Genomic DNA, 72,089 nt, shown 5'->3' with positions numbered 1-72,089 from the left:
GCAAAAACACACATAGTCAGACAGCATAGACATAATTCATCGTTCAGCTTTGTCTCCTTCCCCAAACCCCAGAACCATAAACCAAATCCTCCATATCAACAGGCATATATCAAATTGTCATTTATATACAACCCACTCTAAATACAAACTCCTGGACAAACTCACGGATAGGAGGTGAGGCTATAGGTTAAGATAGAAACAACAGAGGGAGCATAGAATGATTCCAGACACTGCAACCCCTCCTTTCCCCACTGGGAAAGGTAGGGAGTAAAATATATGTTTACACATGATGACACTTTGACCTCTCCCCTCTCATGTGGCCCATGCAACTTAGTCCTGACATAGAACAGATAACTGCCAATGGCCACCACTATAGTACAACAAAATACATTCTTATGAGAAGTAACTTACACACATTAGATGAATATTAAACATCTTACAAATGTTACCAACAAATTCTGATAAATCCACGACTGGCTATCATGTGCCTTTTACTGTGGAGTGGATTCCATCTGCCCACTCTTCCAAAAAGACCTGATTGGCAGAGTGCTGCAGAGATGGTTGTCCTTCCGGAAGGTTCTCCCATCTCCACAGAGGAAATCTGTAGTTCTGTCAGAGTGACCATCGGGTTCTTGTTCCCTTCCCCGATGAAGGCCCTTCTCCACCGATTGCTCAGTTCTGCTGGACGGCCAGCTCTTGGAAGAGTTTTGGTGGCTCCAAACATCTTCCATTTAAGAATGATGGAGGCCACTGTGTTCTTAGGGACCTTCAATGCTGCAGATTTGTTTTTGTTTTTTCGTAACTCTTCCCCAGATCTGTGCCTCGACACAATCTTGTCTCAGAGCTCTAAGGACAATTCCTTCAACCTCATTGCTTGGTTTTTGCTCTGACACCTGTGGGACCTTATATAGACACGTGTGTGCCTTTCCTAATCATGTCCAATCAATTGAATTTACCACAGGTGGACTCCAAACAAGTTGTAGATACATCAAGGATGATTAATGAAAACAAGATGCACCTGAAAGCAATTTTGAGTCTCATAGCAAAGGGTCTGAATACTTATGTAAATAAGGTATCTGTTTTTTTACCTGTTTTCACTTTGTCATTATGGTCTATTGATGACACCCCTCTGAAACAAGATAGCCATCAGAAAAAAAACATCTTCCTTAGCCTACTCCTCCCACTGCTGCTGGCCTTTGTAAATTCTGATGTTATGCTCCTATAGTTTCTGGTAATAAACTACACCAGCAGTCGTTATGCTCCTATAGTTTCTGGTAATAGGCTACACTAGCAGTCGTTATGCTCCTATAGTTTCTGGTAATAGACTACACCAGCAGTCAGCAACCTGACAGCTGACACCTACAGCTGTAGGCTATTTGTGAAAAGGATAAGAAGTAAGTCAGGTATTTTGACATTTCCACTCGATCCGCGTATTACGTTTTCCCCTTTTGTGCCGAGTCGTTATCGAAAGTGCGAGAGCTGGAAATATTTTTCAAATACTTTCAGGAACTATTCTCATTTGCAATTGATTTGGATTAGACTTTTTTTATTTGCTGTTTGAGGTGAATAAAGCATTACTTTGAGAAGCTCCAAAAACGTATTAGTAGTGGTGCGTTAAGACAATCAGAAATACTATCAGACATCCCCAAATGGGCACATTTATAGGCCTACATTTGCGCTCAGGCCAGGTAGACTAGTCCTACTTCTATATGCGTAATTAGGTGTGCGTCCTTACTCAACATTGACAAGAGTGTTTCAAACAAAACACAATCAATAAATTGACAAAACAGACGCATCTTGCGGGGTCAGGTCTGGGTGGTCTGCCAGGGGCCGTTTCATTTAGTATCCTTTTGGGTCGGCATGGGGAATGATTGTATGTTTTACGGAAGTTGACTGACTGAAAGGGAGTGTAACTTTATGACTTGTTGGATTCTCAACTTTGAACATTGAGATATTAAAGACATGATAGGTCAGACGCAGAGTAAATAAATGAGTGAGATCTGTAGAAAGACAGAGTGTCTGTGGAATGTGCTGGGTGGACGGGAGGAGATCATAGGATTGGTTTAGGGGAAGAGGATGGACATCTGTGGATTAGGCGAACGAGGGTTTGAGATCAGGTCAGATCCCCTGAAGGGAGTAATAAGGGTTTAGTATCATGGTACCCTTTTTCTGTCGACCCAGAAGATGTAAGGATTGGAGAGAAGGAGGAGTGTCCAAAGTGGGGTATATATAGTTGTGATGGTGAGAACATGTTTTTTTGTCTGAATTACAGCTGTCACGGCCCTTTGGGAAGAATTACATTTGGTTCATCTTCTCTAGTGTCCATGAGTTATTTACTCTGAAAGATTAGAACCCAACACTATAATTACTGTTCCCTGAAGGAGGGAAACGAGGTGCAACACCTGTTTGGCCCCGCCCCTTCCTGGGTAGGTGAAGAGCCGTATTACATTTAAGGAATAAACCCGAGCGAGGCGTGAATTTAATAGTATGTTGTACCTAGTTTCCCTTCTTCAGTGAACAGTAGTTATAGTCATAACGTTACGCTTGTCATATGATGAACTTCAATTTAAATACGGATCTTGCTGTTGGACAGTTTTTTTTGTATTCTGAAATGCACTTAAACTATGTATCATTTAGTGGCTCCTTATGTTACGCTGGGAAAACAGTTTGTGGGCACATAAATACTAAATCATTTCAGTGTTTGCTAAATCCAATGTTTTTTAACAGAGTCAATCCAAGATGGCGTAGCAGTAAGACGTGTTTGTTGTTGTAAATTTTGTTTTGTCATTTTTTGTATATATTGCAAAATATTTAAAGCGCTTTTTCGATGTTTAAATTAATTATACCTTCCGGCAACCCGCCTCACCCAATGTGATACGGATCTGCAATTTTCCGACCTCATAGCTAGAACCTAACAGAAGCTAGCCATCAGAAGCTAACCAGCTAATTAGCTACTAGCTATTTAGTCATTGTTAGCCACTGCTAGCGGCCTTTCCATTTTTAGCTCAGACACCAGCCTCTTTTAGCCTGGATAATACCTGCCAGTCTGCACAGCGCGATATGACCCTATGATCACTTGGCTACATAGCTGATGCCTGCTGGACTGTTCATTATTCAAGGTACTCCATTTAGTTTATTTTGCTTATCTGTCGGCCCCAGCCTCAAACTCAGGCCCCGTGTGTAGTTAACTGACCCTCTCTGCCCATTCATTGCCATTTTACCTGTTGTTGTCTTAGCTGATTAACTGTTGTCTTACCCAGCTCTCCCAATCAACACCTGTGATTGCTTTATATCTCGCTTTATGCTGAGGGCGACAGGGTAGCCTAGTGGTTAGAGCGTTGGACTAGTAACCGGAAGGTTGCAAGTTCAAATCCCCGAGCTGACATGTTACAAATCTGTAGTTCTGCCCCTGAACAGGCAGTTAACCCACTGTTCCTAGGCCGTCATTGAAAATAAGAATTTGTTCTTAACTGACTTCCCTAGTTAAATAAAGGTAAAATTAAAAATGCCTCTCTAATGTCAATATGCCTTGTATACTGTTTAGGGTAGTTATCATTCTTTTATTTTACTGCGGAGCCCCTAGTTCCACTCATCATGCCTCAGAACTATTTTGTCCCGCTTCCCACACATGCGGTGACCTCACCTAGCATAACTAGTGTCTCCAGAGATGCAACCTCTCTTATCGTCACTCAATGCCTAGGTTTACCTCCAATGTACCCGCACCCTACCATACCCCTGTCTGTACATTATGCCTTGAATCTATCCCACCACGCCCAGAAATCTGCTCCTTTTATTCTCTGTTCCCAACGCACTAGACGACCAGTTCTGATAGCCTTTAGCCGTACCCTCATCCTACTCCTCTGTTCCTCTGGTGATGTAGAGGTTAACCCAGGCCCTGCGTGTCCCCAGGCTCTCTCCTTTGTTGACTTCTGTAACCGTAAAAGCCTTGGTTTCATGCATGTGAACATCAGAAGCCTCCTCCCTAAGTTTATTTTACTCACTGCTTTAGCACACTCCACGAACCTTGATGTCCTTGACGTGTCTGAATCCTGGCTTTGGAAGGTCACCAAAAATTCTGAAATTTCCATCCCCAACTACAACATTTTCCGTCAAGGTAGAACTGCCAAAGGGGGAGGAGTTGCTATCTACTGCAGAGATGGCCTGCAAAGTTCTATAATAGTTCCCAGGTCTAAGCCCAAACAGTTCGAGCTTCTAATTAAAAAAATTAATCTCTCCAGAAATAAGTCTTGCACTGTTGCCGCCTGTTACGGAACCCCCTCAGCTCCCAGCTGTGCCCTGGACACCATATGTGAATTGATCCCCCCCATCTATCTTCAGAGTTAGTTCTGTTAGGTGACCTAAACTGGGATGCCTGGTTGTTCTTTAAAAGCAATTTCCTCACCACCTTAAATAAGCATGTCCCTTTCAAAAAATGTAGGACTAAGAACAGATATAGCCGTTGGTTCACTCCAGACCTGACTGCCCTCGACCAGCACAAAAACATCCTGTGGCGTACTGCACTAGCATCGAATAGTCCCTGCGATATGCAACTTTTCAGAGAAGTCAGGAACCAATATACACAGTCAGTTAGGAAAGCAAAAGCTAGCTTTTTCAAACTGAAATTTAGCTCTAACTCCAAAACATTTTGGGACACTAAAGTCCATGGAGAATAAGAGCACCTCATCCCAGCTGCCCACTGCACTGAGGCTAGGAAACACTGTCACCACCGATAACTCCATGATAATTGAGAATTTCAATAAGCATTTCTATACGGCTGGCCATGCTTTCCTCCTGGCTACCCCAACCCTGGCCACAGCTCCCCACCCCCGGCAGCTACTTGCACAAGCCCCCCCAGCTTCTCCTTCACCCAAATCCAGATAGCTGATGTTCTGAAAGAGTTGCAAAACCTGGACCCATACAAATCAGCTGGGCTAGACAATCTGGACCCTCTCTTTCTAAAATTATCCGCCGCCATTGTGGCAACCCCTATTACTAGGCTGTTCAACCTCTTTCTTATCGTCCGAGATTCCTAAAGATTGGAACACTTCCGCAGTCATCCCCCTCTTCATAGGGGGTGACACTCTAGACCCAAACTGTTACAGACCTATATCCATCCTGCCCTGCTGTTCTAAAGTCTTCGAAAGCCAAGTCAACAAACAGATCACTGACCATTTTACATCCCACCGTAACTTCTCCGCTGTGCAATCCTGTTTCCGAGCTGGTCACGGGTGCACCTCAGCCACGCTCAAGGTCCTAAACGATATCATAACCGCCATCGATAAGATACAATACTGTGTCGCTGTCTTCATCGACCTGACCAAGGCCTTCGACTCTGTCAATCACCGTATTCTTATCGGCAGACTCAACAGCCTTGGTCTCTCAAATGACTGACTCGTCTGGTTCACCAACTACTTCTCAGACAGAGTTCAGTGTATCAAATCGGATGGCTTGTTGTACGGACCTCTGGTAGTCTTCTCTGTATATACCAACAATGTTGCTCTTGCTGCGGGTGATTCCTTGATCCACCTTTACGCAGACGACACCATTCTGTATACATCTGGCCCTTCTTTGGACACTGTTAACTTCTTGGTGACAGGGGGGCAGTATTGAGTAGCTTGGATGAATAAGGTGCCCAAAGTAAACTGCCTGCTACTCTGTCCCAGATGCTAATATATGGATATTATTATTAGTATTGGATAGATATAAACTTCTGAGTTAAAACTGTTTGAATGATGTCTGTGAGTATAACAGAACTCATATGGCAGGCAAAAACCTGAGACAAATCCAACCAGGAAGTGGGAAATCTGAGGTTTGTAGTTTCATTTAAGTGATTGCCTATTTATTATAAAAAAAGACCCTAAGGATTGATTGTAAACATCATTTGACATGTTTCTACAAACTGTAATGGAACTCTTTTGACATTTCGTCTGGATTTTGCACTCGCGCATTGTGCCTTTGGAATGGTGAACTAAACACGCGAACAAAGCGGAGGTATTTTGGACATAAATATGGACGTAATCGAACAAAACTAATTTCTAGTGGGAGTCCTGGGAGTGCATTCCGACGAAGATAGGCAAAGGTAAGTGAAGATTTATAATGCTATTTATGACTTTTGTTGACTCCATCATTTGGTGGGTAACTGTATGGCTTGCTTTTGTGGCTGAACGCTGTTCTCAGATGATTTAATATTGTGCTTTTGCTGTAAAGCTTTTTTGAAATCTGACACAGCGGTTGCATTAAGAAAACATGTATCTTTCATCAACGTTTGATGAGTATTTCTGTTATTTGAAGTGGCTCTCTGAAATTTCTCCGGATGTTTTGGAGGGATTTCTGAAGATGGCGTCAATGTAAACTGAGGTTTTTGGATATAAATATGAACTTGATCGAACAAAACATACATGTTTTGTGTAACATTGAGTCCTGGGAGTGTCATCTGATCTCTGAGCGAGCGTCATGAGACCAAGGCACTCTGCCAGACCACTGACTCAAAGAGGTCTCATGAGCCCCTCCTTTATAGTAGAAGCCTCATTCAAATTTCTAAAGACGGTTGACATCTAGTGGAAGCCGTAGGAAGTGCTACTTTATCCATATCTCAATGTGTATTCGGTAAGCCAAGCTTTAAAAAAAAACTACAAACCTCAGATGTCCCACTTCCTGGTTGGATTTTTCTCAGTTTTTTTCCATACTCAGACATCATTCAAACAGTTTTAGAAACTTCAGAGTGTTTTCTATCCAATACGAATAAAAATATGCATATTAGCATCTGGGACAGAGTAGGAGGCAGTTCACTCTGAGCACGCTATTCATCCAAAAGTGAAAATGCTGCCCCCTATCCCAAAAAGGTTTACAAACCTCCAAACGAGCTTCAATGCCATACAACACTCCTTCCGTGGCCTCCAACTTCTCTTAAACGCTAGTGAAACTAAATGTATCCTTTTCAACCTATCTTTGCCCGTACCCGCTCGTCCAGCATCACTACTCTGAACGGTTCTGACTTGGAATATGTGGACAACTATACATACCTAGGTGTCTTGCTAGACTGTAAACTCTCCTTCCAGACTAATATTAAGCATTTCCAATCCAAAATTAAATCTAGAATTGGCTTCCTATTTTGCAACAAAGCCTCCTTCACTCACGCTGCCGAACATACCCTCGCAAAACTGACTATCCTACCGATCCTTGACTTCAGTGATGTCATTTTCAAAATAGCCTCCAACACTATACACAGCAAACTAGATGCAGTCTATAACAGTGCCATCCATTTTGTCACCAAAGCTTCATGTACCACTGCTCTCGTCGGCTGGCCCTCGCTACATATTCGTCTCCAAACCCACTGGCTCCAGGTCATCTATAAGTCTTTTAAGTCTCACATTCAGAATGCATTGTGAAAAACAAAAATCTTTGCTCACCATTTTTGCTCCTGGCAGATATACTACATCCATAACTATCGGTTTCCTCATTAGCAGGGAGGTGTTTCTGCAATCAACTTGTGTGCTCATCGCCCTCGTCTTGCAATTTTATTAACCACAGAAAGGTGCCTATATTGAAGACCAAAAGTCATCTGGCACACTGCTTAGGATTTCAACAACATGAATAACTTATTTCTAGTCTACAATCATCAATGTTACTACTAATGGGAAAACAAGACAAAATGTGACTATTCTTGCTCATTTTAAGACAATTGTCAAATAATTTTAACATTCATTACAGACGTCAATTGTTGTACAACATCATGGCTACTCTGTTGGTATCACCTTTTACCGTGGATTACCGCTGTTGTGGGCCTTTAACCATCTGTCTGACTTTGTTGTTCACACAGGAGAGAGACGGGACTATCGTGGAGCCTCAACAACCTCATGATGCTGACAAGGTAGAGAAGAGTCTCTCCAGATCAGAACACCTCAAGAAACACCAGCAGAGACCCACAGGGAGGATAATTCACTGCTGCTCTGACTGTGGGAAGAGATTCACCTCCTCATCAGGCATTAAAATTCATCAGAGAACACACACAGGAGAGACATTTTATAGCTGTGATCAATGTGGGAAGAGTTTTACTACATCTAGCTTTCTGACATTACACAAGAGAACACACACAGTAGAGAAACCTCTTAGCTGTGACCAGAGATAATCTGATAAAAAAAGCTCTGATCAAATATCAGAAAATACACACATGGAGTTTTTCATGATATCAATGAATTGTCACAATGTAGAATGTTTTAACATTGCAGTAGGAGTATTTTAATGTCACATTGTAGAACCCAAAACGCCATTTCACCAGGAGAGTGAAATCCTGCTGACCTTTGATGGGGAGAACATTCACGTCCTCGAGGACGTCCCCATGGGACTTGGGGCTCTGCTAGGGCTGTATTTTTATTTTTTTTCCCCTTAAATTTCTCAAAAATGTCAGAAAAACTCTTAAGTTACTGTATTTTGGGGTGAAGTTACCAGGGCCGGTCATAAAGATGGCAAACTTCCTAACATAACTAAGTGAATATGATATACACACAAGCTGAAAAAACTGCATTTAGCATCAAGTCTACAATATTGTTAGTTTACCTATGATTATTTTTTCATTTGTTTTTATTGTACATCATTATTTCAAAAATGTTTAAATGTCATGAAGAGCACTATACAAAGTAAATGCCACATTCACATACCTCTCATATCACAGTCACACAATGCTATTTCCAAACATTCCTAGTCAATTAGTTGTTTTTCAACAATATTTTAACCTGCAGGATTATTTTCACATTTCTATGTCATGGTTAGTTCCTAGGATAATGTAACTCATACATCTTTCAATACTTCTAAAATGGGGTGCAGGTTTAAAACAATTACAGGTGCACCTTACTATCTTCTACTATATCATAAATGGTCTTAACTAGTAAACACAGATTCTAGTTTTCATCCAGTTCACATAGATAGCTGACTGGGTCCTGTTTACACCTCCACACAGCAATACACACTCAGAGCCTACAAGGTTTTTCTAAAAACTCCACTTTACGTGCTTCGCTCACCTTTTTCTTTTTTTAAACTACGTTTGAGATGTGGTATCCACTCGGCTCGCTGCCTCTCAGATCAAAGGTGGGACCATCTGCTCTGTTCCCAAAGTGTGGTCTCCCTGAGATACCATGTTTGAGGGATCCCTCGTGCACGATTTACCCAGGTCGTCAGGAGCGGTCACCAAGTGAGGAATAACATCCCCATCGCCAAATGTGGTTCATTTCTTTAATATCAAATGAGGACACAAACTTATCACACAAGTCAGATTTATTCTTAAACTAAATATTTATTCACTTATAAGGGAGCAGGTCAATAGAACACACACATATAAAGTGAATCAATTGAGTCTATGATAATGATGGCTGGTCGACGAATCACCCCCAGATGATTAGTTGAGAGCCCCGAGACAAAAGTACAAAGGTCTTTTACAGCCAAGATTACACCCCTTTCTACCTACATGACCAACAATAGACGTATAGAATGGGTCACAAGGTTCAGATTTGTATGAAAGATACTTATAATTCTCAGCAGACAGTATCTGCTTTAAAAACAGTACTCTTTGTGTAGAGACCAGGGTCTAGACCTGAGGTAATCTCTCCCTGGTAACATACAGAACAGAAACATCAACTCATGCTCTGGAATGTGGTCTCCTTAGGTTTTATCACCCAAAAGACATTGTAAATCTCCTGTCAGTGTTTTCTCCCAGAAGCCCATCCTCAGTAGAACACACAGACACAATAGTTCTAAGAACCCTCTATTCTGTTGCATAAAACAACCATTTGATACAATAAAAGTATAATAACATAATCTTGCAATTTTGCTCACAGTGTCCACTGAAAGTTGACTAGTAACAACAACTGGGACCTAAAAGACACCCACCATGAGACTCACTAAATCTTCCCAGGAAGCGGCAAACAAAAGAAAAACCCACAACAAACTTAAAGACAGGAAGTAAAACAAAAAGGTGGCGCAACTAAAGGTGTTGATTTGTCACATCTATCAAGACAACTGGAGCACTGTGCCAGACACTCTTAAATAGAACCTGGACCAGCTCAGGTGAAACACCTTCCCACTAACGAGATGGACAAGCCAGCACAGGTGAAGAGCAGCTTACCAGCGTCGAAGATAAGCCCTTCGAAGACACATTTCAGTTGAATGCATTCAGTTGTACAACTGACTAGGTATCCCCCATTCCTACGCGCTAAAGTCCAACCTCACAACATAAATGGAAAAACCAAAGCATGTAACACCTTAAGACAACAAATATATCCTATATTTTTGATGGACAAGTTTGCTCACCACCAACAGAAAACAATTTCCATTATTCAACTACAATGCTTCACCTTCACCAATATAAACATGGTGTCTACTGGCTGTCAACAATTAAAAAACACCTATTCCTAAATAATAATATACAATAGTATTTATTTTAATTTTAAATGTTTCTTTCTCTAGAATCCCAAAACTCACTAGCTTCAAGAACTCTCATCCCATTGGAACGAGCCCAAATGGAACTCAAATCAAATTGTATTAGTCATGTCTGATTTCAAGAGCAAACTCCTGCAATATCTCAATAGGCATGTTGTTGGATCGGGGCCCAGTCCCCAATGTCATGCTCTAGTACATTTGGGTTGGCACATCTGAGAATGATCCCTGATATTCTAAAAGCAGGATAACAATTTCAACATAATTGTACCCAAAAATTGTCAGCTGGTTGCATGAAGAATTATCATTACTAAATGTAACATGAATTGTAAATATGACATATCAAAAGCAAATGTACACCCCTTTGATAATATGTATTGACAATAATTAACATAATGGTGAGGCATGGAATAATAAAACATGTATATTTTGTCAGGCTGAATGTTTGAAATATGAGGTGATGTGAGTCATGCTTCTTCAGTAGTGGAATAAAGACAATTAGCACTTGAATGTAGTAAAGAAATACAATGTCTAAATACTGGAGTGATGTAGGATCCTCTTAAAGAGCATGTGAATTTTTTCAGCTTTTTGTTAAAAATAGCGCACCATTTCAACATCCTGCTACTCATGCCAGGAATATAGTATATGCATATGATTAGTATGTGTGGATAGAAAACACTCTGATGTTTCTAAAACTGGTTAACTCATGTCTGTGGCTATAACAGAACGTGTGTAGCAGGCAAAACCCCAAGGAAAACTGTTCACAAAAAACAAAAACAAATATCCCTCTGCCAGTACTCTGTATTGTCTATGGCAAGGGAAAATAGATAGTGCCCAGTTTACAATGCCTACAGCTTCCACACGATGTCGCCAGTCTTGGCAATTGGGTTGAAGTTAATCCTTGGTGAAATGAAGAATAGGCATTTCCTGTCATCGGGTACACCGGAGGAAGTTTTGAAAGAGAGAATATCGACCAAGATTTCAAGACTTGCTGCTATTGAATACAGATCGCCCCGTGATCAATTTGATCGATTATTAACGTTTACTAATACCTAAAGTTGGATTACAAAAGTAGTTTGAAGTGTTTTGTCAAAGTTTATAGGCAACTTTTTTAATTAAAAAAAAATGACGTTGCGCTTTGGAAAGCTGTTTTTTCCTGGATCAGACGGGTTTCATAAATGGACATTTTGGGTATACATGGACGGATTTAATCGACAAAAAAAGACCCAATTGTTATGTTTATGGGACATATAGGAGTGCCAACAAAGAAGCTCGTCAAAGGTAATGAATGTTTTGTATTTTATTTCTGCGTTTTGTGTAGCGCCGGCTACGCTAATTCTTTTGTTTACGTCCCCTTCAGGTATTTCGGGGGGTTGCATGCTATCAGATAATAGCTTCTCATGCTTTCGCCGAAAAGCATTTTAAAACTCTGACAAGTTGGCTAGATTCACAACGAGTGTAGCCTTAATTGAGTACCCTGCATGTGTGTTTTAATGAAAGTTTGAGTTTTATCGAGTACTATTAGTTGTCACTCTGAAATTTCCCCTGATGTTGATCCCTGTACAGGGACAGCAGCCATAAAAGGAAATTGATTATAGACCAATTCATTATACTGCGTCCACGTGTGTAGGCTGCAAGTACGTTGAAATTAAGTTGTTTTCAAATCACTGAAAAAATTATCCAAAAAGACATATTTTCATCTTTCACTTTCAACTACAACGAAACATATATTGGACGTCGGGCAGAGTCTTCTTTTGAATTACATTTTGCTAAATGGGAATAGCGCAATGTCAAAACACAGTTTCAATGTGTCCAAATCAATAATCAATATGATAGTATTTCTGATTGTCTTAACCCACCTCCACTAATGAGCTGAGGAGATGAGGAGCTTCTCAAAGCACATTTTATTTCCACCTCAAACAACAAGTAAACAAAGTTAACTGATTGCCCCCCATCTATCTTCAGAGATTGTGCTGCTAGGTGACCTAAACTGGGATATGCTTAACACCACGGCCATCCTACAATCTAAGCTTGTTGTCCTCAATCTCACACAAATTATCAATGAACCTACCAGGTACAACCCCAAAGCCATAAACGCAGGCACCCTCATAGATACCATTCTAATCAACTTGCCGTCTAAATACCTCTGCTGTTTAAAACCAAGATCTCAGCGACTGCCTAATTGACTGTATCTGTAATGGGTCAGCGGTCAAACGACCTCCACTGATCACTGCCAAACGCACCCTGAAACACATTCTAATCGACATGGCCCGCGTATCCTAGAAGGATATTGACCTCATCCTGTCAGTAGAGGATGCCTGGTTATTCTTATAAAATGCCTTCCTCACCATCTTAAATAAGCATGCCCCATTCAAGAAATTTAGAACCAGGAACAGATATAGCCCTTGGTTCTCCCCAGACTGACTGCCCTTAACCAACACAAAAACATCCTGTGGCGTTCTGCATTAGGATCAAACAGCCCCTGTGATATGCAACTTTTCAGGGAAGTTAGAAACCAATATACACAGGCAGTTAGAAAAGCCAAGGCTAGCTTTTTCAAGCAGAAATTTGCTTCCTGAAACACAAACTCAAAAATGTTCTGGGACACTGTAAAGTCCATGGAGAATAAGAGCACCTCCTCCCAGCTGCCCACTGCACTGAGGATAGGAAACTCACCACCGATAAATCCACTATAATTGAGAATTTCAATAAGCACTTTTCTACGGCTGGCCATGCTTTCCACCTGGCTACCCCTACCCCGGTCAACAGCACTGCACACCCCACAACAACTCGCCCAAGCCTTCCCCATTTCTCCTTCTCCCAAATTCAGTCAGCTGATGTTCTGAAAGAGCTGCAAAATCTGGACCCCTACAAATCAGCCGGGCTAGACAATCTGGATCCTTTCTTTCTAAAACTATCTGCCCGAAATTGTTGCAACCCCTATTACTAGTCTGTTCAACCTCTCTTTCATGTTGTCTGAGATTCCCAAAGATTGGAAAGCAGCTGCGGTCATCACCCTCTTCAAAGAGGGGGACACTCTTGACCCAAACTGCTACAGACATATATCTATCCTACCCTGCCTTTCTAAGATCTTCGAAAGACAAGTTAACTTCTTGGTGCACCCATCCCGTTAGCAGGATCATTTTCGTCAGCAACCGCTGAATAGCATAGCGCCACAGTCAAATAATATTACTAAAAAATATTCATATTCATGAAATCACAAGTGAAATATTGCAAAACACAGTTTAGCCTTTTGTTAATCCACCGGTCGTCTCAGATTTTGAAATTATGCTTTACAGCGAACGCAATCCAAGCGTTTGTGTAAGTTTATCGATAGCATAACAAAACATTATGTACACTAAGCATTAAGTAGCTAGGTCACGGAAATTCAGAAAAGCAATCCAATTAATCGTTTACCTTTGATGATCTTCGGATGTTTTCAATCACGAGACTCCAAGTTACACAACAAATGTTCCTTTTGTTCCATAAAGATTATTTTTATACCCAAAATACCTCAATTTGTTTGTCGCGTTATGTTCAGAAATCCACAGGAAAGAGCGGTCACGATAACGCAGGTGAAAATTCCAAATAATATCCATAATGTCCACAGAAACATGTCAAACGTTTTTTATAATCAATCCTCAGGTTGTTTTTAAAATATATATTCGATAATATATCAACCGGGTGTGTAGGTTTTTCAATAACACCGGGAGAAACAATGGCCACTTTACTCTGTAGCGCAAAACTCACTCTGAGAGCCCCCCACCTATCCACTTACGCAATGTGATCTTTCACGCTAATTTTTCAAAATAAAAGCCTGAAACTATGTCTAAAGACTGTTGACACCTTAGGGAAGCCATAGAAAAATGAATCTGGTTGATATCCCTTTAACTTCTTGCGACTCTCAAACCCAGATCCGGGAGCGTAATCATTGCCTCAAACTAATTAACATAATGCAGCAGACATAAATCTTCCTAGAAAATCTTCCTATTCATGAAAATCACAAATGAAATATATTGAGACACAGCTTAGCCTTTTAATCACACTGTCATCTCAGATTTTCAAAATATGTTTTACAGCCAACGCTAGACAAGCATTCAAATCAAATCAAATGTGTAAGTTTATCATGAAATAATGCTATGCTAGGCTCTGCTAGCAGCAGGCAACATTTTCACGAAAATAAGAAAAGCAATCAAATTAAATAATTTACCTGTTGTCACTCAGGAGACTCCCAGTTAGATAGCAAATGTTCCTTTTTTCCAAAAATATTATTTATGTAGGCGAAATAGCTCCCGTTTGTTCTTCACATTTGGCTGCGAAATCGACCGGAAAATGCGGTCACTACAACACCAAACTTTTTTCCAAATTAGCTCCATAATATCGACAGAAACATGGCAAACGTTGTTTAGAATCAATCCTCAAGGTGTTTTTCACATATCTATTCGATAATATATCCGTCGGGACAATTGGGTTTCTCATTAGAAGTGATTGGAATAATGGCTACCTCAGTACTTTACGCAAGATTTTCTGTGGGAGCCATCATGTGGGATAAACTTATTTTTTTAACTTTTTGTTTTCGAAATTATAGTTTCCGGATTCGACCATATTACTGACCAAAGGCTCGTATTTCTGTGTGTTATTATGTTATAATTAAGACTATGATTTGATATCTGAAAGAGAAGTCTGACTGAGCGATGGTAGGCAGCAGCAGGCTCGTAATCATTCATTCAAACAGCAAGTTTGTGCATTTTGCCAGCAGCTCTTTGCTGTGCTTCAAGCATTGAGCTGTTTATGACTTCAAGCCTATCAACTCCCGAGATTAGGCTGGTGTAACTGATGTGAAATGGCTAGCTAGTTAGCGGGGTGCACAATAATAGCATTTTAAACGTCACTCGCTCTGAGACTGGGAGTAGTTGTTCCCCTTGCTCTGCAAGGGCCGCGGCTTTTGTGGAGCGATGGGTAAGGATGCTTCGAGGGTGGGTGTTGTTGATGTGTTCCTAGTTTGAGCCCAGGTAGGGGCGAGTAGAGGGACGGAAGCTAAACTGTTACACTGGCAATACTAAAGTTCCTATAAGAACATCCAATATTCAAACGTTTTTTTGAAATACAAATGGTATAGAGAGAAATAGTCTTATAAATACTATATTAAAACCTGTTAGGGCTAGGCAGAATACTGCCCCCTTTGGAGGAATTGCGTGCCCATAGTAAACAGAAAACAAATCTGTCCAAAATTGCTAATATATGCATATAATAATTATTATTGAATAGAAAACACTCTAAAGCTTCTAAAACCGTTCAAATTATGTCTGTATGTAAAGCAGAACTCTCAGGGCAGCAATTCTCCCAGGATCTGCCAGTCGTCCAGGATCTGCCAGTCAGCCAGGATCCGCCAGTCTGCCAGGATCAGTTAGATCTGCCATTCAGCCAGGATCCGCCAGTGTGCCAGGATCCGCCAGTGTGCCAGGATCCGCCAGTGTGCCAGGATCCGCCAGTCAGCCAGAATCCGCCAGTCTGCCAGGATCCACCAGTCAGCCAGGATCTGCCAGAACTACCAGTCAGCCAGGATCTGCCAGTCGGCCAGGATCTGCCAGTCGGCCAGGATCTGCCAGGATCCGCCAGTCGGCCAGGATCCGCCGGAACTGCCAGTCGGCCAGGATCTGCCAGTCAGCCAGGATCAGTTAGATCCGCCATTCAGCCAGGATCCGCCAGTCTGCCAGGATCCACCAGTCAGCCAGGATCCGCCAGAAGTGCCAATCAGCCAGGATCTGCCGGAACCACCAGCCAGCCAGGATCTGGTAGATCCATCAACCTGCCTGAGCTTCCTCTCACTCCTGAGCTTCCTCTCACTCCTGAGTTTCCTCTCACTCCCGAGCTTCCCCTCGGTCCCGAGCTTCGCCTCGGTCCTGAGCTACCTCAGTCCAGTGGGGCCCGTTGTTAGGTTTCCTAGGCCAAGGTTAGCGGCGAGGGTCGCCACTTAAGGGACACTAAGGAGGTGGACTAAGACAATTATGGAGTGGGGTCCACGTCCAGCGCCAGAGCCGCCACCGAGGACAGATGCCCACCCAGACCCTCCCCTATAGGATTAGGTTGTGCGTTCGGAGTCCGCACCTTGGGGGGGGGGGTTCTGTCACGTTCTGTCCATCGTTCGTATGTGTTTTCCTTGTTTTAGTGTTGGTCAGGACGTGAGCTGGGTGGGCATTCTATGTTGTGTGTCTGGTTTGTCTATTTCTATGTTTGGCCTGATATGGTTCTCAATCAGAGGCAGGTGTTAGTCATTGTCTCTGATTGGGAACCATATTTAGGTAGCCTGTTTTGTGTTGGGTTTTGTGGGTGATTGTTCCTGTCTCTGTGTTTGCACCAGATAGGACTGTTTAGGTTTTCACTTTTCTTGTTTTGTATAGTCTGTTCATGTATAGTCGTCTTTATTAAAAACATGAATAACCACCCGGCTGCATTTTGGTCCACCTCTCTTTCACCAGAAGAAAACCCTTACAACCGTCACATAATATGACGTAAAATCGAGCGCGCTCAAACTTCCCATCATTCTGATTACGGTAGTAATTTTGTCACCCTCATCATGGCAAAGACACGGAGAAATGCATATGATGCAGCTTTCAAGTTGAAGGTGATCGATCTGGCTGTTGGAAAAGGAAAGAGAGCTGCTGCACGGGAGCTTGGCCTTAATGAGTCGATGATAAGACGTTGGAAACAGCAGCGTGAGGAACTGACTCAGTGCAAAAAGACAACAAAGGCTTTCAGAGGGAAGAAAAGCAGATGGCCCAAAGTATTTGCAGCCACTCGACATCAGTGTAAATCGTGCATTGAAGGTGGCGCTCCTTGTTCAGTGGGAGTCTTGGATGACAAGTGGGGAGAAATCCTTCACTAAAACGGGCTGCATGCGAAGAGCAACTTATGGTCAAGTCTGCCAGTGGGTCCTGACAGCGTGGAGCATTGTCAGAAATTCCACTATCATCAACGGGTTTCGAAAGGCTGGACTGCTGCGTGTTGAAGGGGCAGCATGAGCTCAGCGGGGTATTTGCCTCCGGATTAAAGTGACGAGAGCGACAATGAAAACGATCCAACATCGGATGAAGCAATTCTGAGGCTATTCATCTCCGACACCGAAGGAGATGACTTCAGTGGTTTCAGTGCACAGGAGGAGGGAGACAGTGACCAGGTTCATTTGTTTCAATGTACCGGTAGGCACCTGCGGCTTATAGACACGTGCGGCGTATTTATGTACAAAATACATATTGTTTAATAATTCAGTGGGTGCGGTTTATATTCAGGTGCGCTTAATAGTCCAGCAATTACGGTAGTTGGCAAAGGCAATAAAAGTTACTTTTAGATTTGTATAATTTTCATTTAGATTTAGATAGAATGTAGATTAATCAAAGACAATGATTTTAAGATACTATTATATATTAAATGAAACTGTTCCTGTAAAATGAACATATGAAAATCATAACTGTCACACAGATTGGTAGAAATGGTCAGATAAATTTGCACTCCAAATGTAGGTTGCTGACTGCTTGTGTAGCAGATTACCAGCAACTTCAGAATTTATGAAGGCCACAAGGAGGAGGTGGTTCGGGAAGAGTTCTCTCTCTTCTGGTTGAGCAAAATGTATGTAATGGCATGAAAATAAATTGGCTGAATATTATACAATGACTTATCAACAGCTCTTCCAATTTGACCCCCACAGGAAATCTACACTGGTCATTCTAGAATATACTATATAGCCAAGAAACATGGTTAAACTATCATTATGACATCATGGATGAATTCTAGAGTATACTATATATCCTAGAAACCTGGTTAAACTATCATTATGACATCATGGAGGAATTATGACATCACAGGAAATATACACTGGCATTTATAGAATATACTATACAGCCTCAATCTGTTTAAAACAATACATTTACATTTACATTTAAGTCATTTAGCAGACGCTCTTATCCAGAGCGACTTACAAATTGGTGCGTTCACCTTAAGACATCCAGTGGAACAGCCACTTTACAATAGTGCATCTAAATCTTTTAAGGGGGGGGTGAGAAGGATTACTTTATCCTATCCTAGGTATTCCTGAAAGAGGTGGGGTTTCAGGTGTCTCCGGAAGGTGGTGATTGACTCCGCTGTCCTGGCGTCGTGAGGGAGTTTGTTCCACCATTGGGGGGCCAGAGCAACGAACAGTTTTGACTGGGCTGCGCGGGAACTGTACTTCCTCAGTGGTAGGGAGGCGAGCAGGCCAGAGGTGGATGAACGCAGTGCCCTTGTTTGGGTGTAGGGCCTGATCAGAGCCTGGAAGTACTGAGGTGCCGTTCCCCTCACAGCTCCGTAGGCAAGCACCATGGTCTTGTAGCGGATGCGAGCTTCAACTGGAAGCCAGTGGAGAGAGCGGAGGAGCGGGGTGACGTGAGATAGTACTTACTAGTGTTCATCAGGGAACGGTTTCTCAAAACCATCTTATGGCTAAGTTCAGCATTAGAACCATTGGATGCCTTAAGATGCGTTTGGGAAACCGGGCCCAGATATCCAGTTTCCTCCTCCCCCTTTTTGGATGTGACAGTCATCTCCTCCTCCTCCTCTTTCACTCCAAAAACTGCATCCTCCTCTTCTTTTACTGTAACATCCTCCTCCTCTTTCACTCTGAACGCGTCTTCCTCTTCTTTCACTGAAACGTCTTTCTCTCCTTCTTTCATGGTAACAACATCAACATCAACTTGTTTTTGTATTGAAACAGCCTCCTCTTCCTCCTGTTTGACGAGAGCTTCTTTCTGTCCAGCAGACCTCATCTTCTTTGGCAGGCGGAGAGTAGCTTAGTGAACTCATGGGCATAGGTGTTAGCTAGCTAGACTAATGCTAACTTAACCAGCCCGCTAGCTGACTAATAACAACACAGTAAATGTGAAATTAAATCGGATAACTAACTAGACGACAGAAGTGGGTTTAAAACACAGTGGCTAATATACACTAAAGCGTTTAAAGAGCTATATTGGTTCAGCTATTTTGTCTAGGTGTTGCAAGCTACCGAAGCAAGCTACCGAAGTGGCTGACAAACTGTTGCTGCTGATGAAAGAAGCGTTCCGTCCACTAGATTATACGTGACACTAAGAGCATAACCTTAAATTCCCAGACCGCCATCTGCTGACTGGAGTGGGTAACGCAGTTGAGTAAAATGTATATTTTATCTTCAGACAACAAGTTCAACTGTAGGAAGCATGAGTTTTTACTCATCAGTGTAACAATACAATGTGGTTAAAGACTTAGTAAGCTAGTTGTAAACACAATATTGTTACCTATAAGTACAAACAGTTGTGTTTTTGCGTTATTACATATTTATTAACTTATTTTGTGAACTCTTCCAAACTAACCACAATGCAGTATTTCTTCACGTCAAATGGATGTTCAACTCTGTGCTACTGAGTTTGTATGCCAGTGTAACAGTGTAATGAAGTTACATTTTAAAAATATATTTAACCTTTATTTAACTAGGGAAGTCAGTTAATTAAGAACTAATTATTATTTACATTGACGGCCTGCCCCGGCCAAACCCTAACCCAGGCGATGCAGTGCCAATTCTGCGCTGCCCTATGGTTCTGAACAAGGGTCTGTAGTGACGCCCTTAGCACTGAGATGCAGTGCCTTAGACCGCTGCGCCGCTCGTGTGTTTACATTACACTCAGTGATAAAGGTATGGGATTCTGGGTAATCCGTAGCAGATTTTTGGAGAACTTGAAAATTTACTGGTGCTGTGATAGAAATGTATAAAGTTGACATTACATCATAAAATCCAAATTTCAAATCATAGATTAGCAATTTATGTTTTAGTAATTACTGTTGTTGGTTTGGCGTCAAATAAGCCTCTCTTTTTATGTTATTTGCTGGATCTCAGATTTCCATGTGGGTTTTATGCCAACATTCCCTCTTTCAAGTTCGTAGCAAACTGGAAAATGCATCTACTTTAGGAGTGCTATTTTTACCCTGTCGACTACTGATCATTCATCCACACTGTGTGTCTCATCAATGCAGGTCATTTATGACAAATGTATAAAGTATATGTTTTATAAACTCATGAACACCAGCCAGTTTATCAGCCCGATTTTGTTAGTTTAGGTGTATTATACTTTTCCCCCACCTGATGGGGGATATTAGCACGCGCTCCAGCAGGTGTATCTCACTGATCATCCCTAAAGCCAACACCTCATTTGGCCGCCTTTCGTTCCAGTTCTCTGCTGCCTGTGACTGGAACGAATTGCAAAAATCGCTGAAGTTGGAGACTTTTATCTCCCTCACCAACTTCAAACATCTGCTATCTGAGCAGCTAACCGATCGCTGCAGCTGTACATAGTCTATCGGTAAATAGCCCACCCATTTTTACCTACCTCATCCCCATACTGTTTTTATTTATTTACTTTTCTGCTCTTTTGCACACCAATATCTCTACCTGTACATGACCATCTGATCATTTATCACTCCAGTGTTAATCTGCAAAATTGTAATTATTCGCCTACCTCCTCATGCCTTTTGCACACAATGTATACAGACTCCCCTTTTTTTCTACTGTGTTATTGACTTGTTAATTGTTTACTCCATGTGTAACTCTGTGTTGTCTGTTCACACTGCTATGCTTTATCTTGGCCAGGACGCAGTTGCAAATGAGAACTTGTTCTCAACTAGCCTACCTGGTTAAATAAAGGTGAAATAAAAAATAAAAAATAAAAATGGGCACATTGTGAGTAGTTAATTTAAAATATTTTGTTAGTTTAGGTGTATTATACTTATTCGCCACCATTGAGTAATTTTCCAGGTTAATTTTATATATTTTGATACTAAAATGGATCAGTTTATTCTGATGTAGTGAATATGAGACACATGGAAACAATTGATTCATTCATTATAGTAAATTATGAATTAGTAGGAATTGTAAAACCCACTATACGATCACAATGACTTTGATAGACATTTCAATAGTTTTTTTGTTAGTATATTATAGGGCAGATTAATGGAGAATTGCTGTGGGAGTGCTATTTATATCCCGTCACTACTGATCATTCATCCATACTGTGTGTGTCCCATCATTGCAGCTTTGGAAATAAATGAATTATCCATCCATTGCTCCTTCCTGTGTTGACTCACTGACTTGAGGGAAGGGACTAGGAACTAGCTCGATATCTAGGAAGGTCATGCTAGGTTGATATCTAGCTCAAGCTTCACCTCATGCTTTTCATGAACTATGTGATTGTGTTATCTAGTGGGAACCCGTTAGCACGGTAGGCTCTGGTGCCTTCTTGCCGTGGGCTCAAATCAAAAGAGGAAATCAACCTGCTTGCTCCTTTATGTTGTGTCAACTTTTCGATATGTTACGTTTGATACCGGAGCTACGAGCCATGCATCCAAATCACTAAACAATCATTCAAAGCAGTGTGCTGATGCCTGTATCACTTTATCAGCAGCACGTCATCAATGGCATCTGAAGCTTCGTTTCATCGAACAACCACCTGATTGGTTTGGTATTGGGCTTGTTCGACACCGCAGGCGACTGACTGATCTACAAATCACCTTGCATGATAAATAACTACTCATTATTATTTATAAATCAGTCAGCTAGTCACCATTTACCCACAATGCAGCATGGTTTTGATGCTCTCGCTCAAGGCCAGTGGTTTAGTTGGCCAGGTCGCAGTTGCAAATGAGAACTTGTTCTCAACTAGCCTACCTGGTTAAATAAAGGTGAAAAAAATAAAAATACAAATAAATAGTAGAAGACATAAAGGCTACGGTGTGGGACGTCGGCTATAATAATGTGGCTGTTCTGAATTCTGTTTCGCTCAAAGCCTTGAGTAATGAACCAATTTTTGACACAGTTGGGTGGAAAGCATCAATTCTTCACGAAGCTTTGTTTCCCCATCACTACTTTTCAGCATGTTCTCTGTGAAGTAGACTATGGGAGTTTTGTAATTTATACAACCTTCGCTTACTGCTAGCGCCTAGCTGACTGACACCTGTAATCTTTATATTTTGGATTTTGGGGATTTTCCCTGCCATCATTCTGTATGTCTCTTTTGATCTGCAGTTATGGTTTAGTTGGGTTTTGGTCTCCGGTAGTTGGGCTCCAGCTCGCTGACCATAGCTAGTTGACTAAAATAGCTAATGTTAGCTGGCTGGTTAAGATATCTGCATATAGCTAACTTTCATTGATATTTGGTTAGATGGCGTTATGTATTTCCAAAACGTTGGTTTACTTCAATCACTCAAGTCATGAGTGGAAACGATTGGTTTAATATGAAATTATACATTTGAAGTTATTTCTGTTGTAGTTTACATCATAGGGAATAGGCTGGTCCTCCATATTACTTCACACCTGACTTTATCATTCTTCTGAATTCTGATTGGTTTAACGTAATAAGGTATAACTTTGCATTGGGACTTCAAACATATATTTCATTTGATATTTTATAAACATACACGTACAAATTACAACATCATACAAACATTAACTACATCACACACATACATCTCCATTAACTACACCACACCTGCCCAGACCCACTAGAACACACCTCCATCTCCATTAACTACATCACACCTGCCCAGACCCACTAGACCACACCCCCATCTCCATTAACTACATCACACCTGCCCAGACCCACTAGAACACACCTCCATCTCCATTAACTACATCACACCTGCCCAGACCCACTAGAACACACCTCCATCTCCAGCTCCCGCATCAACACCATTTTATTTCTCACCACCCACTCACTTTGAACTTTTAGATAATAAAGCATTTTACCTTTCTATTGAATTAACAACGGAGGATTGGTTGATTTCCAGGTTTTAATTAAGTATACATTTTAAGATGATTGATGAGAAAAGTATCGTCCAACTCTGGGGTATCTCACTGCACCCTCAAATGCCATGTCTTGAAATATGCAGACAGACAGATTAAAAGTAATTTTACATTGTATAATTACATTTACATTTACATTTAAGTCATTTAGCAGACGCTCTTATCCAGAGCGACTTACAAATTGGTGCGTTCACCTTAAGACATCCAGTGGAACAGCCACTTTACAATAGTGCATCTAAATATTTTAAGGGGGTGAGAAGGATTACTTTATCCTATCCTAGGTATTCCTGAAAGAGGTGGGGTTTCAGGTGTCTCCGGAAGGTGGTGATTGACTCCGCTGTCCTGGCGTCGTGAGGGAGTTTGTTCCACCATTGGGGGGCCAGAGCAGCGAACAGTTTTGACTGGGCTGCGCAGGAACTGTACTATACTAAGCTGAACTGAACTGTACTAAGTACTAATTGTACTTCTGACAGCCAACTTTCTAACTCCGTCCATAACTTTATGACGTCATAACATTCCCAGAAGGATTGTTGAGTCATTGTTAGTTTTACACTGAAGACATGACTCTGCCGTTGTGCTGTAGAATATGGTCTCTTGTATAATAAGGGACTATCATTTGTCCCAACATCACAGGCCACAGACTTTGATAAGGAATTCCAACAGTGTTTCTGCAGTTTGAGATTGACTACGTTTTTTAAATGGGGTTTCTCCATGTTCACCTGCCAATGTAAATCCATTAAATGAGAAAAGTTACCAGACAGGAGATCTTGCTAATGCTCTTCCCATTGATAACCTGAATGACAATTAACTTGTGGGCGGTGGTCGTGATGACGGCCTATTGGATGATTTCGTCCATCGGGATTCCCTAAAAAAGAAGACGGATGGATTACATTTACATTTACATTTAAGTCATTTAGCAGACACTCTTATCCAGAGCGACTTACAAATTGGATTGATCACTGGAGTCAGATGTGAAGGAGGAGGTTGATCATCAGGAGTCAGATGTGAAGGAGGAGGTTGATCGTCAGGAGTCAGATGTGATGGAGGAGGTTGATCATCAGGAGTCAGATGTGAAGGAGGAGGTTGATCGTCAGGAGTCAGATGTGAAGGAGGAGGTTGATCATCAGGAGTCAGATGTGAAGGAGGAGGTTGATCATCAGGAGTCAGATGTGAAGGAGGAGGTTGATCGTCAGGAGTCAGATGTGATTGAGGAGGTTGATCATCAGGAGTCAGATGTGAAGGAGGAGGTTGATCGTCAGGAGTCAGATGTGAAGGAGGAGGTTGATTGTCAGGAGTCAGATGTGAAGGAGGAGGTTGATTTTCAGGAGTCAGATGTGAAGGAGGAGGTTGATCGTCAGGAGTCAGATGTGAAGGAGGAGGTTGATCGTCAGCAGTCAGATGTGAAGGAGGAGGTTGATCGTCAGGAGTCAGATGTGAAGGAGGAGGTTGATCGTCAGCAGTCAGATGTGAAGGAGGAGGTTGATCGTCGGGAGTCAGATGTGAAGGAGGAGGTTGATCATCAGGAGTCAGATGTGAAGGAGGAGGTTGATCATCAGGAGTCAGATGTGAAGGAGGAGTCAGATGTGAAGGAGGAGATTGATCGTCAATGAACCTCTAGGATTGTGGCTGGGCTGGCGTTTCCACTTCCAGCTTGGTCATATATTTTTGATGCATTGAATGTTGATATTTTGAACCTATGTTATATATTTGTACCTCCTGTTTCAGGAAGTGATGTCACTGAATACTGCCCCTCTATATATAGTGCATTTGGAAAGTATTCAGACCCCTTCACTTTTTCAAACTTTTTGTTACGTTACAGCCTTATTCTAAAATGGATTAAATAAAATTTTCCCTTCATCAATCTACACACAATACCCCATAATGACATCACAATACCCCATAATGACATCACAATACCCCATAATGACAAAGCAAAAAAAGGTTTTTATAAATGATTAATTAAATGTTTTTATTTTCTTTCAAAAACAAGGACATTTCTAAGTGACCCCAAACTTTTGAAGGGCAGTGTACATCTACATGATGTATTGTTACACCATGTAGGAGCTGTATAGGACCTAGTCTGTTCATTATATACATCTACATGATGTATTGTTACACAATGTAGGAACAGTATAGACCTACAGTAGCTACTTATTTAGATGTAGTTTGACTTAATGAAACTGCCTTTAATGTGCTGTAGTAAACATTTTTTATTCCCGCTAATCAATAAACACATTCAGGTCTTTGTATGTCTCCCTATAATAGTATTATTTAATTCATTCAATTTAAAAATAATCTCTGTCTGAAAATAAAATATGATCCTCAAATGCGTTTCCCCTCCAGTCAGCAGACCGCGATGTGCGTCTTTCAGGCGACGCTGCCAGCGTGACGTATAATCTAGTGGACGGTTCTTCGGACCAACATAGCCGAAAGATTCAATATATTTATACGCTTTTGGTGTATATTTGCTACTGTGTTTTAGACACACTTCTGTCGTATCTACTTGTTAACTTATTTCATTTAATATTACGTTATTTTGTATTAGTCAGCTATAGTATCTGTCTGGTTAAATTAGCACTAGTCTAGTCGCTAATGATAGCTAGCTAGCTACCTAACATCCCCAACCATGAACTCCCTAAACATCTCTTCTCCTGTTAAAGAAGAGTTGATCTGCTGGACGGAGAAAGAAGCTCCGGCGCTGAACATTGTTGTGAAAGAGGGGGAGGAATGTAACAGTAAAACAAGAAGTAGAGGGTGAGGTTGTTACAGTGAAAGAAGAAGAGAAAGACGTTTCAGTGAAAGAAGAGGAAGACGCGTTCAGAGTGAAAGGGGAAGAGGCTGTTACACTAAAAGAAGAGGAGGCAGAGAAAGAGGAGGATGCAGCTTTTGGAGTGAAGAAGGAGGAGGGGGAGATTACTGTCACATTGAAAGATGAAGAGGTGGAGATAGGAGATCTGATTAACACCAGTAAGTACCGCCCTAAATTCGTTTTTTACTTTCGATATTCAGAGTTGTTTCGTCAATGCCTCTTCAACGGAGGGCCCTAGGATGATTTCTGATATTTGTAATTTTTTATTTCACCTTTATTTAACCAGGTAGGCTAGTTGAGAACAAGTTCTCATTTGCAACTGCGACCTGGCCAAGATAAAGCATAGCAGTGTGAACAGACAACACAGAGTTACACATGGAGTAAACAATTAACAAGTCAATAACACAGTAGAAAAAAATGGGCAGTCTATATACAATGTGCAAAAGGCATGAGGAGGTAGGCGAATAATACAATTTTGCAGATTAACACTGGGGTGATAAATGATCAGATGGTCATGTACAGGTGAAAGAAGAAGAGAAAGACGTTTCAGTGAAAGAAGAGGAAGAGAGAATCAGAATCAGACGACGCAGAGAGCAAGCTACCCCCTGTTTTCTCCGTTCCGTTTCCAAAAAGTGACTTAACATATATATTTGAGAAGGGTCTATCTGCTGACCGTAGACTGGGGGGCACGGCATGTAGTGATTTTAATGTAGGGATGTTTTACTACACACCGAGCCCCCCAATAGTGACATGTGAGAGTTGGGTTGGCAACACCAAAGATTATGGATATACTGACAAGATGTCTCAACCTCGTTGTCCACAAAGTGGCACTGCGGGTCCTCTATCTCCCGCCTACCCCTTTTGGTGGATACATATTATTATTGTAATCTTTTGTTTATATTCTATGAGGGTTGTTGTCGTCAACCGCCTGTATTCAATGGAGAGAGATGCTAAGCTACTAGCATGAATATGCATAGCGATCTGGAGACAACTCCTATAGTGTTTTCACAAAGTTGTCGGTGTGTCACGTGTCCACATAATTTAAGCATTATGAAACTTCTGTTGGATCAAGTAAACCTCACGTAGCAAATAAGCCATTTATTTTGTTGTTGACCAAATTCCACTTTGTTGTTTATTTGTTTCCACTTGCATACAACCTACTGTAGCCTACTGGCATGACCTAGAAAGTTACAACCTACTGTAGCCTACTGGCATGACCTAGAGAGTCACAACCTACTGTAGCCTACTGGCATGACCTAGAGAGATACAACTTACTGTAGCCTACTGGCATGACCTAGAGAGATACAACCTACTGTAGCCTACTGGCATGACCTAGAGAGATAAAACCACTTGGATACAACCCACTGTAGCCTACTGGTAACGTTTTATAATTCCTGGAATTTAAATGAATATTTTCCAGTAATAATGATAATTTGTATATTCCTAACCACATGTGGGATCCCATCATAATGCCAACCAAAACAGGTTTAGATTTTTTTGTAAATGTGTTAAATCTATTTCCCTGGATAACTAGTCTGAGTCATGTAAGATCCCAGGATAAAACTAGTCTGAGTAATGTAAGATCCCAGGATAACTAGTCTGAGTCATGTAAGATCCCAGGATAACTAGCCTGAGTAATGTAAGATCCCAGGATAACTAGCCTGAGTAATGTAAGATCCCAGGATAACTAGCCTGAGTAATGTAAGATCCCAGGATAACTAGTCCGAGTAATGTAAGATCCCAGGATAACTAGTCTGACTAATGTTAGATCCCAGAATAACTTGTCTCAGAGTAATGTAAAATCCCAGGATAACTAGTCTGACTAATGTTAGATCCCAGAATAACTTGTCTCAGAGTAATGTAAAATCCCAGGATAACTAGTCTCAGAATAATGTAAGTCTCAGATAGTTTTAACCCATTTACAGTCTAAGCCTTGTCTGGTTTGGGGGGTGGGGGGTTCTTCTAAGCTATATGGAATTGTTTTAAGAAGGTTTAAACAACAAGATGGGCTTCTCCAGTATAGTACTGTAGAAACACCCTCCGACATGAAGGGCTTACCCAGTATAGTACTGTAGAAACGCCCTCCAACATGAAGGGCTTCCCCAGTATAGGACTGTAGAAACACCCTCCAACATGAAGGGCTTCCCCAGTATAGGACTGTTTTAAGGTTATACCAATGATAAGTAGGCTTTCTGATTTTGAATTGTAAGACTCCTTGAAGTATCAACCAAAAATATTCATAAGTTAATTTATGTCAAATTATTAGGCCATACTGCTATTACCCATAGTAACACATTGGATAACATTCACAACATGGAACAACAGTAACCATAGTAACACATTGGATAACATTCACAACATGGAACAACAGTAACCACAGTAACACATTGGATAACATTCACAACATGGAACAACAGTAACCATAGTAACACATTGGATAACATTCACAACATGGAATAACAGTAACCATAGTAACACATTGGATAACATTCACAGCATGGAACAACCGTTACCATAGTAACACATTGCATAACATTCACAACATGGAACAACAGTGTTTCCCCCAAAACATATAAAGGGAGTTTGGTCTTAAGGGTCTGTCCTTTTTCTGAGATATATAAAAATAAAAAGTTTGCTGCTTCAGTGTCTTTAGATATTTTTGTCAGATGTTACTATGGAATACTGAAGTCTAATTATAAGCATTTCATAAGTGTCAAAGGCTTTTATTGACAATTACATGAAGTTGATGCAAACAGTCAATATTTGCAGTGTTGACCCTTCTTTTTCAAGACCTCTGCAATCCGCCCTGTCATGCTGTCAATTAACTTCTGGGCCACATCCTGATTGATTGCATCCCATTCTTACATAATCAATGCTTGGAGTTTGTCAGAATTTGTGGATTTTTGTTTGTCCACCCGCCTCTTGAGAATTGACCACAAGTTCTCATTGGGATTAAGGTCTGAGGAGTTTCCTGGCCATGGACCCAAAATATCGATGTTTTGTTCCCCGAGCCACTTGGTTATCACTTTTGCCTTATGGCAAGGTGCTCCATCATGCTGGAAAAGGCATTGTTTGTCACTAAACTGTTCCTGATGGTTGGGAAAAGTTGCTCTCAGAGGATGTGTTGGTACCATTCTTTATTCATGGCTGTGTTCTTAGTCAAAATTGTGAGTGAGCCCACTCCCTTGGCTGAGAAGAAACCCCACACATGAATGGTCTCAGGATGCTTTACTGTTGGCATGACACAGGACTGATGGTAGCGCTCACCTTGTCTTCTCCGGACAAGCTTTTTACCGGATGCCCCAAACAATCGGAAAGGGGATTCATCAGAGAAAATGACTTTACCCCAGTCCTCAGCAGTCCAATCTCTGTACTTTTTTGCAGAATATCAGTCTGTCCCTGATGTGTTTCCTGGAGAGAAGTGGCTCCTTTGCTGCCATTCTTGACACCAGGCCATCCACCAAAAGTCTTCGCCTCACTGTGCATGCAGATGCACTCACACCTGCCTGCTGCCATTCCTGAGCAAGCTCTGTACTGGTGGTGCCCCGATCCCGCAGCTGAATCAACTTTAGGAGACGGTCCTGGCGCTTGCTGGACTTTCTTGGGAGCCCTGAAGCCTTTTTCACAACAATTGAACCGCTCTCCTTGAAGTTCTTGATAATCCGATAAATGGTTGATTTAGGTGCAATCTTACTGGCAGCAATATCCTTGCCTGTGAAGCCCCTTTTGTGCAAAGCAATGATGACGGCACGTGTTTCCTTGCAGCTAACCATGGATGACAGAGGAAGAACAATGATTCCAAGCACCACCCTCCTTTTGAAGCTTCCAGTCTGTTATTCGAACTCAATCAGCATGGCAGAGTGATCTCCAGCCTTGTCCTCGTCAACACTCACACCCGTATTAACGAGAGAATCACTGACATGATGTCAGCTGGTCCTTTTGTGGCAGTGCTGAAATGCAGTGGGATTCAGGTAATTTGCATGGCAAAGAGGGACTTTGCAATTAATTTCAATTTATCTGACCACGCTTCATAACATTCTGGAGTATATGCAAATTGCCATCATACAAACTGAGGCAGCAGACTTTGAAAATTAATATTTGTGTCACTCTCAAAACTTTTGGCCACGACTGTACACACAATACCTCATAATGAAAAAGCTAAAATAGGTTTGTAGAAAACATGTCACATTTATTAATAAGAAAAAACAGATACCTTATTTATATAAGTATTCAGACCGTTTGCTATGAGACTTGAAATTGATCTCAGGTGCATACTGTTTCCATTGATCATTGTTGAGATGTTTCTACAACTTGTTTGGAGTCCACCTGTGGTAAATTAAATTGATTGGACATGATTTGGAAAGGCACACATCTGTCTGGCTACCACAGCATTCTGAAGCGATACGCCATCCCATCTGGTTTGTGTTTAGTGGGACGATCATTTGTTTTTCAACAGGACAATGACCTAACACACCTTCAGGGCTATTTGACCAAAAAGGATAGTGATGGAATGCTGCATCAGATGACCTAGCCTCCACAATCACCTGACCTCAACCGAATTGAGATGGTTTGGGATGAGTTGGGCCGCAGAGTGAAGGAAAAACAGCCAACAAGTGCTCAGCATATGTGGGAACTCCTTCAAGACTCTTGGAAAAGCATTCCAGCTGAAGCTGGTTGAGAGAATGCCAAGAGTGTCCGAAGCTGTCATCAAGGCAAAGGGTGGCTACTTTTAAGAATCTAAAATATATTTTGATTTGTTTACCACTTTTTTGGTTACTATATGATTCCATATGTGTTTTCATAGTTGTCATGTCTTCACTATTATTCTACAATGTAAAAAAATAGTAAATATAAAAACCAACCCTGGAATGAGTAGGTGTGTCCAAACGTTTGACTGGTACTGTATATCTCAAATGTTTTTACATTCCGTTACATAAAGTCACTTTCTTACCACTTACATTTACATTTAAGTCACTTCTTCCATAGTCAAACATGTAAGGATTTTTTTTTTATTATGGATCATGTCAAAAATGTATTGAATTCAAATGGATTAACCCAGCCTACAAAGCACTCCAGCCACTCTGTTGAGGGATCTAGTCTCTATTAAACCTCATAGGAAGACCAGTTTTATCATGTGGATGTTTCATTCAGGTCTCTGTTTAACGAGATACTCTGTCTTTGGCAGGAGAGAGACCAGACTCTCACTCTGACAGCGGGAAGAGTCCTTCAGGGGAACCAGACCCAGAGACGCCCAAACCAGTGAGACAACACCACTGCTCCCACTGTGAAAATAGTTTTTGCTGGTCAGGGAACCTAAAACTGCATGAGAGGACACACACAGGAGAAAAACCTTACCAGTGTTCCCAGTGTGGAAAGAGTTTTGCCGTGTTAACTAACCTGAAAAGGCATGAGAGAATACACACAGGAGAAAAGCCTTATCACTGTTCCCACTGTGGAATTTGTTTTATTCAGTTAGGGCACCTAAAAGGTCATGAGAGGACACACACAGGAGAAAAGCCTTTCCAATGTTCCCAGTGTGGAAAGAGGTTTACTAAGAAAGGGCAAGTAAAAGAGCACGAGAGAATACACAAAGGAGAAAAGCCTTTCCAATGTTCCCATTGTGGAAAGAGTTTTACACGGATACGAAATCTAAAAAAGCATGCGAGACTACACACCGGGAGAAAAGCCTTACCAATGCTCCCAGTGTGGAAAGTGTTTTGCCGTGTTAACTAACCTGAAAAGGCATGAGAGAATACACACAGGAGAAAAGCCTTATCACTGTTCCCAGTGTGTAAAAAGAGTTTTACCTGGTTAGGGAGCCTGAAGGTGCATGAGAAGACACACTAAAAAAAGCCCTACCACTGCTCTTTCTCTCTGTGTGGAAGGACATTTTTCCAGTCAGAGAACCTGAAATTACATGAGAAAATAAAGGTGCTGTGTTCTGACTTATTTTTGACTGAGAATTTGTGTTTTTGTTTATGCCACATGAAATCATATTGTTTATGATTATACCTGTCTATTTAAGGTCCCACAGTTAACAATGCATGTCAGAGCAAATACCAAGCAATGAGATCAAAGAAATTGTCCATAGAGCTCAGAGACAGGATTGTGTCGAGGCACAGATCTGGGGAATGTTACCAAAAATGTCTGTAGCATTGGAGGTCCCCAAGAACACAGTGGTCACCATCATTCTTAAATGGAAGAAGTTTGGAACCACAAAGACTCTTCCTAGAGCTTGCCACCCGGCCAAACTGAGCAATCGGGAGAGGAGGGCCTTGGTCAGCAACCCAATGTTCACTCTGACAGAGCTCCAGAGCTCCTTTGTGGAGATGGTTTTCCTTCTGGAAGGTTCCCCCATCTCTGCAGCACTCTGCCAATCAGGCCTTTATGTAGCAATGATTAAAACCTCTTAAGGATGCGCCCCTTTTTTTAAACTGTTTTTGGTTTGTCATTATGGGGTATTGTGTGTAGATTGATGAGGGGGAAAAATTTCAATTTTAGAATAAGGCGGTAACGTAACAAAATGTGGAAAAGGTGAAGGGGTCTGAATATTTTCCGAATGCACTGTATACCGCTGGCTGAGGTTTCCACCGCTGGCTGAGGTTTCCACCGCTGGCTGAGGTTTCCACCGCTGGCTGGTAGTTTTGTACACAGTCACGTGATACGTGGTATAGAAAAATCCAATTTTAGGAGAGTACAAGGGAGGCACTATACTGTCTCTGCAGGTGTCTATCTGCACTGAAACAGGTGCCCCTCCACCCTCTGGTGGGATGAATCATGTCTCCAGAGAAACCTAGATTCAAATACTTAGATTTGTGTGTATTGGGTATATGTTGTGAAATTGTTAGATATTACTTGTTAGATATTACTGCACTGTCGGAGCTGGAAACACAAGCATTTCGTTACACCCTCAAAAACATCTGCTAAACACGTGTATGTGACCAATAAAATGTCATTTGATTTTGATTTGAAATAAACTTCCTATTTATCAACGGTGCTTTTGCCTGGGGTCAAAATGACTCCAAAGGATTTTAATTTGTTAAAAGTCCATTTTGATACAGAAACACTAAACCATGATTTAGATTTATTAATAACCAGTTGATTGACAATGTCATGAAAATTTGGAAGAATAGAATAAACCACATTTTGGCTATGATAAAAGTTATGCCTCTGGAGTCAAAATGATCCGAAGTATGGTTCAATGCAAATATGTAGTGGGTGTAAAGTTTGATTCATTTGTAATGAGTGATAATTTAAAACAAGACATGCTTCTCTTTGAACAACTTAATATAATATTAAACTTTTAAATAAATGAAAAATAAACGTTTGGTTCCTCAACTGCGTCGCTCACTCCAGTCAGCAGATGGCGATGTGAGTCTTTTAGGTTCCGGCGACGCTGCCAGTGTGATGTATAATCTAGTGGATGTATAATCTAGTAATCTGTCACATGTACTTGTTGGCCCATTTAATTATATATGTACGTTGTTTGTCAGCTAGCTGGTTTGCTAAATTAGTTTAGAACTAGGCTAGTCGCTAATGCTAACTAGCTAACATCCCCGACCATGAGCTCACTAAGCTACTCTCCCCCGGAGAAAGAAGCTCTTGTCAAAGAGGAGGATGTTACAATACAAAAACAAGTAGAGGGTGAGGCTGTTACCGTGAAAGAAGAAGAGAAAGACGTTACAGAGAAAGAAGAGGAAGACTCGTTCAGAGTGAAAGAGGAGGAGGATGTTACAGTAAAAGCAGAGGAAGAGAAAGAGAAGGATGCAGTTTTTAGAGTGAAAAGGGAAGAGAGGGAAACTGGATATCTGGGCCCGGTTTCCCAAACGCATCTTAAGGCATCCAATGGTTCTAATGATGAATGGGCCCTAATTAACACTAGTAAGTACTGTCTTAAAAACAGAGGCACAAACTCTGCAGTTGTTGAACTGATGTTTGGTGTTAAAGGTGAAATCTGCCATTGTTACATCTATATTTGGACTTTTAAATTATTTATTTATAGCCATTGATACTTGAAGAATATAACACATGCCCCATGAGCTTAGTTCAACTGTTGTGCCCCATTTAGGACCCAAAATAAACTTGTTTAACTCCAGTGTTTAGAAACAATGTAAATCAACACTGTATAGCCTCAATATGGTTAAAACTATAATGTTGATATCATGGATGGCCAGTCCTTGCATCCATAGGTCTGTCTATAAATTGTATCGCCTCAACATGTTTTTATTTTATTTACCTTTATCTATACAGTTTTATTCTCATTGAGATAACATTTCTTTTCCAAGAGAGACCAGGGGCCTGTTGCACAAAACTAGGATAAGGGATTAAGCCAGGATATCTTGGTGATCCTGGCTCAATTGATCCGTAATCCGGTTGCACTAAAGATGGATAGGGGGCAGGAGGATATGTTATGGTATAAATTACCATGGAGATTTATTCTGTGGAGCTAGCCTGCTCCAGACCAGGCTAAATTCCAGGATCTATTTAATCTCATCCCTAATGTCAGTCAGCAGTCACCACAAATGGAAACCAATAGTTATTTCACTGCTCACTATACATTGTTATCACATATAACTAGACCCACTGTTATTATTTAAACGTTTGTGATCATTAATTTCAATGATTTTGGATAAAAAATGATTTTTAGATGATGTTGCTATCATTAGATAATTTACAGTTTCCCATAGACTATAAGGCTATATATAAAATGATAGAATATTAGGGCCACAGAGGGGAAAAAAACACAAGTCATAATATTGTAACGTGTTGTTTTAAAGGAGGACAGTTGTTAAAATGACAGATGTGGGGCATTTCGTGAAATTGTACTTCAGTATGGTTTCATAAACAAAGACATGCTGATGTGCCAGAATATTAAGTATCACATTGTCATAAGTATCAAAACAATATGTAGCTTTTCTGCAGAAAGAACCAGCCTCATAAATTTATGACTTTATCCTTTTTCTTCAGTGTGGCCCTAGTACTCTGTCATATAAACAAATACACATTCCATATGAATATAAAAACACAATGTGTAACATTATGTTCCTTTATTGAATAAGGACAAAACAAAGCAGGTAAACCATCAGCTCCTTTCGAAACTGAAGTCACAGTGACTCTACAAGATGGAAAGCACAGAATCCAAGCATATTATACAAAATGATACATACACATTCAAAGGTCTGTATATAACACACCCTGCATGTCTGCACACTAGAATAAATGCAGGACAAATCCATACACATCAACTGAACAGACAAATGAATGGATGCAGTAGCCTCCCTGCAGCCTTGTATTACACACAGTATACCGCACAAACATCATAAGAGGCCAAATTCGTCAAAAAACGAACCCAAAAAAACCCAAATTCCTCTGCCACCGCAGGACATATTTAACCAAAATTGAAAGCACACATACTAACTAAAATAATTCAACACATATTGGTCCCTCAGCAGCCGACCACTGTCGTCATCAGGGAAGATTGCCGGATTGTCCCAGTCCATGGCTGGTGGCACTCTGGGGGCCCTCTCCTTCCTCAGGCAGGCCACATTGTGGAGGACAGCACAAGCCACAGTAATATCACATGCCCTAACAGGGCTGACCCTTAATTTGTGAAGGCAGTGAAAGCGTGCCTTCAGGAGGCCAAAGGTCATTTCAACTCTGGCCCTGGTCCTGGCATGGGCATGGTTGTAGGCCTGCTGTGCTTCCTGGGGGTCTGTGAAAGGTGTCAGGAGAAAAGGCTGGCAGCCATACCCCCTGTCTCCCAGCAACACACCAGAGAATTCACCTGTCAACACAAAATCTCATCATTACTACCTCATAAACACAGTGATATTCTTGACACAGCCATGATGGTTATAAATAGGGGTTGTGTGGCTTACCTTGTGATAGGCACTGATAGATTTCAGAGGCCCGAAAGATTCTGGAGTCATGGACTGAGCCAGGCCATTTTGCCACAACATTGCTGATCACACAGTCAGCATTGCAGACCATCTGAAATCATAAGATGAGGAATATTACACCAATCAATGCACATCACTGGCAATGCAGAGTGTTCGTCAATGGACAATATCAAAAGTTATGTTCACCTGAACATTAATGCTGTGAAAGGATTTCCTATTCACAAAATCGGCCTCATGGGCACCTGAGGGGGCTTTTATCCTTATGTGTGTGCAGTCCACTGCACCAATGACATTGGGGAAACCTGTCACACAAAGTAATGAGTATCCTACTATGTGTTAACAGTTGTCCTGTAATTTGTAGATCCTCTTACCTGCAATCCTATAGAACTCCTCTTTGATGTCACAGAGTCTTCTGTGGCCAGGGAAGGAGATGAAGACATCTGCTAATGCTTTGATAGCCAGACACACACTCCTTATTGTGCGGCAAATTGTGGCCTTGTTCAGCTGTTCTGCATCCCCCACTGAGTACAGGAAGGCTCCACTAGCAAAAAGCGCAAGGCCACACAAACCATTTGCTCCACACTCAGTGCATGGCTCCGTGCAGTGCGGTGCTTAATCCTGGGACCCAGTAGTCTGCATAGATACCTGATGCCATCTGCAGAAAACCTGTATCTTTCATATAGATGGTCATCAGGGAAGGCCAGTGGGTCCAACCGGTCCCTGAAGACCCTTTCTCGCCTGAAGGCTCTCCTCAGCACAAGTGCTTCCTCATCCACCACATCTCGCACGAATGGGCATGCCATTGTCAGAGCAGAAAGGAACACACAATTTTGGGCCTTCATATAGGCTAGTGGCCACACCTGGTGCTGGGGGGGTGGGCAAAAGAGGGCGATGCCTTATAACGATGACTTGGTTGTACTGATTGCTGGGAAAATAAAAAAAAAACCTTAGAAAGATGCCACCGTCCTGTGTGCTCACAATAAGAGCTCATATGTCATGGCTCACTTGACTTTACGAGAATATACCTAATTTTTATTTTGAGCTGTGTCATCTTCTTGGAGCTGGGGGAGGAAAGAAAAATAATGATTAATACATTTGTGTTACAGTTAGCATACAGTGTACATTGAAGGCATATCTCACCTCCCTCTCAAGTTTTTTTATTTCAAGGTCCAGTTTCCTAATTGTCCTCTTTTTTATTTCGGACTCCAGTGCAAGATTTTCCATCTTTTTCTTCTTGTACTGAATGTCTATGTCTGCCAGTTCTATTTGGCGCCGGAGGTGGTTGCCATACAACTTTCTGATAGCTTGTGAGCTCTGTGAACACAATACAATTAGCGCAGCTGGAATTTGGCAGGATGTGGTGTCCTTTTATTAATACGCACTATGTTGCCAGGCTGGTTTTCCCACTGTATAGCATCTGGGTCCTGTAAAAGAAATTAGATTTTTGATTTTGATGAGGACTCCTCACCATTGTAGAGTAAATATTACTTTCACAGTCTTAACATGATACCTCATGCCTTCTGGAATCCAGAGAGATGGTCTCCTCCTCATCATCGTCTCCATCATGTGCTGTTGCTGCTGCACTGGGGCCTTCACCCTATCACATTTAATCGGATTCATATTGAAGCTAGTAGACAAGACATGCCAGGCCTACAGTATGCCTTTGATGGAGTACTCACTGGATCAGCATCGTCTGGTGCTTGTGCTGGTGGCTCTAACAGGAACACAGTGCTGCCAGGCACTGCAAGGCAATAGGTAAACCAAAGTCAGACAGTCCAAATTGATTCAATATGAATGTGGTTGTATCCCATGTAGAGATGGAAGGACATACCTTGAATGAAGCGGGTGGCATCTTGGGAGGAACCTATGCTCGTCTCTTTCCCCCCAGGGATCCCCTCTTAAGACGGGCCTGCCTTTATTTAGCTCCAAGGCCATGTCCTCTGCTGGGGTAAGGTCAGCCTTTGGTGACCCACCACCCGTGCCTTGTCTGTGGGTATTCTTTTTCACTGCTAAAACAGTACAGACAATGTGTGAGCAGGCACCTTCTGGGTACAATATATGCTTGTGCTTTGTTAAATATTAGTCAGGGACCATACCATTCTGCAGAATGTTCTTGTATTTGATTTTGACCTGCTGCCATGTCCGTTTTGGCCCGTTCATGTTTAATCTACACACACACACACACACACACACACACACACACACACACACACACACACACACACACACATTTAATGGAGTCACACTGCAAAAATTACTTGGTATTTTTGTCTTGTTTTCAGTAAAAATATCAAAAAATGTATCATAGCTTTATACAGTGTGATGGAGTTACTTTACACAATTTCACTCATATCTGCAGTGCATTTCAATTAAAAATTTAACCGTTTCATAATTACAGTACAACTGCATTTTTGGAGATGTGAATTAAATATTTGAATTGTAATTGTGATGTTTCAGCGGAGCGGTGAGTGTGTAATTGTGCACTACTTACGCATTCAGGCGGTCTGCAATACTTTGCCACGCTTTTTCTCTTTGCTTTATCACTGTGGCGGTGTTGCCTTTCTTCTTAATTATATCTTTTACCTCCTCGTATGCCTCCATGAGGATTTGTGCTTCCGACAGGGAAAAGTACGCGGCTCTAGTTGCCATGGTAAATCAGTTAATCTGTGATCTGTGGCGGGGTCTATTTGAGTGAGCCGTGAGCGCGCACCTATCCAGGATTGGTTTCACCTGGCTTAATGAATCCGTGTCTGCTCATCCTGGCTTGGTCTTTGTGCAACCAATTAAGCCTGGACGCACATGTTTTGGCTTCATTGAGCTCAGCTGAGTCATTTATCCCGGATGTCTTAATTCTACTTTTGTGCAACAGGCCCCAGGTCCAATAACAATGTTGACAAAAACAAAGACTGTATCCTATATCCTAAAAACAGGGTGAAACAATGTAAATCAACACTGTATAGCCTCAACATGGTTAAATCTATAATGCTGATATCATGGATGGTCAGTCCTTGTATCCATAGGTCTGTCTATGAATTTGAGACCAGTTACATTTCTCCCGTTCCATCCATCATCTTATAACCAAAACAGTGGTGGAATTACAGCTTTGTTATTGTTTCTGCAGATTGATTGATGTGTGGCTTTTTGAAAGAAAAAACCTAAGATTTAAACAGAAACAAAATGGCTGCACAGAGACTTGGTTTGGTAAACAGCTAAGGGACGGGGGCTGGATAAATGTAACCACTCTCAAATTCATAGAGAAAGCTATTGTATCAACCTTAACACAAGACCTAGGGACCTCGTCAAGAAGTTCAGACATATTGGAGTAACAGTTATAAGGTGTTGGCTTGACAGTCAGTGGACCCAGGTTTGAGTTCAGCTCAGGGCTAACCCCAGAATTCACTACACTATAAATACAGGGACTGGCCATCCATGATGTCATAATGATAGTTTAACCAGGTTTCTAGGCTATATAGTATATTCTAGAATTCATCTATGAGGTCATAATGATAGTTTAACTAGGTTTCTAGGCTATATAGTATATTCTAGAATTCATCCATGAGGTCATAATGATAGTTTAACCAGGTTTCTAGGCTATATAGTATATTATAGAATGCATCCATGAGGTCATAATGATAGTTTAACCAGGTTTCTAGGCTATATAGTATATTCTTGAATGACCCGTGTAGATTTCCTGTGGGGGTCAAATTGTTAGAGCTGTTGATAAGTCATTGTATAATATTCAGCCAATTTATTTTCATGCCATTACATCAATACAGCCCAACCAGAAGAGCAGATACTCTTCCTGAACCACCTCCTCCTGCTGGCCTTCGTCAATTCTGATGTTGATGGTAATAGGCTACACAAGCAGTCAGCAACCTACATTTGGAGTGCAAATTTATCTGACCATTTCTACTGATCTGTGTGACAGTTATGATTTTCATATAGTTTATAATAGTATCTCAAAAAACTTTTATTGCCAACTATGTAAAAAAAAAATAGCCTACATAAAGCCAACAAATGAAAACATTGCATTCTGCAGGTAGAAAATATTCTGAAAAAATAAATATCATAGAAATCACTTTGGCTGCACATGGCCTGTCTACAACAACCTTGAAAGATTGTATAAAATATTCTAGGCTCTCAGTTTTCAGTTGTCGGCTATTTGTGCAACGGATAAGATTTATGACATTTCCACTGGATCAGAGCATTACATTTTTCCCTTTCGTGCCGAGTGGTTATCGAAAGGGCGAGAGCTGGAAATGTTTTTCAAATACTTGAAGGAACTATTCTCATTTGCAATTGATTTTGATTAGACTTTGTTTACATGCTGTTAGAGGTGAAGAGAAATTTGCTTTGAGAAGCTCCACAACTCATTTGTGGTGGTGCGTTAAGACAATCAGAAATACTATCAGACATCCCCGAATAGGCACATTTATAGGCCTACATTTGCGTTCAGGCCAGGTAGACTAGTCCTACTTCTATATGTGTTGTCAGGTAGACTATTCCTACTTCTATATGTGTTGTCAGGTAGACTAGTCCTACTTCTATATGTGTTGTCAGGTAGACTAGTCCTACTTCTATATGTGTTGTCAGGTAGACTAGTCCTACTTCTATATGTGTTGTCAGGTAGACTAGTCCTACTTCTATATTTGTAATCAGGTAGACTAGTTCTACTTCTATATGTGTAATCAGGTGTGCTTCCTTACTCAACACTGACGGGAGTGTTTCAAACAAAATACAATTAATAAATTGACAAATCTTGCGAAGTTAGGTCTGGGTGGTCTGCCAGGGGCTGTTTTCATTTAAAATCCGTTTGGGTCGGCATGGGGAATGATTGAATTTCTCCATAGTATGTTTTACCGAAGTTGACTGACTTCTTCATGTGAATATTCATTAATCTTTTAAAAATCCTTCCTGTTCTGTCAAGTTTGTTGTTGATCATTGCTAGAAAGCCATTTTCAATTTTTGCCATAGACTTTCAAGACGATTTAAGTCCAAATTGTAACTAGGCCAATCAGGAACATTCAATGTCATCTTGGTAAGCTCCTCCAGTGTAGATTTGGCCTTGTGGTTTAGCTTATTGGCCTGTTAGTACAGTTTTTTGTATTCAGATCTCTGAAATGCACTCTACCTACGTAACATTTAGTGTCTCCTTATATTATGCTGGGAAAACCGTTTTCATTGCACAGAAATCCTAAATAATTTCAGAGTTTGCTAAATCCAATGGTTCTAACCGAGAGTCACCTTAACTTTATTGACAACACCCAAATGGATTCTGTCATTAATACGGTTCTTCAATAATTACACATCATATTTAATTATGTAGCTATTTAGTTACAGTCACATGTTCAACTATCATCAGCTGATCCAGGAAATCATTTTCTGAATGACAGTCACATGACAAACATCATGACATGCAACAACAACCAAAGTGCTTCTTCATTCATTACTCTGGTAAAGACAGTCATGCTGTGCTCCACGTTGGGTCCAACATCCCTATAAATGTATGTTTAAATGTGGTATTGTCTGCTTGATTTACAGTAGTGTCTCGTTAGTCTGTTTACGCACAGAGATACTTAGCTCATAACGTGTAGAGAACGGTTCCTTGATGGATAGGCTATTGAACAACACACAGAGCTATTTTCCTTTATTCGGGACATTTAGAATGACAACCCGTTAAGTAGCCTAGTGGGATTATTCACAAAATTATCTGGTGATCAGGTTATGAAATGTCATGACAAATACATTTTAGTTTCCATGTTTCACCTGAAATATTAAATTATTTAAAGTCCTCGGTCTATGGTGTTAGGTGAAGTTATGGGTCCTACAGTAGGTGTATGTTGTTGTTAGTGAAGTTATGGGTCCTACAGTAGGTCTATGTTATTGCTAGGTGAAGTTATGGGTCCTACAGTAGGTGTATGTTATTGTTAGGTGAAGTTATGGGTCCTACAGTAGGTGTATGTTATTGTTAGGTGAAGTTATGGGTCCTACAGTAGGTCTATGTCGTTGTTAGTGAAGTTATGGGTCCTACAGTAGGTCTATGTTATTGCTAGGTCAGCCTATGAGAACTCCCCTGAGTGTTCCCCCACGGTGGTGAATTAGTAAATAGCGACACAGAGCTTACAATTAGTTTCCTTGAGTAGCATCCTGATCTTGCTCTGATAGTGAGCTGTAATATTCAGTATACATTGTGAAAAACTAAAATCTTTGCTCACCATTTTTGCTCCAACCAGGTATACTACATCCATAACTAGTGGTTTCCTCATTAGCAGATATACTACATCCATAACTAGTGGTTTCCTCATTACCAGATATACTACATCCATAATTTGTGGTTTCCTCATTAGCAGGGAGGAGTTTCTGCAACCAAATTGCGTGTGCATCGCCCTCGTGCGGCAAACACAGAAAGGGGCCAAAATTGGAGACCAAAAGTTGTCTGGCACATTGCTTAGAGTTTCAGCAACTTTAATAACTTGTTTCTAGCCTCCAATCATCGATTTTACTACTGATGTGAAAACAATACAGAATTGTTGCTCACGTGACTATCTTAAGACATTTGTCAAATAATTTAACAGACGTCAATTGTTGTACAACATCATGGGTACGCTCTGGGCATCACCTTTTAACTCAAATAAACAGTGGATTTCTGCTGTTTTGAGCCTTTAACCATCTTTCTGACTTTGTTGTTCACACAGGAGAGAGACGGGACTATCGTGGATCCTCTGGGGATCTTCAACAACATCATGATGCTGACGAGGCAGAGAAGAGTCTCTCCAGATCAGAACACCTCAAGAAACACATGCAGAGACCCACAGGGAAGAAATCTCACCACTGCTCTGACTGGGAAGAGTTACTCAAGATCAGATTCACTTAAACTACATAAGAGAATACACCAGCGAGTACACACAGGAGAGAAATCTCACCACTGTTTTGACTGTGGGAAGAATTACTTAAAATCAGATTCACTTAAACTACACCTGAGAATACACACTGGAAAGAATCTAAACTGCTGCTCTGACTGTGGGAAGAGATTCACCTCTTCAGTAGACCTTAAAATACATCAGAAAATTCACACTGGAGAGAAACTTTATGGCTGTGATCAATGTGGGAAGAGTTTTACTCAGTCAAGCGGCCTGATATCACACCAGATAACACACACAGGAGAGAAATCATATAGCTGTACTCAATGTGGGAAGAGTTTTGCTACATCTGTCTATCTGAAGATACACCAGAGAATACACACAGGACAGAAATCTTATAGCTGTAATCAATGTGGGAAGAGTTTTACTCAGTCAAGCAGCCTGAAATCACACCAAAGAATACACAGGAGAGAAATCTCATAGCTGTAATCAATGTGGGAAGAGATACTCTGATAAAATATATCTAATCAAACATCAGAAAATACATACATGAAGGAGTTGTTTCACGATATCAATGAAATATTGTCACAATGTAGAATGTTTTAACATTGTAGTAGGAGTATTTGAATGAATGTCACAATGTAGAATGTTTTAACATTGTAGTAGGAGTATTTTAATGATGTCATAATGTAGCACCCTAAACGTTTGACCCCTGTTCAATTTGATAAATTGATTGCAGCATGATATGGATTTTAGCCTCAGGGGAAAAATCCAGGCTCTGAATTGAAAGAGTATTATTTATGTGATTTAACAAAAATGTACTAATAAAAAAAAGAGTTGTTACGCTTACCACGTTGGTGACTCTCTTGAATCAAAATGCAACACTTCAAAATGTAGCTATCTGTTTACATCTATTACTATTTATGTAAATTAAAAGAAAGTGACTAACAAAAAAAGAGCAGGTGTGATGTTGTCGTGTTTTGTTTATGAAATTAAATTAAAATATTTTCAGGTCTTTTTTCAATGACTTGATAAATGAATTTCAACATACTTGCAGCCTAAACACCTGGACGCAGTATAATGAATTGGTATATAATCAATTTTATTAACAAGCCTACATCACTCCAGTATTTATTGACAACATTCAAGTGCTAAATGTCCAATACTGAAGAAGCATGACTAAAATCACCTCATATTTCAAACATTCAGCCCGACAAAGATACGTTTTATTATTCCATTCCATTTGCTTTTGATATTTTTACAATTCATGTCACATTTAGTTTGACTTTAGTTTTTTGATTTTCTTGATGGAGAACGTAACAATAAACAATGGAGTAAAACAAGTTAATAATTTGTATTGGATCCAATTGTTAATATTTTAATCAATGACATTTCCTTAAAATGCTCAGTCTTTCAGTTAAGTTTCTGTTTGTTGTGTACTAAATATTTCAGTTAGTTTTTTTCCTGTGAAGCCATTGTGTTGCATCCATGTCTGAAATGTACTATATAAATAAAGCTTGATCTGATCATATTGCAAAACATATTAACCCAGTGACCAACCAATCAACAGACTCTTGCTAAACCAATGAACAAATATGTGCAAAGGCATATCTTGGTCCATCTTAGACTGAATTTACATTGTTTTTCATGCTATCTTCTACCTTGTCAATATAGTGCATGGTCCATCTTAGTATGAAAAACAGTATCAATTCAGTATATCTTCCACTATGTCAATATAGTGCATGGTATGTAAGTTTAGTATCACTTTTCAACCAACCCAGTGCATTTGTTGAAAATGAATAATGTTGAAATCAACAATACGTCAAAAGATTCAACGATTGAAAATTGAAACAAACAAATGGATCAAACAGATCAATCCCACTTTCCCAGCCTGCTGAAGGTGTGGTGGAGTGGTAAACACCACTCCCGGCTCTACCAGGGGCTTGAGGTGGTCTCCCACAGCTCTGCCTATGTCATGTTCTGTGGCCATGCTGTTCCATTTATTGACTGCAACACAGAAAGAAACACATTCAGTCATATTCTATAAAATACTCAAAGTAAAGGATATGAAGCAACTATGGCCTCAGTTACACCTGGCACCTAAATGTGACTTCCGTCATCCGATCACTCCAAGTTGCATTAAGTTCAGATCTACCAGGATGGGCCTTTGACATAGTCTGGATGAAGTCAGGCCACTGAATATGCATAAGCAATGTAAAGAGATGGGGTGAATGAGTGGGGAAAAGTACATCTGAGGGGAAATTAACTTTCACCACAGCCAAAAGCGGTGAGATATTGAACCAATATCAGTGGACAATTTGTACTAATGTAAATAAACATAGATGATGGAACATATTACCTTTTGCTTACGTGATGAACCGCTAAGGGGACATAAATATTTACCATCTAAACCATGTGTGACCTCTCTGGCTGTAAAAGTGTTCTTCATAACCAGTCCCTCGACAGCTCTCTGACAGCTCCACCCTCACTGGGTCTTCAGAGGAGAGGAAGGCTGAGGAGGGATGGAAGGATGAATGGATCAGTTAGTCAATAAAGTGTAGAGCTGCTGTCTGACAAAATCACTATTTTAGTCGTTCATTAAAGTAAATAAGTGTTTATGACTGCTGAATACCAACAATCAATCACTTAGATCATGTATTTTCAGGTAGAGATACATCCTTGGGACTTCCCTAGCCCATTGAAGTTGACATTTAAAATGGTTAAGGTAGGGGTTAAGGTTAGGGATTAGGGTACCGATGTCCAAAGGATCCCAGATAGCAATGACCATCGACAATTCTTCTTAGCGGGTGTAAAAGAAACAGACAAGTAGGTTCGCAGATCATTATGGTCATTGTAGTTTAAAAAATAGCATCTAATTTTGCAAATCGGAATGTTGGGTTGTTTGGGAAGAATGTGATTGTCAGCCCTAACAATCCATTCTAGCGGCTTGTCAGGCTCTAAAAAAAACTTCATTTTTACATGTTCCTTCTATTCCAGGGGACAGCAGAGGAACTTCATCAATTCCACTCTTTCATCAATAAAAGCAGTGAACATCTGAAATTCATCCTCACCTTTGATGTGCATGAAGCGAGTTACCCGATGGTTGGACAATACTTTTCTCGTCAATCATCTTAAATACTATACTTAAAAACTGGAAATCAACCAATCCTCCATTGTTAACACAATGGAAAGGTCAAATGCTTTATTATCTAAAAATGTAAAGTGAGTGGGCACCGGAGAGAAATAAAATGGTTAAGTTACGGTAAAGTTTAAAAGATCAAAATATTTTCCCCAAAAAATGTTTTAAGTCCCATTGCAAAGTTACACCTCACTGTTCTATTTTTGGAGTTGTTACATAAAACCAATCAGAATTCAGAAGAATGATAATGTCAGGTGTGAAGTAATATGGAGGACCAGCCTATTACCTATTATGGTGTGAAGTAATATGGAGGACCAGCCTATTACCTATGATGGTGTGAAGTAATATGGAGGACCAGCCTATTACCTATGATGTAAACTACAACAGAAATAACTTAAAATGTCCCTATACATTTACATTACATTTAAGTCATTTAGCAGACGCTCTTATCCAGAGCGACTTACAAATTGGTGCATTCACCTTGTGACATCCAGTGGAACAGCCACTTTACAATAGTGCATCTAAATTTTTAAGGGGGGTGAGAAGGATTACTTTATCCTATCCTAGGTATTCCTTAAAGAGGTGGGGTTTCAGGTGTCTCCGGAAGGTGGTGATTGACTCCGCTGTCCTGGCGTCGTGAGGGAGTTTGTTCCACCATTGGGGGGCCAGAGCAGCGAACAGTTTTGAATGGGCTGAGCGGGAACTGTACTTCCTCAGTGGTAGGGAGGCGAGCAGGCCAGAGGTGGATGAACGCAGTGCCCTTGTTTGGGTGTAGGGCCTGATCAGAGCCTGGAGGTACTGAGGTGCCGTTCCCCTCACAGCTCCGTAGGCAAGCACCATGGTCTTGTAGCGGATGCGAGCTTCAACTGGAAGCCAGTGGAGAGAGCGGAGGAGCGGGGTGACGTGAGAGAACTTGGGAAGGTTGAACACCAGACGGGCTGCGGCGTTCTGGATGAGTTGTAGGGGTTTAATGGCACAGGCAGGGAGCCCAGCCAACAGCGAGTTGCAGTAATCCAGACGGGAGATGACAAGTGCCTGGATTAGGACCTGCGCCGCTTCCTGTGTGAGGCAGGGTCGTACTCTGCGGATGTTGTAGAGCATGAACCTACAGGAACGGGCCACCGCCTTGATGTTATTTGAGAACGACAGGGTGTTGTCCAGGATCACGCCAAGGTTCTTAGCGCTCTGGGAGGAGGACACAATGGAGTTGTCAACCGTGATGGCGAGATCATGGAACCTATGATGGTGTGAAGTAATATGGACAGTTTTGGAAATACATAACGCCATCTAACCAAAAATCTAATAATATTAGCTATATGCAGTTATCTTAGTCAGCCAGCTAACATTAGCTATTTAGCCAACTAGCTAGCCCAACCAGCACGGTTATGGTCAGCGAGACCAACTACCGGAGACCAGTTAAAACCCAACTAGCAGTAAGCCTAGGTGGAAAAAGTTACAAAACTCCCATAGTCTAATTCACAGAAAACATACTGAAAAGTAGTGATGGGGAAACAAAGCTTCCTGAAGCATTGGCTCTTTCGTGTCAAAAATAGATTCATTACTCAAGGCTTTGAGCTTTATTTAGAACAGTCAGCAGCCAACTGCACTGTCGGCTGCAATGTCGAACGAGCCCAAATCCATCAGGTGATCGAGAGCATCAAATCCATGCTGCGTTGTGGGTAAACGGTGACTGGCTGACTGATTTATAAATAATAATGAGTAGTTATTTATGATGCAAGGTGATTTGTAAATTTGTCAGTCAGCAGTCAGCAGCCGGCTGCAATGTCGAACAAGCCCAATACCAAACCAATCAGGTGTTCGACGAAATGATTCTTCAGACGTCATTGATCACGTGCTGCTGATAAAGTGACACTGCTTTGAATTATACTTAGCGACTTCAGTACATGCCTCATAGCTCCAGTCTCAAACTTAATCCCGTTCCTGCTGAAGAAGAGGAGAAGGAAGCTCTCGTGAAAGAGGAGGGAGAGGAGTCTGTTACAATACAAAAACAAGTAGAGGTTGAGGCTGTTACTGTGAAAGAAGAAGAGAAAGACGTTTCAGTTAAAGAAGAGGAAGACTCGTTCAGAGTGAAAGAGGAGGACGGCGTTTTAGTGAAAGAAGAGGAGCGGGAGGTGACTGTCTCATCGAACAATGAAGAAGAGGAGGAAACTGGATATCTAGGCCCGGTTTCCCAAACGCATCTTAAGGCGTCCGATGGTTCTAACGATGAACGGGCCCTGATTAACACAAGTAAGTACTGTCTTTAAAAACAGAAACACAAACTCTGGGTTGTTGAACTGATGTGTGGTGTTAAAGGGGAAAATTGCAATTGCTACATCCATATTTTGACTTTTAAATTATTTATTTATAGGCATGGATTCTTATAGAATATAACACATGCCTCATGAGCTTAGTTCAACTGTTGTACCCCATCAGAACCCCAAATAAGCTTTTTTTTACTCTGTTTCTAAACAATGTAAACCAACACTGTCCAGCCTCAACATGGTTCAAACTATAATGTTGATATCATGGATGGTCAGTCCTTGCATCCATAGGTCTGTCTATGAATTTGAGAGTAGTTACATTTCTCCAGCCTCATCCATCTTATTACCAAAATAGTGGTGTAATTACAGCTTTGTAATTGGATGAACTGCAGATTGGTTGATTGTTGTGTGGCTTTTTTAAAGGGGCCACCTAGTTTTTAAACAAACAAAATGTCTGCCCAGAGGCCTGAGCTGTGTTAAAATACTCATACTAACTGCACTATTCTTGATGTTAACAGAGTGTATATAGTCTGATTATAGGTCATAGTATGATGTAGTTAGTATGACAAAAGTTCCCGGATGTCGTACTAAATTCGCCAAAATATGACATATACACGCAGTACTTTAGGGCCCATGATGCAATTCTTCAGAAAATGGGCGTGGCTTCACATTGTTTTCAGATGGAGGAAAATATTCAGGCAAAGTCCAACGAGAGAGTGGATACAAATGAACTGCTTTAAATAATTATGACAAATGTTGAGAAATTTAGTAAAGTAATGACTTAAAATAAATTACGTTACACGTTATGTTAGCCACACTATCCTTACAAAACGCATAGCATATCTTTACAGCAGTATGTATCGGTATGTTAACTAGCTACCTAACGTTAGTTGGCTACTTATACATCAAACTTGCCAGTATAGTAACTATAACTAACTACCCAATGTTTATTGACTTGATTAAAGCGCAGAATAACTGATGAATTTAATAACGCTCAACACCCGTTGAATATGTCCAGGTGTCAGTAAACATCTGCAAAAAAACGCTCAAATTAAATTGTTGCCAGCAGCACAGTTAGTCACCAACGCTCTGGATAACATGAAAACAGCCTAACCAGCTCTGCTAGGGCAAGTTAAATGGTAAGAGTGAGGTTTTCTCTGATTTGTGTCTAGCAAGCTATCCAACGTTAGCCAGTTAGCTTGGGTGCTTTACTGTCATTGTGAGGTCAGAACGCTTGGATCGACCCTACTCCTCAGCCATATAGTATTATTTTACAAACAGTGGCGTTATACGAGCTTATGTTTTGGTTTCTGGTGGGGTAATACGGTTGAAACATTTGAGGCATTGCCAAGTTATATTCTTCAATAATCAATGGTTATATAGTAAATGGGTCTTTCTATAACTGCCAGTGTAGATTTCCTGTAGGGGTCAAATTGTTAGAGCTGTTAAGTCATTAGCTGTGTTAGAATACTCATACTAACTGTACTATTTGTGATGTTAATTGAGTATATAGTATGCTTATTGGTCATAGTATAATATAGTTAGTATGCCAAAAGTTCCCGGATGTCATACTGGTTATATATGGTTATATAGTAAATGGGTCTTTCTATAATTGCCAGTGTAGATTTCCTGTGGGGGTCAAATTGTTAGAGCTGTTGATAAGTCATTGTATAATATTCTGGCAATTATTTTCATGCCATTACATTAAAGGTGAAATATTGTATTTTCTTAGCAAGGCGTTGCTCAAATAATGTTAGCTGCTAGTGAGCGGGCTAGCTAGCATGCTAAATGTATTAAGAGTCAGAGCAAACATAGCTAGCTAATACTGCCTAGTACCAGTGCTGGTGTAGGCCTAGATAAGCATGTTTGTGCAGCGGTATCTTATCAGAGAGGAGTAAGCGAAGTATGAAAATGTTGGTTAGCTAGCAGGCTACATGAAGTAAGATAACAACATGTAATGTAACATCTAATTAGGGTCAACTGGAAACAATGACCAACACTTTGGTTCCTACCATGTCTTCTCTGAGGTTTATAGTCAGACGATACTCATCATTGCTGCCACCCACTGTACGGGGTTGTAAAAAATAACTAAAACGCAAAAAAAAAATGGGATTAACAAATCATACTAATTACGTAAAATAAAAAATAGACACTAACCAAATTCACTCCACTACCCTGAATTTCAAACAAAAATGTTACTATTCAGATCCCTGCACAGGTTCAGGAACCTAGGAGGGGGGGGCTTCTTCATACAGTACTCGCTGTATCATTTTGTCTGAAGTCCTGGAGATCCAGAAATCTGTTTGCCGCCTTCACAATGATGTCTAGCTTCTTAGATATTTTATTAGTTTATTATTAATGCAAGTTATCACTGCGGCATTGAGGGCAATGCAATCGCAATTTTGTAAACTGCTAGTTTTGGACGAAGGTTACTAATAATTTATTAATGCAATTTATCACTTGCTCTATAAACACAAAGACCACCTCTTTCACTATTTGTCTGTTGGGATCCTTCTCCTGCATGGCTTCACTGCAGACTGTGGGACATGAACTACCTTCTCCTCTCTACTCCTTTGGCTATTTTCACTGCCTCCACATAGGACACCTGCTGGATGGGCCTGATCATCCTAGCTACTACGACCTCCTTCATCCGTACAGGGCAACCCGGGAACTCGGGAAGGTGATTCCCATCACAATTACAACATGCTTCATCTGACTATGACATATTAATTCCTTCGACAAGCACTTGCCACATGTCCAACCTTTTTTACAATTGTAACACTGCAGCGGCTTCTGTATATCTCACTTACCCAGGTTTTACATAAGATGGGAGAACCACTTCACCAAACCACAGTAAAACCTTCCGTGTATCAGTAAAATTTAATCCAAGTGCTTCTACCTGAAATGTTTAACCTAAACCACACAAAGCTTTCTCCTTTTGCGCTGTTGACACAATCGGCATCATACCACTCGAACCAATTCCACTTTACCCAATTCAACCTTCACCATCTTTGAGACCATTAACAGGTCACCCACAAAAACATCCTTGCTGATGATTCCCACTCCGACCCTAAACTGCTGTTCATTACCAACTTTAGACTTTTTCACTCTACTGTTCTTCACCATCGTGCACTCAGTCTCAGCAACTGTAGTCACGCCAAGATAATCCCTCAATGCTTCCTCCATTGCTCCTCCAGTCATCCCCCGGACTCCCTCGCTCTGTGCTGTGAAAGATGTGAGTTTGTTCTCAAAGTAGCACCTATATTGTTTTCATTCCAGCACATCTGTTGTTTCACCAACTTGTTAACCCTATCGTCTGCACTACTTGCTGTCATTTCCCTTCCTGATTTTCCTCTCTTGGATGTCTCCACCATGCTCCTACTCTGTCAGTAATTCCTCCCTGGTTTATTAATTGGTAGTCGTGTCAAACAACAATATATTAAAGGTGCTGCACATTCGATTCCAAATCTAGAATTAGAATCGTCATTAGGTTTCCATGATTTCAACAGTTCACCAGTTAACTAAGCCTATAATGTGGACACCAAGGAACTTGAAGCTCTCAACCTGCTCCACTACAACCCCTTCGATGAGAATGGGGGCGTGCTCAGTGTTTAGTTCCAGGGTCCTTCGCTTAGTGATGCGCTGTGAAGTACTATGGTGTTGAACGCTGAGCTGTAGTCGATGAACAGCATTCTCACATAGGTGTTCCTTTTGTCCACGTGGGAAAGGGTAGTGTGGAGTGCAATAGAGATTGCATCATCTGTGGATCTGTTGGGGCGGTATGCAAATTGGAGTGGGTCTAGGGATTCTGGGATAATGGTGTTGATGTGAGCCATGACCAGCCTTTCAAAGCACTTCATGGCTACAGATGTGCGTGCTATGAGTCGGTAGTCATTTAGGCAGTTTGCCTTAGTCCCTGTGCCCAAGAACACTATGGTGGTTTGCTTGAAACATGTTGGTATTAGACTCAGACAGAAGATGAAAATGTCAGTGAAGACCCTTGCCAGTTGGTCAGCGCATGCTTGGATTACCAGGACGTGTACTCCGTCTGGCCCTGCGACCTTGTGAATGTTAACCTGTTTAAAGGTCTTACTCACATCGGCTGCGGAGAGCATGATCACAAAGTCGTCCGAAACAGCTGATGCTCTCATGCATGTTTCAATGTTACTTACCTCGACGCGAGCATAGAAGTTATTTAGCTCGTCTTGTAGGCTTGTATCACTGGGCAGCTATCGGCTGTGCTTCCCTTTGTAGTCTGATGTGGCAAGCCTGCCACAACCGACGAGGGTTGAAGCCAATGTTCAAGGGGTATAGCAATCTCCCCAGGGTAGCAGTAATACTTTGAGATTTGTCCACAAAGGGATACCCCTCCCATAGGTGGCTCATTATTGGGATTCATTGCTCCTATGAAGTGTATATTGATACAGGTAAGGGCCCTGTTGGAGATTGCTGGTTGGTAGCTGAGTCAAGGGAACAAGCAGAGTTGGACACGGCCATGTTATTATCCCACAGTCTGTGGTTCGTATGAACCCTGTTCCTGGGAATTAGATTTGATTAGAAATCGTCCCAGTCTGTTACCACTGAAGGGGTCCGTTTGTCCCATTTCCAGCTAGGTTAAGAGGCGCATTGTCATTTCCAGAGTCAGTTTATTTTGGTACTGTCCATATGTAGCTTGTTTTTGGTCACAGAATGGCTGAATAAGTGCAACATTTTACCTGGAGGTAACTATGCAGAGCATAGTGCATGTCGAATGGCTTTAGCTTCCCTCCAGGCCTGAGGACACACGCTCTCTAGTAGGCTTAAATTAAAGATACGGAAAATAGGAGTGGCATTATCGTCCGCTATTATCCTCATTAATTTTCCATCTAGATTGTCAGACCCCGGTGGCTTGTCATTGTTGATAGACAACAATCATTTTTTCACCTCTTCCACACTGACTTTACGGAATTCTAAATTACAAAGCTTGTCTTTCATAATATGGTCAGAGAGTAATAGGATACGGCGCGTGTCAAATTTGATTGATTGCTGACCTTATGACCTGATGACCTGTACAGAATATGTGCCCCCGCCCCGCCCCCCCTGTTCGTGTGGTCATGTGTTAGAGGGTGTTTGAACTTTTGGGGCCCATGCCCCCCTCCACCCCCCAGTTTTATCTCCCTTATGGTTGTTATCTATGAAGCAGGAATGTCTGGGGCTATAGATAGCGCTGGGGCCTCAGCATTATAAATGGCCAGAACAAGCCATTTTTTAAGACCTGAATATTAAGCATCTAAAAATATGTCTACAAGGGGAATTCTCGGAGTGCTCTGTAGCTCATGTCACGAACCCAACGCCAAAAGCTTGGAGGATATTTTGGTAGAGGCTCCCGAATGTTTTAACGGATTTCTGTGTACAAGCGAGGGCCATATTTCGTACATATTCAACCCGGAGGAATCTACGGTTAAGATATTCACAGACAGCGTGTCCCAACCCTTTTATCGTGCAGAACCCGAGCCTTTTTCTCTAGCGCTAAGGATGCGAGAATGGCTTAAAATAAGGCTAGCTTTGTGTCAAATGGAACGTGCCCTGAGTGCTTCAAGGCTGCCAGGATATGCGTTGGAAGAACAAGTCTGTGGACGTCAGGACCTAATGGCCCTGAGAGTCACATCCATGGATTATACCCCGGACTCCAGAGTGACAATTTTAGCATGTGAACAATTTGACAGGTCAAATGCTACGAAAACGGTCAGTCCATATGTATCCTCCAAAGCATGCAAGGATGCAAATTTTTTTCAAATAATGTTCAGTTTTAAATGGCGCGATTACCACATTTTCCGAACCCTGATGAATAAGCTGGACAGTCTTTTCGAAAATCGTGAACAATTACGACGATGGCCTAGGTTATCGTTGAGACATACCCCGGAACAACATATGTTATCGTTGAGACATACACCGGAAGAACAACAAGTTCGAAGGCGGATCTTTCCCTGGCAGGAAAGTGGACAGAGCTTCGACGGAGCGCGGAAAAGACTTTGTGATGGGGAATTGGAAACGGATAATGTTCAGGGCTAACAGGACCCCATATATATGTAAGAAATAGTTAAAATAAATGTTGAATTATAACGTGTGTTAAAATGTAGGTGTTAATTTTTGAAAATGTATACCCCCCCATTTAACTAAGGGGTAGCGCTCTTTTCTCTCAAGCTAGGGTCTGGCGCAGACAACTGTAAGATCTGAAAAAAAAACATGTATTATTTTATAGTCTATTCCTACATTGGGTATGTTATGAACATTACGTTTTATTAAAGTTTGTAATAATGTACAAAGACCTGCATCCAAGGTTTTTTTTTATTTTTACATAAAACACGCAACCTCAGTCAATTGTGCTGCATGTTTAAATATTATTCAAATGGGTTACTTAATTCAAACATGTCTTAAAGGTTGTACGAAATATTTTGGAATTCAATAAAAGGAATGTTTAAAAACGGTATCTCACCCTTTAACTATGGGAAAAACCTATTTAACAACTTCTTCCAACTCTGTCACGAAGTAAAATAGAATCCGAGTGTTTGTGTGTGTGTGTGTGGGAGGGGTCTTGAGGCGGAGCAACAGGTGTGTGTGTGTGTGTGTGTGTGTGTGTGTGTGTGTGTGTGTGTGTGTGTGTGTGTGTGTGTGTGTGTGTGTGTGTGTGTGTGTGAAAATCCTAAAGTTGGGGGGTCCCAGAACTCTTATCTGTAGAGAACCGTTTGAAACCAAGGTGTGCACTATCATGCATAAGGCATGTCGAGATATCAGCCGAACAGCGGGGGTTAAACATAGATATCTCTAATCTGCGTCCCCCACACACCCGGTTTGCAGACAGAATGTCACGACATCCCCTCCTGTTGTTGGCGTGTAGCATACATCTCTCAAAAAACTCATTCCGAACTTTTAGATAGTTAGGGACAGAACTATTTTTTAACGTTGTCAGCATTGCTTTAGCGCAAACATAAAGGCCCGAATATTGAGCTGCACGGACAGATTAAAATAATAATAATAATATTCGGAATAAGGGAATCTCGCATAATGGATATTTCTGGAGGTGAGTAAATGAAAAAAACATATTTTAAGATTTGTTTGAATATTATTGGAATATTAAACCCTAGTTATTTGGGTATTTCAGGCCAAAAGCCCAATATAGGTTTAAAAAAAAAAAAAAAAGTGTAGATATAGCGTATAACTGTTAACATTGTCTAATGGAATCTAGGATCCCCGACATTTACGCAGCTTTTACGCGATTTACCTGATCTGGAACATGATGGGGGTTCGCAGGAGCAAAAGTCTGGCAGACAATCACCAACGGCCTTTTTTCGTTGTAAGTCCTTATAATTAAACACATACCCAAGAAATATTTATATATAAACATTTTAAAAATAGGTTGTACTATTTTTTAAAAACTATTTTATGTATTTACAGCCGACATACAGCCCTTTATGATAAAGGATGCGTTATGGCCAGCTGACACGCAGGACTTTGATGCAATTCTACCGTTCTGTACGAGCGCTTTTTCAAACTCACCGCGAATCCAGGGAACATCGACCCCCTCCCGACATATTCCAGACCCCAACAGGCAACGATCAACTGTGGCCCAAGTACACTGCTCAGAATCAAGCCCACCCGAAAACTACTGTTGGGCCGGGAACTTGCTGCTTCACGAGCCGGCGCTCCAGGGACAAGGTATGGGACCATTATACAGTTTTGTTATTAGTTATCAGCCTTTTTATTAGTTATAGATCTGTTGATAGCCTATGTTAAAACAAGGACAAATAATGTTTTTTCAGACTGCCCGGAGACAGACCCAGCAGAATCTGAAACGCTAGAGGGAAAAAGTCACACACCCCCGGTTTCGGCGATTCGTCACAACAAGCGCCAAAAAAGCCGAGGTATTTTAACTATGTACTGTTAATATATATTATTATAACGGAAAGGTATTTGACATTTGTATGTAGCTAACATATATATTTTTATATCTAATAACGTAATTATGTATGTATTATTTTCATTCAGACTCCGCACCGGCGAAAAACGGCACAGACGACCACATAAATCTAGAGCTGGGGGATTCCGGCGCCCCGAGCATTCCGAATGAAACACCCAAGAGACCTGTTTTTAATGACATGTCAGATGTTGATGACCAGCTATTCTGTGATGCGGCCAACCTTATAAACCCAGTCAATTCTACGGCCTCAATACCTGCAGCCGAACAAGAAAGGTTTTTCACATTATTTTCCAGGGCTTTGAAATCGAGGAATGTTTTGCTATACAAACGACTGGGGGATTTAATTGAGAGACAGTACAGAGACGATATGTTATTCTGGCATAGAACAATTCCACGCATGTTAAACAGCAACCCCATTAAAAAACGTGAATACAGACGCTAAAATCATACATGTAACACCAACCATTACAGAAAGAAAAAAACGAACACTCTTAATTATCCAAAAATGGCAGAACTAACGCAACACGGGGAGACAGTTGAAAGCCTCTTATCCCAGATTCCAGACGAACTCCTAGAAGTTATAAGACGTATGAACGATTCAGGAACGTTAGATGAAAGCATATTAACACAGATTCCAGCCGAACTCTTAGAAATGATTAATCGTATGAACCAGTCAGGGGGGGTTGAGGAAAACATGTTATCCCAGATTCCCGAAGCCCTCATAACCTTAATTAATCGTATGAACGCGAGTCAGACAATTTCCGCCCCGACAAACCCGACAACGATAGAACAACCCGTAACGCCTAGGTCCGTAGAGTCTGAAACGCCACAAGATGTTTTTGGGGAATTGGACAATTATCTAATAAATCTGGCTGCAGATGTTCAGGATAGACGTGTCAGGGTTGTTTACAGGAATAAATTCAACAATACAGAGATTCGACAGTTTTTCAATTTCCTATGTGTGAATCAGAATCTTGACTATGCTGTATTTTACATGATGATAATGGACACTCTGAATGACCTGTTAGAAACAGCAAGAGATTATGGCGAACCTCGTGATGTCTTACAGTTGGAAATATGTGGAGATAGCCTGCATAATTCAGTATCTCTTATTTTACCCAATGGCGAAGCAGATCTTGAACAATTTACAGCGCTGGTAGAACGCCTTGTTCAGTCAAATTTAGCCATCATAGCCGATCGAACCCTAGAGCTTGTAGTGCAAATAATACGTCAACCACAGGGGGGCGGTGGGCAGAGAAGGAAGCTTGATAGCCTAATGCAGTCAGAAATCATAAGCAATAAAAGGGCCTACCTCATAAACGTTCACAATCCCGATAATAAGCTATGTTTTGCAATAGGCCTAGCGCATTTACTTAACCCCGGATGTACTGATCTGACAGCATTGCAAAAGGCTAGAGAGATCCAAACGGCGGTGGGTCTCGGGATCCATGAAGGCGTGGCATTCTCAGACATTGTCAAATTTGAAAACCTTCTGAATATCAAGATTGTGGTTTTGTACCACAGTAGAGCTAATGCAGCTCTCTTGAAGTTCCAAAACACCCCCCAACCGCACCCCCAGATTCTGTAATTTTATGTGCAAAACGAACATTACTATGCCGTTGTAACGGCGTTCCTAGGGGCAGCCTATGTGTGTAGATCCTGCCATACCGGCTACAGCCGAAAGGGGGGGAACTCGTGCCGTTATAACTGTTCGGTATGTCAGGATGCCGAGTGCCATATGCAGACCCTAAACTTGACACCATGTGAGGATTGCCATCGCACATGTCGTTCGACCTACTGTTACGATAAACACAAAATTGAAACATGGCACCCTAAGGCCGGTAAATCTGTAAGCATTTGTGCCATTAACAAGAAATGCCCAAAATGTCATTGCAATTACAGCCTTAAAATAGATAGCCCTAAACCACATGTTTGTGGAATCCTACAGTGTCCAATCTGTAAAGGGGGTCTGAAAAGCAGAAATGCTGAAGTGGTTCAAGAAGTGACACACGAGTGTTATATTCAGCCCTTGGCTGAAGATGAACCTTCAGAGAAATATGTGTTCTATGATTTTGAGACAAATCAACAATCGGGGGATCATTTGCCTATTTTTGTATCTACCATGACATTCACGGGGGAAAAGTGGTCTGCAGAAGGATCCAATTGTGCACTACTCTTTCTAAAACATTTTAGAAAACCACAGTACCGAAACTTTACGTTCATAGCGCACAATGCTAGAGCCTACGACTCGTACCTTCTTCTGAACCCCTTGATAAAGCAAGGCATAGCGCCGAGGGTCCTAGCGCAAGGGAGTAAAATCCTGTGTTTTGTTGATCCCGCCTTCAACCAGAGATACATTGACAGTTTAAGCTTCTTACCCATGAGATTGGCTCAAATGCCAGAGGCCTTGGGTTTTGAAAACTCTGTGAAAGGCTGGTTCCCCCACTTCTTCACATCTGAGGAGAATCTACACTATATAGGATCATATCCCAGCCCAGAAATGTATGGGTGTGATCAAATGTCTCCCAAAGAGCGAGAGAGATTCATGACTTGGTATGAGACAGTAAGACATGGCACCTTTGATTTCCATAAAGAGATGGAATCATACTGTGACAATGATGTGGTTATACTTCGTGAAGGATGCCTCAGATTCAGAGAAGAGGTAATCAAAGATGCAGGTATTGACCCTTGGAGTTGTACAACGATTGCATCGGCATGCATGAAAACATACCGTACACACTATATGCCGACATCCTCTATAGCGATCCCCTCGCCTGACAACTACCGACGCCAGTTCAAGGCCTACTCTAGTGGGTCCATTCAATGGCTAGAGTATATGGCCCAGGATAAAGACATTTTTATTCAACATGCTTTGAATCGAGGGGAGAAGGCGTTTGGCTCTTACCATGTAGATGGCTACACCAAGATTGACGGGGTTGAGACCGTGTATGAGTACAACGGTTGTTTCTTCCATGGTTGCAAATCTTGCTTTGTGCCCCAGAACATATGTGTCCTAACCCAAAATACTTTTGGGGAAATGTACCAAGAGTTTCAAGACAAAGTTGATTCGTTACAGGCTACTTACGGTCTAAAAGTGGTTGTTTTGTGGGAGCACGAATGGACAGCCCTCAAAAAGTCTGATCCTCATGTTCAAGCATTCCTTTCCAGCTTTGACATCCCAGAACCTCTGGAGCCAAGACAGGCCTTGTATGACGGCCGTACCAATGCTTTGACATTGAGGTATGTAGCGCAACCCGACGAGACAATAGGCTATGTGGATTTTACATCCCTTTATCCGCATGTAATGAGTTCCTCATGCTATCCTATAGGTCATCCTGAAATTATTCATCGTGATTTTGACTTACCTCAAAACTATTTTGGTCTGATCAAAGCAACAGTCTACCCTCCAAGGGGTTTGTTTATACCTGTGTTGCCTTACAGGGGCCCTCAAGGAAAACTTTTCTTTCCCCTTTGTCGCACCTGCAGTGAAAACATACAACAAAACCCATGTGATCACACAGATCAAGAAAGAGCACTGACAGGTGTATGGGTCACAGCTGAATTCTCTAAGGCTTTAGAGATGGGGTATCGTGTGGCCAAAATCTTTGAAGTATGGAACTTTCCAAAGAAATCAGACACTCTTTTTAAAGAGTACATCAAGACCTTCTTGAGATGTAAGCAAATGGCTTCAGGCTATCCTGCATCGGTCACAGATCAAGAAAGTAAAGACAGGTACATTCAAGACTATCATGACAGAGAAGGCATCCTTCTTGACCCTGACAGAATAGAGGTCAACAAAACCAAACGAAATGTGTCGAAATTGTACCTAAATTCGCTTTGGGGCAAATTAGCGCAGAGGTGTAATATGTTGACAACGTCGATTATTAAAGACCCTGAAGAATTTTTGGAATTCATTTTTTCGGACCAATACGAAATTTCACATTTTTCATTCTTGAGTCAAGACATTGCCTTGGTGCAATGGCGACGTAACAAGAAGTGGGTTCTACCCCCGGGTAATGTAAATGTGTTTCTTGCAGCATTTACCACGGCCTATGGCCGACTTGAACTGTACAAGCTCATGGAGCAGCTTCAGAGGCGGGTACTTTACCACGACACAGACTCTGTGGTCTATGTAAGCAAACCAGGGGATTGGAGCCCCCCCACTCAGCAACTATCTGGGTGGCTTAACGAGCGAACTCGCAGAGGGTGACCATATCACAGAATGGTCATCCTGTGGGCCCAAAAGCTATGCTTTTAGAACGCTAAAGAATCACGTGGTATTGAAAGCCAAAGGAGTGACTCAAAACTATGAAAATGCCCAGCGTGTAAACTTGGAATCAATCACACGCTTGGTCGAGGGGTTCCTAAATGACAGGAATAGTGACTTGGAGATTTTGAGCTCCTACAAAAAGATTGTTAGGGATAAAAAGGGCTTCCATCTGAGGAATGCCCCACTCATTAAAAGATTCAGGGTTGTCTATGACAAGAGAGTGCTTTTGCCTGACGGGACTACATTGCCCTATGGCTACTGACTTATGCTACAGGCCGCAGTGTGTCAGGCGTGACTCAAAAACTATGAAAAAAAATACACCTCGTGTAAAAACTAGGAATCAATCACACGTTTGTTTGAGGGGTGGTTCCTAAATGACAGGAATAGTGACTTTGAGATTTAGGAGCTCCTACAAAAAGATTGTTGTGTAAAATAAAGGGCTTCCATCTGAGGAAGGCCCCACTTACTAAAAGATTCAGGGTTGTCTATGACAAGAGACTGCTTTTTGCCTGACTGGACCACATTACCCCCTTTGGGTGTTGACTTATGCTACAAGCTACAGGGATCTTAAAGCTTAAGATATAATGACTGCTGTAGAAGGTTTTGACCCCCGGTTGCAACTACCATTTTCGGCCTTAATCGCAGGGCCTTCGAATAGTGGTAAAACTTGTTTTGTAAAAAGTATTTTAGAGAATTCTGAACATGTGTTATCTCAAAAGCCTGATAATGTTGTGTGGTGTTATTCATGTTATCAACCTCTCTGTATGATGAATTGTTGAAGACAATAAAAATCAAGTTTGTTGAAGGAATACCTGATACCCTGTCTGATGATGAACTTTTACCTCCTCATAAAAACAATCTGTTGGTTTTGGACGATATGCTATTTGCAGGTAGCGAACATCCCGAAATTGCCCGAGCGTTTACCCAATATACGCATCATAGAAACCTGTCCGTGCTTTACTTGATGCAGAATGTGTTTCACCAAGGTAAAAATAGCCGCACCATCAGTTTGAACGCCAATTACATGGTTTTGTTCAACAATCCTAGAGACAAACTACAAATTAACACTCTAGCTCAGCAGATGTACCCGGGAAGGAAATCCTACTTTATGGAGAGCTACGAGGACGCAACCCAAGCGCCATTTTCTTATTTAATCGTGGATTTAAAAGCAAATACTCCAGAACACCTGAGGCTACGAACCGGTCTGTTCCCGTGGGAGTGGCCGGCTGTGTACATTCCTAAAAAAAAGTAGCCGCTATGTCTCTGCGTTTAAAAAGAAACTTGCCCCTCTTGAGAAGCCTAGTTGGGGCTACATCTAATGAACGGAAGGCCATCTTGGGTCACTGTTCTTCAGATCTCATATTATCCCTATATGAGATTGCTTTGAATCTTCTCAAAGGACGCATTCCACTCACCCTGACACAATTGAAAAAATTAAAGAGACAAAAGACCTCGATCAAGCTCTTTGCCAATAAACGGGTCAGTCTTCAAAAGAAACGACATAGCATACAACAGTCTGGCGGTTTTATTCTACCTTTACTAAGTATAGCCGTGCCCTTCATCACCAGCCTTATTGCAGCCCGACGTGGTGGTTGAACACATAGGGTGATGGCCAATAAAATGTATCTGGTGCCACAACAAGAGTTGGATAGACTTAAAAAAACAAATGCAGGGGCCCCCGAAAATATCAGACAAACAGCGGAAAATGATTTGGATACGGCCATGAAGGATATTTTGAATCAAAAAGGATTGAACCCCTATGATAAGGTCCAAAAATACACAAACCTCTTGCAAAGGTATTTGTCCTTGGTGAAACAAGGGGAGAGAGAGACAGGCCATTTAACTATTTCCCTACAGGACCCTTTAAAAGATGACGAGCCTCGCCCCTGTAAGGCCGGTACCTGCGAGCTTACCATCTGAAGATCAAATGCCTGTTGAAGATAAAGTTATGCATGACTTGTTAACCCATGTTCCGGCACGTAACAGGAAAAATGTTAGCTACATTATGAACAAGCTAAAAGACTCAAATGGGGCAGCTACTTGGAATGACAAAGGAGAGTTTATCCTTCAGGGGGCTGTTGTCAAGGGTTCACATATACTTGACTTGCTTAAAAGTACCACATCTGCCCACAAGGTGGCTGATGACCGAAGACCTCCAGGGTGGCTTCAGTTTCTTAAGGCCCTGGCCATCCTCAACATACCCCTCTCGGGTGTACCCAACTATAAGATTCGGCAACAGATTCACTCTTTAAAACACAAACCGTCACCGAGATACAGCACCCCTAAAGATGCCCCAAAACCCTCGCATCCTTATGAAATGAATGACGATAACCCATTTACCCCCCTGAACGCCTCTGGACCTTTCCCTAATCCCGATCTCTCTGGGTGGTTAGCCTTTTGAATGACTTTTGAATGACTATGATTAAATTCAATAAATTTTATTTGAAAAATAAGCAATTTAACATTTGTGGCATTCTTGAAACATTTGGCGTGAGCATACGCCTTGATTACACGTTCTTAGAGGATACACATTTGAACACTTTTGATATTTTCTAACAAAACAAGCTACAACTTTATCATTACTTCTTAAATCATCCTTATAAAGAGACATAACATCTTCAAAAGAAACTCCCCGGGCTCTTTGGCATAGGTAGAATACACAGTGTTGACCGCATGTCGTTGAAAGGGTATCTTGCACCTGTTTGATATTGTAGTATATCTTTGAGCCATTTTTGGTCAGAAATTCTTTAATAGATTTGGGGAAATGTGAAAAACCGCGTGGGAAACCATAGGAATCAAAAAAAGTTGAGATTTTTCTTCCTCCTTCCTCTTCTAAGGTCACAGCTAGCCAATGTTCACCCGGCATGTTTTTAGGATGGGTATTGACAATAAACATTACAGGCCGCACCTTCCATTTCTCCATAGGTAATTCATCACAAGCCAACACTCCGCAAAATTGTTTTCCAATCAGTCGGCTCGTCAGCCCTTCCAACTCTTGGGTATTCATGTCTTTTGCTCAACGATCCTTAATAATAATCTACTAAAACCTGTCTTCGGCTATTCACCTCCAAGATTGAATCAGAGCAGGCATAAACAATCATGCTAACCGTACAGGCTAAAGGTGTACGGAAACGCATTTCCAGCCTGAGGTTACCTTGGGACACCACAGAAAGATTTCCTGAGGTGTCATCATCTGGGGATAAATTGAAAGCATACATTGTGTAACCCTCGGCAAAATCATTTCTGTCAATAGGTAAAGAGAGATCTTTTAGATGCCTCCCGGTAGCCAGGAATAGATTGTAAAATTCTCGCACAGATATGTTGTTATTAAATTGCGGTTGGAAAGCCTTAGCAGGGACCTGACGTCCGTCCTGACACAGAGCGACATACTCTGCATTGAAGTGTTGAAAATTAAAGGGTTTTTTATTTAAGCTGCCCGTATTGGAGGCGTGATCAACCAAACCTATAACTACGTATCGCGGTAAAGGGCCTAGAAATAGGTTTTCTTGACTGCAGATTCTGCTGCCCACAGGTATGCTAAAGGTTTTCATGGTAATTCTTTGGAGAGGGTAAAGGGCATTTCCTTTCAGCAAAGCCTGTGAGTGACCCAGACGAACTGCCGGAGATACCGATACTTTTTTAATAAAAAGCGTGGCCCCCAACACTTTTAAGCTAAAGTCCCCATCTGTTGCAGACATTAGGCAAAACTCATCCTTGGACCTGGTTAATTTTAGTCTTAAATCAACCGCATTTAAGAGTAAACGTTCTTGAAAGAAAATGTCAGAGTGTATAGGGCCTAGCAGATGAAACTCTCGAGATTCTGCACAGTAGCGAGCCCGGGCGGCCAGGCCTTTATTTGCACCTGTGGATGGGTCTGTCGATTCCATAGAGCCTCCTGCAGTATCCTTGCTAAAAAGCCCTGCGCTGAATTGGGTCTTGAGAGTGTCTTCAGAGTAGTTGAGTAAGCATTCCATGATGGCACGGTAGGGGTATGTGGCACTGCTTTGACTGATTAGCCGTTCCCCCAAAGTCACATCCACTTGGGAGAAGATGGTGGCCACTGGGTAATTAATGAGACTCACTTTGGCATCGTTTGCAATATCAGTACCATCTCTTTTGGTTACTTTTAGACGCAAATGCACCAAGGTGTTGTTGAGGTCCAGATAGTTGTCACCGTTGCCTGGTATGAAAAACTCTATGGGCCCGTTGTCTGTAATGGCAGAGAGTGGGGCTATCTCCACATAACTGGACCTCTCTACTGAATGTTGGGTTAAGGGGGCCGTGAAAAGATCGAGCTCTGTTTTTATAGCTTCAGAGGACATGCGGTGTAAAAGAGCCATGGTGCTTGTTCTTTTAGAAAATACTTCCGAGTATTCTTTTACCGTTTTTGGTCCAGACCTCCTCACTTTACCCCGTCTTTGACTAACTGAGTTTCTTTTAACCGTTAACCGCCGTTTTTAGGCTCAAGTCTTCGCCTTATACCTGGCGGTCTCTTTTCGGTCTTCGAGACAACATCATCAACCCTGAGCCTTCTTGACTCTCGACATCTGGTGACGCCCTTCTGTTTATCGCATTGGCGACAACCTCACTTACTATATTTTTTGCTGCTGATTTTAAATGCGGTTTGGCTATGCTGAAGCCTCTCTTCATAAACGGTAAAACCATCCTAAAGAGATTACGAAATATCCCTCCGATCCCGAACCATACATGGTGGGCGATCCATAATATCCTGGTAACCCATTACCCACTTGATCCACATAGTATGTGACATACCGGTTAGGGTCGAGATGTCGGTGTTCCATAATTTTAATTTAGATGTATTATGTATATAAAATATATAATACTAATATTATATATGTAGAGAGGTTTTGGTGGTCTAAAGTGGAGTTTTACAATCGTTTTACCATAAGTAAATTCAATGTTTTCGTTCTGATCCGTTTTAAGCTCAACAAGAATGTTTTCAATATATTTCTTGCTTACAGGTACGTAGTGTGGCTTGTCGTAGGTGACAGTGACGATGTCCCCATCCTTTCCATCTATATGAACCATTCTCAGGAGTGGCACACAGCTGTCTCCGACCCTTTGATAGGATATGATGTCGGTATACACAAATATGTTGTAAAATCCTGCATGTATATCCGCGGGGAATGGGAATAATTTATCTCTCACATACGTCCATGTATTGGGCCCCATCCCTAACATGTAGGCTAAATTACCACTGGTCTTTATCCCCGGAAGCATCTCCTGAGATTTGTACCCTTTTATTTATAGGGTTGTACATCAGGAATATTTCCATACTGTTCTGCGATAGCCGTTCATTCAACTCGAGACGAGCCTTTCGACGGTTCTATAGAACCCTTTTTTAACCTTAATAAATTTAGCAGGTTCCGTTAACTTTTTGAAATAAAATTCCCGGTCCTTATCTTTGATATTATACCAGCTATGGGGGTATGTAATCTCGCTGAGCCCTACTTCCCAGGCCTCTGATAACTCTATAGGCTTTTGAAAATTGGTTGTATAATTAGAACTCTGATTATTACGATATATGTGTGCTGACGCATTACTGGGGAGAGTCAGGTAGAAGCCGCTGTGTTCCATTATGCCCTCCGTTGTACACCCGAATGAGGATGTATTTTATCATGCATGGGGGTTTAAATTAACCCCTGATGCCTCCCCTACATCCTTCTCTAATACCCAGCTGTTGAATTTTAGCGGCCAGTTTTTCCAGCGGACCAGCACCCATTTTTGACCTTTCTCTCTCTTTTGATCTAGAATCTCCTCTATGTGAAACACCTTGTCTTTACCAACCGTTACCTTCTGTAATTCCTGCTCATAAAAAGATCCCGTTATAAGTTCCCCGTCATAATCTTTTAATATGTAGACCGGGGGTATGCGCGGCAGACATTCTGTAACCGTGAAAAGCTCATCACTGTATCCTTCCACGTATTTTTTATCGAAAACACCCCTCAACTTGGATATACGAACCAAGTCCCCCACAATAAATTTAAAATGTATTTTTTCTTACGGCGAAGAGGGAGCAAACCATACAGATTTTTAAAGACTTGAAAAGAGTTTTCCGAAGAGACTTCGGAGGGTTTCATCCTTATACTTTTATGATAACTATTGTTATACGCAATTACTAAATCTTGAACTATATCGATATATCTATGCGTGTTGTGCGCTGTAAAATAGCGCCACATCCTCTCCTTCAGAGTCCTGTTAAAGCGTTCAACCACAGAAGCTTTCAAATCCGATCCTGTAGCAAAATGTACTATATTGTGCTTTTTCATTAGTTTCTGAAAGGTCTTATTAAAAAATTATTTTCCGCCATCGGTCTGCACTTTCTGGGGGCGCCTCCTTCCTTCAAGATAGAGGCAAATGCCCTGGTCACCTCAGCGCCGCTCTTATTCTTTAAGACCCGGACAAAAGCTATTTTAGAGAAAATATCTATGACCGTTAGCATGTAGCGGTTTCCTTCATTTTTATCTGCAAGGGCCTGCATGTCACATAGATCCGCCTGAAATTGGGACAATGGGTGTGTAGAAAAAACTCTATTTCTAGGAAAATGTTTTCTCACGGGTTTATGTAGAGTGTGCGCATCTTGTTCGGATAGCCACTCAGTGACTTTAGCATCGCTTAACCTGTGACCTGTTTCTTCGGCTAAAGCGCGCTGTAAACGCTCCTTACCACCATAAGACCCCGGGTTAGAGGGATTATAATAAATGTTTTTCAAAATCTGCTCTGCCATCCTTCTTGCCTCTCTACAATAATGTTAATGAGCCACTTTCAAATAACAACAACATTTCATTTTCATTTTTGGGATTTTTATTTTCATGAAAACATTAGGTATTACGTATACAGACAATCCCTAATTCGTTGCAGGATACATGCCCCCCCTTTCTCTATGATCGAATCATGTAAAACCTTGTATATTTGGGTTAGATTAACAGGTTTGTTTCGCTGAATTTTTACAACAGACACATCCGCTATAAAAGTATATAAACAACAAATATGATACATGGTACAATTAAAGGGTGTTTCAAACAAATAAAGTAAAATCTTAGACAAGGTTGTTTCTAGTTCTTCAGAATCACCACCAAGCCGGGTTACCATTTGTGTCCATTGTAGAACCTCGCCAGCATGGCGTACATGAGTCATGATTTGGTCCATTTTCAAAACACGCTCTACATTAGCCCCGGAATTGGGGGTTTTGTAGAACGAGACATTGTTCACTTTATTTTCAATAATTTGATGCATAACACTTGTAAGTTCTCTCAAAAGAAAAAATGTATTTATTCTATCTAACATCGTATACATATAGTTACCCATTGCTCTACATCTAAATAACAAAAATGTCACTCGGGCTCTTGGGGTTTATTGAGCCAGAAAGCCAACACATCCGACACCACAGCCTCCCTGTATTTGTTATCCTGGTGTATGTGAATCGCCTCCTTCAGCTCGTGTAGGAACGCTTCGGTTACCCCGTAAACTCTGGGGATAGACGGCACAAGGCCCATAGCCTCCAGGGCTCTGACCAGCGATGGTATAAACCGGCGGGACCAAAGTCTTTTCACCAGCGCCTCAAAATTGTTGAAGAAGTAGTATCTTGGGGGATCGTATAGGCAGGGGTGCCTTCGCTGGCTGGGGTGATTAATCTCACAACCGATGCATTTTTCTCGTATATATTCTCCAATCACCACGTCTAAAAGCGCGGCTACTGAGGCCTTGATTGTGTCAACAAAAATAGTACTGACCACCCCATCAAACACGTCCTCAGGTTGTGTACAGGTAGGGGGTGTCGAGGGTCTTGCCAGGGGGGAGTAGAATGGAGGGCTGCGAGGCATACAATCCTTAGTGTCGGGAGCCCAGGCCGTTTCGGAGTTCGGGTATGCGTTAGGAATATCCATGGTCAATGCGTAGGTTAAGAACTGTAGGTTTTAAGAACCAGCCTTTTATTCTTGAACCAACCCTCGGGGTATCTGGGCGGGGTTAACAACACAGCTTACCTCGCTTTCTTTGGGGCTGCCTCTCCTGACGTTGTATCTTCTTGGGGTTGCTTTGAGTCGTAATCCTCAGGATTCGTATATATTATGCACTTCTTTATCCGTACAATGCTCTGGCGCTTTTGGCTCTGTACAAACAGAGAGTCCAACAGCTCCAACATTTGCAATTCCATTAAAGGCCAGCTTTTAAGGGGTATAAGCATTCGAAGCCGGAAATCCCCGTCCGAACCGCCAGCCCTGATGTTTTGGTTTCGGATTTCGCGGTGCTGACGTAAAATTCCACGCACCCGCAAGGCCGTCCATTTATACGTTGTAATTTAACTCTGTGAAATACTCTTCCTGAGGTGTCCGGGGTACCTTCCCAACGGGTCTCGTAGCCTGTGAACAAGCTGTAACCCTTGGTGATACGGCTCAGTTCGGGACACAAAACCTGTCGAAAAACCGTCCAGTCTTCAACATCATAAGTCACGCCTAATTTCTGGTTGGTATATTCTTCTCCTTCGGCTAACGTATAGAGTTTCACGCTACAGGCCAAGTAATCAAACAGATGCCCCCAATGCTGTCCATTAGACATCAACACTTCATCTTTCAGCGCCGTTATGGCGGTATCTGGGTTCTATACACGTTTAAAAACGCTTTTTTGGTGCATCGTATATTGCGGCTGTATACTTTGCCCTTTCTCGATGTTTCAGACGCGGTCCTGCCTCCGAGGCTACAGTCATCACAGCTTTGCCACTGATTGCAAAATCCATGTTTAAAAAATAGGGTTTACGGTTCTGGGTTTCGAAAGCCTTGTTCTGGACATTTATAATGCTGAGGCCCCAGCGCTATCTATAGCCCCAGACATTCCTGCTTCATAGATAACAACCATAAGGGAGATAAAACTGGGGGGTGTAGGGGGGGAATGGGCCCCAAAAGTTCAAACACCCTCTAACACATGACCACACGAACAGGGGGGGGGCGGGGCGGGGGCACATATTCTGTACAGGTCATCAGGTCATAAGGTCAGCAATCAATCAAATTTGACATGCGCCGTATCCTATTACTCTCTATGGTCAGATGTACTTGGAAGTGTAGTGTCAGCGTTTGTTGCTGGTATGACATGCCTACGTTTGCTAATCTTGCCAATGGAGCCATCTGATTCAGTCAATGTTTTCCCAACATTGTATGTAGGTTCTCAAAAGCATTTTTACTATCCTTCTTTGTCATTTATCTTTGTTTCATTGTCTTTTCCTTTTTCTTCAGTTTGTCACATGATTTCTCAATTTGCAGGACGTTTGTCAATCGGTTGTACAGCCAGACTTATTTGCCATTCCTTTTTGCCTCATCCTTCTCAACCATACCATTTTTAAATTCCTAATCATTCCACTGGGATTTAACAGCTTTTACAGTCACTTTCTTAATGGGTGCATGCTTATTAGTAACTGGAATAAGCAATTTCATAAATGCGTGCAGAGTCTGGTTGCTCCTCATTACACACCACAGAGCAGCAAATATTCTTTACATCGCCAACATAGGAATCACATGTTTTAATAAATAATTGAGACACACAAATGACTTGCGAGAACCAGAGATCAAGATAGCCTAACTATAAGAAACTCTTCCTCATCCCGCTGCTGGCCTTCGTAATTTCTGACCTTATGCTCCTGAAGTTTCCAGTAATAGGCTACAACAGCAGTCGGCAACGTTTTCCATTTGTAGTGCAAATTTATCTAACCGTTTCTACTGATCTGGTGCCAGTTATGATTTTCATATTCACATTTTACTGGAACAGTTTAATTTAATTTATAATCTTATCTCAATATCATTGTCTGTGATTAATCTACATTCTATATAAATGAAAAGTATATAAATCGAAATGTTTATTGCCATTGCCAACTATGTAAAAATAGCCTACATAAAAAGCCAACAAATAAAAACATCTAGAAAATATCCAGATAAAAAATAAATCACATTGGCTGCGCATGGTCTGTCTACATAGATAGACATTGATACACTGTTTAAAGTTCTATCACCTAGGTCTGTCCGAAACGGGATAGCAACATTGTATACAATATTCTGGGCTCTCAGTTTCCCGCACCAGTGAGTTTGGGACAGACACAGCTGTAGGCTATTTGTGAAAGGTATAAGAAGTAATCAGGTATTGTATGACATTTCCACTGGATCAGAGCATTACATTTTTCCCTTTCATGTCAAGTGGTTATCAAGAGTGAGAGCTGGAAATATTTTACTCTAATCAATAGTTCATCAAAGTATTTGTAAGACTTTGATTACTTGCTGTTTGAGGTGAGGAAAACAACATTACTTTGAGAAGCTCCACAAATCATTAGTGGTGGTGTGTAAATACTATCAGACATCCCCAAATAGGTGCATCACTCTCTGCCCTCTGTTCGCTAAAATGCAATTTGGTTGCAGAAACTCCTCCATGCGGAATAGACCATAGACCATAGACCTACTGTAGGACCCAGAACTTCACCTAACAGACCTACAGAAAGGTGCCTATATTGTAGACCAAAAGTTGTCTGGCACACTGCTTAGGATTTCAACAACTTTAAAATGGTATTTCTTGCATAAAATCGTTGATGTTACTACTAATGGGAAAACAAGACGATATAACTAAATAGGACTATTGTTGTTCACTTGACTGTCTTAAGACCAATGTCAAATAATTAACATTCCTTACAGACATCATTGTTTGTACAACATAATGGCTACGCTGTTGGCATCACCTTTTTACAGTGTATTTTTGCTGTTGTGGGCCTGTTAGGGCTAGCCCTGATTACTGCCCCTTCTGGAGGAATTGGGTACCCATATAAAACATGATAAATTTTTGTCAAAAGTTGCTAATATATGCATATAAAACATATTATCGAATAGAAAACACTCTAAAGCTTCTAAAACCGTTTAAATTTTGTCTCTATGTAAAGCAGAAGTGTCAGGGCATGCATTCTCCCAGAGTCTCTCTTGTAATGGAAAAAGTTGGCACCACTTTGACGTCATCGTATACGCACTTACCAAGCAGTTACAACCCTGGGAAGAGTCTGTATGTGTTCAGCGCGAAGCCTGCTTTCAATGAGGCGTGTCACTGTGAGAATCGTGCGCTCACGAGACTTTGAGCATGCCGAAAGGTCTCGGTCACGCCAAAAAAAAGTGTACCCCTATGCGCGCTCTGCACTTTTTCTCTCTTTTCCTCAGGATCGATTAAACAACTTGTGTGTGTCTGTTCGCCCTCACGATTGCTGTAGACCTTTATAACATGTTAAAGCTTAACTATGAACATAGTTTGACAAGTTTACTCGACATATAATATATACTTTCGACGTTTTGGTGCGCATCCACTTGAAATTTGCCTACATTTCGACCGAAATGTGGCTAGTTTGAGAACCGAAAGACACAGACTTGAAAACTGAACGCTAATTTGGTGAGTATAACCCCTTCCAGGTCTTCTGATGGAAGAACAGCAAAGGTAAGGGAATATTTATGTGTTAATTTTGGGTTTCTGTCGACTCCAAGATAGAGGAGTCATAATGCTAATGTGGGAGCGCCGACTCCCTATTATAGCCTAGTGAACGCCACATGTAACGTTAAAAATAAATGTAACACA

At 41.3% G+C, this 72,089-nt stretch overlaps 1 protein-coding gene and 3 long non-coding RNA genes across 8 annotated transcripts; 2 read left to right on the top strand and 2 right to left on the bottom strand.

Moving 5' to 3' along the window:
• The first annotated feature begins 25,662 nt into the window (after window positions 1–25,662).
• On the top strand, window positions 25,663–33,090 carry LOC135563551 (uncharacterized). The gene is made up of 2 exons (XR_010460374.1): window positions 25,663–26,251; window positions 31,279–33,090. It is a non-coding gene; the product is annotated as an uncharacterized LOC135563551 (long non-coding RNA).
• Window positions 33,091–35,104: 2,014 nt separating this feature from the next.
• Window positions 35,105–38,215, bottom strand: LOC135563550 (putative nuclease HARBI1). 4 transcript variants are annotated; one of them, XM_065006341.1, is made up of 9 exons: window positions 38,089–38,215; window positions 37,824–38,001; window positions 37,672–37,733; window positions 37,503–37,589; window positions 37,133–37,416; window positions 37,018–37,053; window positions 36,364–36,917; window positions 35,972–36,083; window positions 35,105–35,877 (listed from the first exon to the last, which is right to left on the bottom strand). In XM_065006341.1, the coding sequence occupies exons 7-9, from the start codon at window positions 36,430–36,432 to the stop codon at window positions 35,507–35,509; spliced, it is 552 nt and encodes a 183-aa protein (XP_064862413.1). In that variant the 5' UTR covers window positions 36,433–36,917; window positions 37,018–37,053; window positions 37,133–37,416; window positions 37,503–37,589; window positions 37,672–37,733; window positions 37,824–38,001; window positions 38,089–38,215; the 3' UTR covers window positions 35,105–35,506. The 4 variants fall into 4 exon arrangements, with proteins under 4 accessions (XP_064862413.1, XP_064862412.1, XP_064862411.1 ...); XM_065006340.1 differs by having other exon boundaries at window positions 36,364–37,053; window positions 37,133–37,306; window positions 37,375–37,416; XM_065006339.1 differs by having other exon boundaries at window positions 36,364–37,053.
• A 5,718-nt stretch (window positions 38,216–43,933) lies between these two features.
• LOC115116729 (uncharacterized) lies at window positions 43,934–54,593 on the bottom strand. Of its 2 annotated transcripts, XR_010460373.1 has the most exons (3): window positions 54,061–54,593; window positions 45,256–45,364; window positions 43,934–44,859 (listed from the first exon to the last, which is right to left on the bottom strand). It is a non-coding gene; the product is annotated as an uncharacterized LOC115116729 (long non-coding RNA). The 2 variants fall into 2 exon arrangements; XR_003861582.2 differs by lacking the exon at window positions 54,061–54,593 and having other exon boundaries at window positions 45,256–46,515.
• Window positions 54,594–54,948: 355 nt separating this feature from the next.
• LOC115104894 (uncharacterized) lies at window positions 54,949–61,298 on the top strand. Its single transcript, XR_010460372.1, has 4 exons — window positions 54,949–55,588; window positions 55,690–55,950; window positions 56,055–56,156; window positions 56,281–61,298. It is a non-coding gene; the product is annotated as an uncharacterized LOC115104894 (long non-coding RNA).
• The last annotated feature ends 10,791 nt before the right edge of the window (window positions 61,299–72,089 follow it).

Source organism: Oncorhynchus nerka, linkage group LG21 (genome assembly GCF_034236695.1).
Source record: "Oncorhynchus nerka isolate Pitt River linkage group LG21, Oner_Uvic_2.0, whole genome shotgun sequence".
Classification (NCBI taxonomy): Eukaryota; Metazoa; Chordata; class Actinopteri; order Salmoniformes; family Salmonidae; genus Oncorhynchus; species Oncorhynchus nerka.
The sequence above is the reverse complement of the archived record's forward strand: the minus strand, read 5'-3'. Positions and strand labels throughout refer to the sequence as shown.

Coding starts and splice junctions, on each gene's coding strand:
- LOC135563550 (XM_065006339.1), bottom strand. CDS start 36,432: ATGTCTTCATCTCCTTCCCTGGCCACAGAAGACTCTGTGACATCAAAG. Junction 36,084..36,363: donor GGAGTTCTATAGGATTGCAG/GTAAGAGGATCT, acceptor TTATGATTTCAG/ATGGTCTGCAATGCTGACTG. Junction 35,878..35,971: donor CTATCAGTGCCTATCACAAG/GTAAGCCACACA, acceptor TTGTGTTGACAG/GTGAATTCTCTGGTGTGTTG.